This window comes from Nicotiana attenuata, chromosome 8 (assembly GCF_001879085.1).
Source record: "Nicotiana attenuata strain UT chromosome 8, NIATTr2, whole genome shotgun sequence".
Lineage (NCBI taxonomy): Eukaryota > Viridiplantae > Streptophyta > Magnoliopsida > Solanales > Solanaceae > Nicotiana > Nicotiana attenuata.
Window position 1 is genome coordinate 39,175,002 of NC_031996.1, and position 72,089 is coordinate 39,247,090.

A 72,089-nucleotide genomic window follows, 5' to 3' on the forward strand; every position below is an offset into this window, starting at 1 on the left:
CACGCTTAGAGTTCGTTAATTAAACTTGCTTATATAACCACTAAGGGGAGGGTAATGGGTAGTAAAAGGATATGATGACCTGTGCGCTAATGCCACGTGTAACCCCTCTATTTGAGGAAGGCTTACCAGGTATTGTACAAATGTGATCCTATAGGCTAACCAACTTAGGACTTCCCTTCCTTAATTTATATATGCTCGGACTGTTCAAACTTTATTAATTTAAGTATGCATGCTTAGACTGTCTAAAATTTACATATGTACTCTTGGACCATCTTATCTTCCTTGATTATATATGTGTGCTTAGACTGTGTAAACTTCCTTTATTTGCAAATGTGTGCCTAGACTACTTACCTGTTAAATGACTAATTCACATAACTAAGTTCGGTCGGGACCCACCGTTGTGGACCGCGAGGGGTGCCTAACACCTTCCCCTCAAGGTTATTTCGAGCCCTTACCCTAATCTCTGGTAATGCAAACTGGTTACATTAGTTAATCGCTCTAGTTGCCCTAAAACACCTTAATCCATTAGGTGACGACTCTTAAAATACCCAATTCCCAAAAGGAAGCGAGTTGTTCCCCCGTGAATGTCGAAATCCGGACTTCCCCGCGAAGGGGAAAAAAGGGGCGCGACAGGTGACGACACACACTGCTGGATATTATGATCAGACACCCACGCCACCTACAAGAGCCGTGAGAGGCCAGGGCCAAGTCAGAGGCCGAGGACGGGCACATGGTGTAGCCAAAGCACCTGCCCAAACTGCTACAGAGGAGCCACCAGTAGCTCCAGTTGGGAGGCAGGCACCTGAGACGCCTATAACTACCCCTGCGCTTTAGGAGACTCTCGCCCAGTTTTTGAGCATGTTTGGCACTTTAGCTCAGGAAGGGTTGATTCCACTTGCTCCTGCCACATCTCAAACCGAGGGAGGAGCACATATTCCCATCGCACGTACCCTAGAGCAGCGGGTCCAAGTTGAACAGGTCCTAGAGGTCACACTAGTGCAGCCAGTTGTTCCAGTTTAGCCCGAGGTTAGGGAAGCAGCATCTGAGGGAGAGCAGCTTAGGTTCGAGAGTACAAGAAGTACCACCCTCCTACTTTCAGCGGTTTAGCTTCACAGGATGTATAGAGTTTTCTTGAGGAGTACCACCATATCTTCCGTACTATGAGTATTGTGGAGTCGAGTTGGGTTGCTTTCACTACATCCATCTTAAGGGAGCGGGTTATCAGTAGTGGCGAGCGTATGAGTTGGGTAGCCCGATCGAGGATGCTTCACTCACCCGGGCTCAATTTTTGGAGATGTTCTTGAACGAGTTTGTTCCCTAAAAACTTCGGGATGCATAGCACGTGGAGTTTGAGTAGTTACGCCAGGGTGCTATGACCGTATCGGAGTATGTTGTCAGGTTTAGTGAGTTTTCCATACATGCACCAGCCTTAGTCTCCACAGTCAGGTTGTGAGTCTGTCGATTTATCGAAGGGCTAAACCATGGTATTAGATTCAACATGGCTCGAGAGTTGGATAATGATACCCTATAGTATCAGGTTGTGGAGATCGCTCGGAGATTGGAGGGTATGTGGGGCTGGGAGAGAGAGGGTAGGGAGGCCAAGAGGCCTCGAGATTTTGGCATATATAGTGGTGCTCGTGCCCCAACTGTAGCTTGTCATGGTAGAGGCTATGTGAGTCGTCCCGTTCATTCAGCACTTTCAGCTTCAAGCGGTTTTGAGACCAGAGTTGACTTATTGTTGCTTAGTATGGCAGATTTTGATGTAATTTTTTGCATGGACTGGTTGTCTCCCCATTATGCTATTCTTGATTGTCATGCCAAACGGTGATGTTGGCTATGCCAGGTTTTCCACGGTTGGAGTGGAGGGGTACTTTGGAGTATGTTCTTAGCAGGGTGGTGTCTTTCCTTAAGGCACAGCGGATGGTCGGGAAGGGGTGTGAGGCATATCTAGCTTTTGTGAGAGATGTCAGTATTGAGATGCCTACCGTTGAGTCAGTTCTGGTAGTGAGAGACTATCCAGATGTATTTCCGACGGATCTTCCGGCCATGCCGTCCAATAGGAATATCAATTTTGGTATTGATTTGTTGCTGGTCACTCAGCCTATTTCTATTCCACCATATCGTATGGCCCAAGAAGAGCTAAACGAGTTAAAGGAGCATTAGCAAGAGTTGCTTGATAAGGGCTTCATTCGTCCTAGTGTGTCACCTTGGGGTGCTCCGATCTTTTTTTTAAAGAAGAAAGATAGTATTATGCGCATGCGTATTGATTATCGACAGTTGAATAAGGTTACAGTGAAGAACGTGTATCCATTGTCACGCATTAATGATATATTTGATCAGCTACAGGGTGACAGAGTGTTCTCAAAGATTGGTTTGTGGTCGGGCTATCATCACTTGAAGATTCGGGATCCAGATATTCCTAAGACTACTTTTAAGACTCGGTATGGGCATTACGAGTTCCTTCTGATGTCATTCGGGCTGACCAGCGTCCCAACAACATTTATGCACTTTATGAATAGTGTATTCCAGCCCTATCTTAACTCATTCATCATTGTGTATATTGACGACATCTTAGTATACTCCCGGAGTCGGGAGGATCATGAGCAACACCTGAAGATTGTGCTACAGGCCTTGAGAGAAAAGAAGTTGTATGCAAAAAATTTTAAAGTGTGAATTCTGGCTTGATTCGGTGGCATTTTTGGATCATGTAGTGTCGAGTGAATGGATCAAGGTAGATCCAAAGAAGATTGAAGCAGTGCAGAGTTAGCCAAGATCCTCTTCAGCTACTGAGATTCGGAGTTTTCTTAGTTTGGCAGGGTATTACTGTCGTTTTGTAGAGGGTTTCTCATACAATGTTGCACCTATGACCAGATTTACCCGGAAGGGTGGTCCGTTCAGGTGGACCAAGGAGTGTGAGGAGAGCTTTCAAAAGCTCAAGACTTCTTTGACTACAGCCCCAATATTGGTGTTGCCTATGGGTTCGGGGTCTTACACTATGTATTGTGATGCGTCACGTGTTGGCCTCAACGCGGTGTTGATGCAAGATGGTAGTGTGATTACCTACGCGTCTAGACAACTGAAGGTACATGAGAAGAATTATCATGTTCGCGACCTTAGTTAGCAGCTATTGTTCATGCCCTGAAGATTTGGCGACACTATTTGTATGGTGTCCCTTGTGAGGTCTATACCGACCACCGGAGATGGTTAGTGTTATTTAAGGACATTGATATTACCATTCTATGCCATCCCGAGAAGGCAAATGTGGTGGCTAATGCCTTGAGTCGTAAGGCGGAGAGCTTGGGCAGTTTAGCATATCTACCGGTGGCGGAGAGGCCATTAGCGTAAGATGTTCAGGACTTAGCCAACCAGTTTGTTAGATTGGATGTTCAGAGCCGAGTCGAGTTTTGGCTTACATGGTTTCTCGGTTTTCTCAATATGATCATATTGGAGAGTGTTAGTATGACGACCCCCATTTGCTTGTCCTCAAGGACACGGTTCAGTACGGCGATGCCAAGGAGGTCACTATTGGGGATGACGGTCTATTACGTATGCAAGGCCGGCTATGTGTACCCAATGTAGATGATTCACGCGAGTTGATTCTTTAGGAGGCCCACAGTTTGCGGTGCTCCATTCATCTAGCGTACCACCAAGATGTATCAGGACTTGAGGCAACGCTATTGGTGGAGGAGAATGAATAAGACATAGTGGAGTGTGTAGCTCGGTGCCTAAATTGTCAGCAAGTGAAGTATGAGCATCGACGGCCAGGTGGATTGCTTGAGAGGCTAGATATTCTTGAATGGAAATTGGAGCTTACCATGAATTCAGTTCTTGGGCTCCCACGGGCTCAGAAAAAGTTTGATGCAGTATGTGTGATTGTGGATAGGTTGACCAAGTCGGCTCACTTCATTCCAATGGTGACTACTTAGTCTTCAGAGCAGCTAGCCCAGGTCTATATTCTCGAGATTGTTCAACTTCATGGAATGTTGGTATCCATCATCTCTAACCGGGGTACGCAGTTTACATCGCGATTCTGGAGGGACGTACAGCGTGAGTTAGGCACACGAGTTGAGTTGAGTACAACATTCCACCCTCATACGGACGGATAGTCTGAGCGAACTATTCAGATATTGGAGGATATGCTTCGTGCACGTGCGATGGAGTTCGGTGTTCTTGGTACCAGTTCTTGCCGCTTCCGGAGTTTGCCTACAACAACAGTTACCAGTCAAGCATTCAGATGGCTCCGTATGAGGCCTTGTATGAGAGGCAGTGTCGGTCTCTGGTGGGTTGGTTTGAGACAGGTGAGGCTAGGCTATCGGGTACAGACTTGGTTCAGGATGCTTTAGAAAAGGTTAAATTGATTCAAGATCGACTTTGTATAGCCCAATCTAGACAAAAGAGTTATGTGGATCAGAAGGTTTGCGATGTTGTATTCATGGTTGGGGAGCGGGTCTTGCTCCCATGAAGGGTGTTATGAAGGTTCGCGATGTTGTATTCATGGTTGGGGAGCGGGTCTTGCTCCCATGAAAGGTGTTATGAGGTTCGGAGAAAAGGGCAAATTGAGCCCTAGGTATATTAGGCCTTTTGAGATTCTTGACAGGATTGGTGAGGTGGCCTACAAGCTTGCACTTCCACCTAGTCTAGCTGCATTTCATCTAGTATTCCATGTTTCTATGCTTCGAAAATATCACGGTGATCCGTCTTACGTGTTGGATTTCAGCTCAGTCCAGTTGGACAAGGATTTGTCTTATGTTGAGGATCTTGGGCCATTTCGGATAGGTAGGTCTGAAAGTTGCGGTCGAAGAATATTACTTCAGTGAAGGTTCAGTAGAGGGGTGAACCAATCGAGGAGGCAACTTGGGAGACCGAGAATGATATGCATAGCGGTTATACTCAACTTTTCACCACTTTAGGTATGTCTGTCTCTATACTCGTTCGAGGAAGAACGTTTGTTTTAAGATCTAGCAAGTCATTTTGAGTATTTTAGTCCCAATCCCCTATTTATTGCCTCCTCTATGTTATATTATGGTTATGTGATTTGCCGGGGGTATTTGGGGTTTTGTTTTTTGGTGAGTACCGGAGTGAAATGCGACACATAGTCCCTAAGTTGGAGCTTTAAGTTGAAAGAGTTGATTGCAGTTTGACTTTTCTGACGACTCCGGAATGGATTTTTGACGGTTCCAATAGCTCCGTATGAACTTAGGAGCGTGTTCGAATGTTGATTTGGAGGTCCGTAGGTCGTTTCGGCTAGAATTGGCGAAAGTTAGAAATTGGAAGTTTGGAAAGTTGGAAAGTTTGACCAGGAGTTAACTTTATTGATATCGGGATCGGATTCCTATTCCGAAAGTTGAAATAGGCGTGTCATGTCATTTATGACTTGTGTGCAAAATTTGAAATCAAACGGAATTATTTTGGTATAAGTGGGCATTAGTTTTGGAATTTAGATTTTATAGTTTCAATAGGCTTGAATTGGGTTGCGATTCATTGAATCGATGTTATTTGATGTGATTTTTGGCCTCTTGTAGGTTCGTTATGTATTTTGAAACTTGTTGGTATATTCGGACCGGGTCCCGTTGGCCACGGGTGTGATTCAGATTAAATTCGGAACCAAATTGTACTTAGTCATTAGGTCTGAAGCTGCTGGTTTTTCTGTTCTGGTTTCCTTCTACGCGTTCGCGAAGGTTCTCCCACAATCGAATAGTCTTAGGGCTGCTGAGATTTTTCCCTTCGCGTTCGCGAAGGTGAGGGCGAGATCGCAAAGTTTTCTATGCTTCTTCATCGCGAACGCGGGAGGTATACCGTGTTTGCATATAAGGAAGGTGAGGCTGGGGGCTGAGGCACGCTTGTGCATCGCGTTTGCGTGACCTGGGACACGGTCGCTTGGGTAGAGGAAGCTTGTTAATTGCGTTCGCGACTGGATTCACGCGATTGCAAAAAGTGTTTTATTGAGATGGGGAGAATAGTTCTACGCGATCGCGAGTCTTCGTCCACGATCGCGATATAGGATGACTGGGCAGCAATAATAAAATTTCAAAATGCGGGTTTCATCTCATTTTTTATTTTTGGACCTAAAGAGCTCGGTTTGTGGCAATATTTCGTGCGTTTTTCAAGAAATTCATCGGGTTAAGTGATTCTAACTCAGTTTTGGCTATATTACACGAATGCATTGTTATTTTTATCATTTAATTAGTAATTTGAGTTGGAAATTTGGGAAAATTATGAAAACTTCTTAGGCTAAATTTAGGGTTTTGAAAGACGATTTGAGGTCGGATTTGAGTAATTATTGTATGGTTGGACTCGTTATTGAATGAGTGTTCAGATTTTGTAATTTTGGTCGGGTTTCGAGATGCGGGCTCGGGGTTAATTTTTGTGTTGACTTTTTATTTCTCTTTAAATATCGTAATTTTATTGTTCGAAATAGTTTCCTATAGTTTATAATTATGGTATGAAGTTGTTTTGGCAAGATTCAAGCTGTTCAGAGTTGGATAATCAGGGGAAAGGCTTACTAGCGGATTGAGTTAGCGTATTTTGAGGTTAGTGTCTTGTCTTTTGTGTGGGGGAATTATCCCTTAGGATTGGTGTTGGTTTGTGTTAATTGTGATATGTGAAAGCCATGTACGCAAGGTGATGAATGTGTATACGGTCTAAATGTGGAAATTGATCGGTTTTAGCTATGTAGAATTTTTTTGATGCCTTAATTGAGTTACTATAACATGTTATGTTCATTATTATTAGTCTATGTTCACATGCCCTACTTGTCTTATCTCTTACTTGTTAATTGTATTTACATGTTTAGTTGAAGTATTGTTTCATCCATTCCTTATTCATTATTTAACCGTTGAGTTCTTCACTTGAGGTTGTTATTTTTGAAATATCTTGTTATTGAAATTGGTATGGAGGTATGAAGGCCGTGATTTACATTGAGTCAAAGTTGTAAAGGGTTGAAATACTATTCTTGTTGAGTTATTCACCTTCGGTTTATTGTTGAGACTCTTGTGCATATTATAGTTGAGCCATGGGCCATTTGTTGTGAAAACACTATTGTTGTTCGTTTCTTGGCAAGTTCTGATATTAGGCACTCGAGGTGCGATTTGTGATACGTTGTAATATTGATACGCATGCGCTGGTATAAGGATTTGGGATTGAAACGCATACGGTGAGATAAGGTGGGCTTAATACGCGTGTTGCTAGTAGGGGAACTACTTGAAGCCACGCAGTGTGATAAGGTGGGCTAAAATATGGGAAGCTATTTTAGGAAAAATGATTTTCAAAACAAAATGCAAGGCTCCCACGGCGATATAAGGAAAGATTGTGAAATGGTTTGTGATTTGAGACTACGAGGCGGTACCTCGATGGTGACTCTTGTTGATGCTTTTCTATTACATCACCTGTGTTTTGGTTGCTTTGTTTCCTTGGCATAACATTCCTTGTTTTTCTTCCGTGATGCATTATTTTCCTTAGTTCAGTGTAGCAAATCTCAATGTATTTCTTTATTGTGTCATTTCTATTGTTATCATTATTTCACAGTCACATACATGTTCAATTTCTTATTTATTCCAGTAGGGCCTTGACCTGACCTCGTCACTACTCCACCATGGTTAGACTTGGCATTTACTGGGTACCGTTGTGGTTTACTCATGTTACGCTTCTACACATCTTTTTGTGCAGATCCAGGTACCTCCTACTGCTCCAGGCACCAGTGAGACGATCTCACTTTGGAGACTTCAAGGTACATATGTCGGCGTCCGCTGGCCTCGGAGTTACCCTCTATCTAGTCTGTTTTCTTTTCTTATCCTTTTATAGACACTGATGTTTGAGGATGTTCATTACCATCTTAAAGAGCATGTGACTTGTATTCGCTTTGGAAATTGTATACGTTCAGTTAGGAAGTTTCTTTATATGATAGTGGTTGAGTTATTTGAAGGTTCTTAATAAAATTTCAGTTAATATTGTATGTATGTTAGGCTTACCTAGTCTTAGAGACTATGTGCCATCAAGACATCCTACGGAGAAAAATTGGGGTCGTGACAATTTATCACAAATAAATATACTCTAAAATAATTATAATACATAGCTACATTTGAGTTTTATAGCAAATACCCTCTCAAAGGGATTTCGAACCCTAAAATAACATTTTCCTCTCTTATATTTTCATATTCTTACTATAGCCTAGCCGCATACATCATCTCCCTTAAACTCTTTCTCTGGTGTTACCATCTCGCCGGAGAACCATCACCGGCCTTACTTGTCGGAACACTGTCGTCCAACCTCGTTTTAAGTTTTTTTTTCCTCCTTTGTACTCTGTCATTCCCCCACGCGCTATGAAAACCTCAAATACTTAGAAAACAAATTCCATGGTCGTTCTTTCTTAGTCAACCATGTTACCACCAAGAAAATCTTACAATTCAGTTGACAATTCTGCTTCCTCTTGTCATCAATCCCTAAAACCAAAAACACAACTCCAAAAAATTTCTCTCGTACTAAAAAAACATGGCTGCTTTGTTGTCTTCCCTTTTCTCTTTGTACAAGTCTTCCCTTTTCTATAGTCTTTGCTGTCTTAATTGCCATTATCTCAGCATAGATCTGATCCACTCAGATCCGATATAATCCTCGTCCCACCATACCCTTTGACAAATTCGGGATCACTATTTCGTCTCAACCTCATTGTCTCCGACATCTCCTACTCTGACCCGAAATCCAGACACGAACCCGTTCCCTCCTAATTGGGTTTCTTTCTCGACACCAATGAAGCTTACCAACTTCTTTCAGTTTCTTTGATGCAAATCTGAGTCGGACTTCACTTTTTTCTTCGTATGTATATACATTGTATTTCGTTGTATCAGAGAGAAAATGCAATTTCTTGAGCGAGCAACCTATTGTGATTGTATGGACTGATACACCAAAATTTGAGTCTATCTTCTTTTTCATCTTTGGATGTATCCACACTCTATTTCATTTTATAGAGAAAATACAATATGTTGAGCGAGCACATACAGTCAATCATGATTGTATGCGTTGATATATAAAAATCTGAGTTTAGATGTATATATCCCTCATTGTATGGATCATATATGTATTGTGTATTTTTTAATGCAAATACATTTTATTTTATTTCTGTAATTTTGCATGTATTTATGTATTCCGAAGGTGATTGTTTTTAGCAGATCCCTGTATTTTTGAATTTTATTGTTTGAATACAACCAAATTAAATATAGTGAATTGAATCCAGTCGTATATCACTATATTTTTTATTTTTTGATGTTTGAATACAGTCAAACTAGATATAGTAAAATTGAATACGATGTAAAATAGTTAAGAATGAATTTAGCCAAGTTGAATACAGTGTATACATCCGAATGGAATACAACGACATACATCATATGGCATTAGTAGTGTAACTACCCGGTCGGTCATTTTGAGAATTTGCACTTTGCTCGATAGTTTACGGGCATGAGTAGCTCTGTATGATGTATTACGAGTTATGTGAATCGTCGATTTTGGTTTTTAGGTTATTCAGAATCGATTCGGAAGAATGAATTTCATGGTTTAAGCTTTAGGTTGGAAAAGTTGACCAAGTTTGACTTTTTAGTATTTGACCTCGAATTGGAGTTTTAATGGTTCTGTTAGGTCCGGATGGTAATTTTGGACTCGGGCGTATGCCCGAATTTGCATTTGGATGTTTCTAGAAGGTTTCAGCACAAATTGGCGAAATTTAGAAATTTGAAGGCTTGGAAAGTACATAAATTTGACCGGAAGTTGACTTTGATGATATCATATTCAGATTCAGATTTTGGTTCTGGGAATTGGAATTGCTACGCTATATCATTTGAGACTTGTGTGCAAAATTTAGGTTTATTCCGGGTTAATTTGATATGTCTCGGGGCGAGTTTTTGGAAGTGAAAGTTCAAGTTCATCAAGTTCATTTTGAGGTGTGATTCGTCGTTTCGATGTTGTTATGTGTGATTTGAGGCCTCGAGTAGGTCCGTATTGTGTATCGGCACTTGTTGGGATGTTCGGACGGGGACCCGAGGGGCTCGGACGTGTTTCGGATTAATTTCGGACTATTTTTCTTCATTTTTGCATTGTTAGTTCTGCCGAGTTCTGGGCATCTTGTTTTATTAATCGCGATCGTGGAGTATGGACTGTGATCGTGTAAGGCTGTTTGATGGCTGGGGAAAAGTTGTTCTTCGCGTTCGCGAGTTCTCAAACGCGTTCGCGTAGGTTGTTGCGGAGTGAGCATCGTGTTCGTGCCAGTGTGCACGCATTCGCGTAGGGATTTTTGTGTTGAGCTGGCAAAGACTGTTTCTCTTCACGTTCACGGTCTTGTTTCAGCGATGGCATAGTTTGTGAGCTTTGTGTACAGCGTTCGCGTGGCTTTATACGCGACTGCATAGGGTATTTTTCTGGGGCAGTATTTTTCCTTCTTCGCGATCACGATGATATTTCCGCGATCGTTTTTGTCACGATCCGGATTTCCCACTCTCGGGAGTCGTGATCGCGCCTACTAATGAAAGCTAGGCAAGCCAACTGTTTGGACCAATTATCTTTTCCCATTTTTAATCCTTTAACAATTACGAAACAATAAATTATAAACAGCGGAATTTTAAACAAGCGGAAGAAACGATAAAGCATTTGAATAAATATCCAGTACAGCATCTACCCAGAACTGGTGCCACGCTTCACAGACAGTCTAGAATTTACTACAAACAAGGTCTGAAAGATGAATAATACACTGTTTCTAAAATATGTAAATGAAACAGGATAAAGGGATAAAGGGAGACGCCAGGGCCTGCGGACGCCTGCAGGACTACCTCGGAATCTCCGACTGGACAGAAGGCAGCCACACAAGCTAAGGTCTGAATGATGTTGCTCCGGGATCTGCACACAGTGCAGAGTGTAGTATCCGCACAATCGACCCTATGTGCTGGTAAGTGTCTAGCCTAACCCCGGTGACGAGGCTAGGACCAGACTACCAAAAAAAACCTGTGCAGTTATATCATATACAACGGAAAACCGAAACAGAAATATACAATTAAGGATGGGAGGGGGACATGCTGCGGAGAAATATCATCTACCAACAGTAACTCAGGAGAAAAACATAACAAACAATTTAAAATGTTGCAACAGAAAAAATAAGGAAAGCCGTAACCAATCAATAACCACTTTTATCATTTATTGTTGCGGTGTGCAACCCGATTCAAATATAATATTGTTGCGGCGTGCAACCCGATCCAAATATAATATTATTGCAGCGTGCAACCCAATCCGAATATAATATTGTTGCGGCGTGCAACCCGATCCAAATATACCATTCAACACCACTCACAAAAAGAGTCCCGGCAAGGGAACAATAAGGTAACAACACTATCCCGGCAAGGGAATCGACAATATAAGTAAATACGTCCCGGCAAGGGAGTCAGCTATAACCAAACTTGTCCCAACAATTAACTTCACAACAAAAAAGAACCTCAACTAGCACCAATACTCAACCATAAGCAACTTCTACGAGAATAATCATGATTCTTGCCCAACACAGAAAATCAGCAACTTAGGCATTCGTTTTACTTATTAAGAACACAACGATTTCCAATTTAAGACTCACGGGCATGCTTGACACCAACGTATAGATACTCGTCGCCATGCCTATACGTCATACTCAACAAATAACACATAGCAAATAGGACACAACTCCTAATCCCCCAAGCTAAGGTTAGACCAAACACTTACCTCGAACTTCCACGGCCAACTCAAGCCTCAAACACCGCTTTTCCTTTAGAATTCGCCTCCGAATTACTTGTATCTAATTCAAATTAATTTAACAACATCAATAAATTCTAAATAATCCAATCCCAAGGCTAAATTATAGGTTTTCTATTATTTTTCCCAAAAAGTCAAAAATCGACACCGGCCCCGCTTGGTCGAAACTCGAGGTTCGGATCAAAACTCGATCACCCATTCACCCACGAGCCCGAACATGTAATTAGTTTCAAAATCCGACCCCAAAACGAGGTCTAAATCCCAATTAATCAAAAAGCCCTAACTCTACCCAATTTCCTAATTTCTACCATAAAAACCCTAGAATTTAAGATGAAAATTGATGAAATGTAATGGGAAATCGAAAGAGAAAGGTTTAGAGTCATATACCAATATTTTGGGGAAGAAATTGTTCTTTGAAAATCGCCTCAATGCTCCCAAATTTCGAAAATATGAAGTAAATGGGTTCTGCCCGTTTTTGCTTCTGTTTTAAAATCACTGGGCAGACCTTCATCGCGTTCGCGATGGATCAGGCCCAATGGCCATCGTGTTCGCATTCAAGAGCTCGCATTCGCGGAGCTTCAGCCCTTCGAGCCTTCGCGTTCGCGGTCAGGTGGCCGTGTTCACGTAGAGTAAAATCCCTCTCCCCCTGCCCAGGCCCAAAGGCCTTCGCGTTCGCGATAGTAGGTCCCCGTTCGCGAAGGGAAGCACCCCCAAAGCTTCGCGCTCGCGTCCTGTTTCTCGCGTTCGCGTAGTAGGAAAATTCCTTCAGCCTGACGTACCCTTCGCGCTCGCGTGAGTCCTTCCGTGAACGCGAAGAACAAAGCTCCAGAACACCAGAAACTGAAAACCTGCAACTTTTTCTAAGTTTAAAACCTTCCGAAACCTATCCGAAACTTACCCGAGCCCTCAGGGCTCCAAACCAAACATGCATACTAACTCAAAACTTCATGTGAACTTATCCGTGCGATCAAATCGCCAAAATAAAATATTAAACGACGAATTTAGCATAGAAATCTAAGAAAAACTTCAAAACTTTCATAGTATCAATTTTCACAACTACGGGTCCGAATCACATCAAACGACTTTCGTTTCTTACCAAATTTCACAGGCTCGACTTAAACCACATATAAGACCTGTACCGGGCTCCGGAACCAAAATACGGGCCCGATACTAATAACTTCCAAACATTTTTCATTTCTAAAACTCACATATTTTTCCAGAAAATAATTTTCTTTAAAAATTCATTTCTTGGGCTTGGGACCTCGGAATTCGATTCCGGGCATGCGCCCAAGTCCGATATTTTCCTACGGACCCTCCGGGACCGTCAAATCACGGGTCCGGATCCGTTTACCCAAAATGTTGACCGAAGTCAACTTAAATTCATTTTAAAGGCAAATTTTATTATTTTTCACAGATTTTCACATAATGGCTTTCCGGCTACGCGCCCGGACTGCGCACGCAAATCGAGGTGATGCAGAAAGAGGTTTTTAAGGCCTCGAAACACAGAATTTATTACTAAAATAAGTGATGACCTTTTGGGTCATCACTGTGAGCACGTGATTTTTGCCCTATATATGAATTATTCCCAAAAATTCAAACAAAATAATTTTTCTTTCATTATTTTACACTTTTGTGAATTTTGTGTTATTTTCTGTTAATTGTTTGCATTTTATTTGTGCATTTAAATTCATATGAAAAATATAAAAATATACACATGACATTTGCATTTAGGATCTAATTTCATATTTTAGGATTATTTAGTGGTTAAGTTGTTTTTGGAATAAAATTTAAAGAAAATAACAAAAATAGTCCATTTTTGCATTTTTAATTGTTAATTGTTGAATTTGTCATGGGTTTGCTTTTAAATAGGATTTAATAGATTTTTAGGAATTAATTAGTTCAATTTTGGAAACAAATTAGGTCTTTGATTTTGCATTTTAATAAAGTTAGAAAAACATAAAAATACAAAATGAAAACAAATAAAAGAAATTAAAAGCGAAAAGAAAGAAAACATTAAAAGAAAATTGAGTGGTCTTCATGGATTACCCATTTTTGGGCCAAATCCGTTTGAAATCTAGCCCAATCCCTTAAACCCATTTCAAATTGACCCCAGCCCAAAGGTTCTCGATCCGGTCCAGCCACTTAGAGCTCAAACGACGTCGTTTCCACGACAATCAATCCTGACCGTCTAGGTTGTTTGATCTAACGGTCAGGAATTGATAATTTTTAACATATAACTGTCCGAAACACCCTACCCCCCCCCCCTCACTCCTCTCCTTCATCTCTTCAGAGACCAGCCATACACTACCGTCCTCCGCCCGCCGGAAATCGCCCACGGCGGCGGACGGTGGCCAATCCCTTCCAAACTTACACCATGGACTCCCCTCACCTTCCCCATTCCGAATCCCCAATCCATTTTCTTCGAATCACCCCAATACTCTTCGAATTTTAGATCGAAATAGGACCCCAAAACCCTAGTTTACCCAACCAGTCCCAAATTAACACCATACAACCGCTTTGACCCCCTCACACCCAATATGTATCTGATTTCCCTCAAATCATTGTCAAACGCTTCGAATCTTGGATCTGAAATATGAAGCCTAGTCCCTGTTTCTCCTTTTGCATCTTTGGGTCTTGAGAGGTGTGGGTGAACTCAAAACATCCGTTAGTCGATTTGTTCTTGTTNGAGCTTTTAGGATGGCCAGGTTTTCTTTCAAATCTAGGTATTTCCTTAATTTTTCCTTTTCTGTTTTCTTTTGAGTGACTGTTATGTTCAATAAGATGTTTGCTATTTTGTTCATGATTAATTTGCTTAGGGTTTATGCTGATTTTAGTCGATCCTGTTCTTAGTGTTCGTTTTAGTTCATATTAGGTTAGCTTTAATTCATGATACAATAAGTTGGATTATGCCTTTGATTATTCTTGATTCCATGAGTTCTGTTTCTGACTTTGGTTCTGATTCTTGGTTAATCTTGTTTTGTGATGTTAGTTTAATTTTATTTCGAATCTATTTTGATAATTGAGTTTAGCATTGATTGATTATAGCTGATAGTTCAACTAGTGTTAGTTAGGTTGAATTCAAGGGTAGCTTAGACATTTAAGATTGGATAGCACATGGTAGTTGAAACTAGAATCTCCTAGGACCTTCCAAAGCAGGACTTTAGTGTAACTTCAGTAATTTTAGTGTGTTAACTTGAGAAACAAGTCAGTAAAGAGAGGACTAATCTGAAAATAAAATAGGGACTAAGAGGAAATAGAAAATTGGGGGCTGCCCTCATCTTTGCCTATAAAAGGCAGCCTCTAGTGCCTTGAAGAAGAAGTTTTTCAGCTCTAAAATTCCCCCTCCCCCCCCCCCCCCAAAAGTGCTCTCTAAGTTTCAGATCTGATTTTTGAAATTCAACAATCAAAACCCAAAAACAATAGAAAACCTCTAGAAAAACCAAAAAAAAAATTCAGAAATACTGTTCCAGTGAAAATTTCCAGTTAAATTTTGAATTTTAACTTCTGAATTGCATCATTTAGCCTATAGTCTGTTTGCTGATACATTCTGGTAGTGCCTGGGTGTATCTCGAGTGGGTTTGGGTCCATTTGAGGCAATTGTAGGTTGGTTTTGTTGACTGTTGGTTTCAGAAGTTGTCCTGGGATTAGTTCATAGTCTATTTGGGTTTATTCAAGTTTATTTGGTTGATTGTTGGTGCTGTCCATCCCTAAATTCAATTCTGGACTGGTTTTGATACTGTTTGTTGAGCTGTGAACCCGATTTTGAGCTGTTGTTAAACATCTGCTCGCTACTGCTGCTAACTTCTTTCCTTCTTCTTATTTGATTCATACTTCAGGTATATCCTTGGCCTCAGTAGTATGTAATGCTTGGAACAGCATGCTTGAAGATAAATAACAAATCCTGGATTATCACTGCATTTAGTTCTCTGTTATTCTCCTTTAATTTAGATGTGCAGCATGATTGATTGATTTGAATACTATTTTATTTGTAGCAATGAGATTATAGATCAGTTTGTATTTGGACTCTATGGACTGTCTATTTCGTTAATAACTGTGGCTTAGCCTATTTCATGTTATAGTATTATAGTAGCTTGAGATCTAAATAAAGGGTATTGATTAAGCTTGTTTTGTTTGATTCAATTGAAACCAGTGAGAATGCTGGGTCTATGTTGATTCACTGAATTTCACAATGATGTAGTTCGAATAAAATCAGACTACTAATACGGATTTTGTTTTGAAACAAAGTAGGTGTTCAACTTGGACGAATTTGAATTGTCTATTTGTTTACAAATTGTTGTATTAATTTTTAATTGGAGTCCAACGTATGAGATCTCATTGAAATGAACACTCAATTTGAGCTCTAGTTTTGGGCCCAAGACTGGCAACAGGCTGGAGAAATTCGAGTCTCCAATTGGGCTGTTATTATGGCCCAGCGCTGGACAGCCCCATGTCCTTTTATCCTTAAAAAGCTGATACATATTCTCTTCTCTGGGCCAAAATGCAACAAAGCCCAAAAGAATGCCTAACTTTGAATTAAATCACTTGTTGAATTGTGTACCATTAACTTCTTTGAGGCCAATTGCGAAGCCCTGAATGGTAGAGGCTTGAGGCCCAAATCTTATAACATTAATTAATTAGGCCCCTTTTAGAGACAATCCATAATAGAAAAATCGTAGTCCTTTAGGTTGGCTTTAAAATAAATGAGGTGCGCCGCGCCAAACAAAAATAGTACATTGCGTGGCCCTCTTAAGTATATTAAAAATATTTTAGACTTCGGGACGTGCCATTTAGCGAATTTCATGGCTTCCCGCAAAGTTAATGATACGCTAGTCGCTTTAGGCGCGCTTTTAATAAAATTACTTTCTTAAACTCGAGTGCACATTTATGTGACCCAAATCCAAATCCCAACGAAGTTAAAATATGTCAAAGACCCCGGGTGCATTTATGTGACGTGGTTCGAGACGTGTTTTCACGACGTTGCAATTCTCCTTAAAAAATAATAATAAAAGCGGTTCAAAGTTATAAAGCACATGAGTTAAAGCATGTACTAAAATCAGATAATTAAGCCGAATATAACAGTTAAGCAACCGTGCTAGAACCACGGAACTCGGAAATGCCTAACACCTTCTCCCGGGTTAACAGAATTCCTTACTCGGATTTCTGGTTCGCGGACTGTTAAACAGAGTCATATTTTCCTCGATTCAGGATTTAACCAGTGACTTGGGACACCATAAATCTCTCAAGTGGCGACTCTGAATCTTAATAAACAAATCCCGTTTCGATTGTTCTTTAATTGGAAAAACTCCTTTATGCCCCCCGGGGGAGTAGTGAAAAAAGGAGGTGTGACAGCTCTGGCGACTCTGCTGGGGAAAAGAACCCAGAACTTTGGTTCAGGGTTCACAATTCGAGCTTAGAATAATTGTTATGTTTGGCTTTATCTGATTTTCCTACATGTTTCATGCTAAATGTGCAAAATGTTGCTTTTTACCGCTTTGATATTATCTGAACTGTATATAAACCGTGCCGAAACCCTTCTCTTCTCACCTCCGGGGATGTGCTCACTGGTGGAGACTCCCTATTCTGTTAGTGTCATACCTTAAAATAAGAAAGAGGTCGGACAAGATACTAAGCCGGATGGCCTTTTGGTTCCCGGTACGTAGCCCCCTCCTCGACTCGAGTTGTCCGCTCGGGTACACAGTCTAGAACATATACCCAGGTTTTGAACCTAGAATAACTTGACCTCATGCCGGATCCCTAGTAGGAATGCTTATCTGCATCACATGCATTTTGACTTAGGGGACTCAACACAGGGGTTGGGTCCGTCTAGGGCAGGTGTACTCGGAATAATGGACCATCCCGATGCATCCTACTTGTGCATTTATCTGTTTTGGATTTGCATGCTGACCGGCTTTTAAAAGAAATAGCGGTATGAGGGTCAAGGAGAGTTAATTACCTATATTAGAAAAAACAATGTCCAAGTAGTGCCGAAATGCTGCCGGATTTTTGAGAAAATGAAAGAAAAAAGAAGAAAAGTATTTTTTTTTAATTTTGTTTGCCAATGGAAAAGAAAAACAAAAAGAGTTTTATTTTTAAATTAGTTTGTTTTATTTGCCACTGAAAAAGAAAATATAAAAAAGAGTCTTGCTTTCAGAAATAGTGTATTTGCCAACAAAAAAAACAAAAAAGAGTCTTGTTTTCAAAAATAGTTAGTTTTATTAGCCCGAACTACGCAGGTTTGATTCTCACCGGATGTGAGATACGTAGGCAACCCTCATCGGGTCCAACCTCCCCTTTTCAAAAATAGCCAAAAATGCCAAAATTTTTAATTTCATCATGAATAAGTCGGGTGACGCCATTCTTGTCAAAAAATAAGCCAAATGTCCCCAAAAGGGCGCCGGAAGGCTGTTTTTGCAAGAACAGCCACCCTGAGTCATTTTAAAATGGTTTGCGGGCACAACCTTAAAATCTCCCTTCCGGAAGTGCTGAAAGGCCGTATTTGCAAAACCGAGTCTTTGTTTTCTCAAAATAAATATTTTTGAAAAATAGCCACTTTTTTTTTTAAGTCAAAATAAGTCATTACATGGCCAGCTTTCTCTAAATAGCCTACAGTTGACATTGAAACTTTCTCAGTCTTGCGCAGGCCCGTGGCGATGCCGAGTGATGCCTCGCGGGCCCCAGGGTTTGAAGCTTTGATGTATTCCTAGTTAATCGAGTCTGTATTTTTGGTTTTGAGTCTGTTTTGTAACTCCCCTTTTTGAGGAAAAGAAAAAACAAATAGTCTGGTAGCTTTTGTAATCGCAGTTGTTATTAATGAAAAATTGAGAAAAATTCCCCAAAAAAATTGTTTCCTTATTTTCGCATTTGTTTGCAAGAACTACGCCCGGTCTGATTCATGCGGGGTCATGATACGTAGGCAATCTCCATAGGATTCGACCGTAACTAAATGAAAAAAAAGGAAAAACAAGAAAAGAATGAAAGGAACGAGGTGAAAAACAAGAAAGGAAAGAAAAACAAAAGAGGGAAAAAGAAAAACAAAAGAAAATAAGGAACCTAACAAAAGCAAACAAGAGAAAATAAAAAGGGAACAAAGGAAAGAAAAGAGCGGAAAAACAATTTTGAGGAAAGGAGCGAATAGGAACAAGGAAAAACCAAGGCAAAAGAAAAAAAAAGAAAAGAGGGAAAATAAGAGAGAAAAGCAAAAGAAAAGAGGGAAAGGCAAGAAACAAACAATGGAAAATACGAGGGAAGAATGAGAGGAAAGGCATGGCAAATAAAGAAAAATGAAAAGGCCGGGATGACGCATGCGACCGATCAAAAGCATAATAGGAACTGTTAACTGCCTAGGTGCATTCACTCCCCAAATGTGCGGGTACCAATATGTTGAATGCCCTAACGCTAATATGATGGTTTCATTTTGTCGTGTCATTCCAAAAAGGTGGTTGGTTTGTGGTTTTAAAATGGTTGCAACACAAGGACAAAAGACAATGGCAAACAACAAGAGAACAGAGTTGGTTGATACCGGTGCTCGACAACAGTTGGTGGAACGGGATAATGGGTTGGTTGAAGAGGTGCGGATGCTGAGACAACACATGACAGACATGTATCAAGCCTGGATGACTGGGAAGGCGCCACCCCCGCCACCACCAATTTTCCCGGACGCTAGCCTTACCCAAACTCCCAACACAATACCAGATGATCCTCCATATTCTCCAGATACACCCGTTTATCACACTCGTCCCAACTACCCTAGTAGCTCCATCGCTCATCCTTCAGTCACTTCTCCCCAAAATTGCCCTTCTGTCATATCCATTACCCCAAATAATGAACACCCATTCAAAGCTCGTAATGCCCAATATCACCCCCCAGAGGTTGTCCGCAAGGTCCTCGATTCATACAAGAAGAGCTCCCGGGATGAGCAGTTTCATGCTAGAAATGCAAGGGTTACGGAAAGAGAAGGGCGAGATGAGGTACCCAGGAAGTTGAAAAGCACAGAACAGTCCTTAAGGGACAAGCGAAGAGTGGAAGGCCATGGTAGCATGACTTGCACAGAACTGATTGTGCCACATAACGTCCGCCTGTCCGCAGGATTCAAAGTACCAAAATTTAACTTGTATGATGGGCGTGGAGATCCGTTAGCCCACCTGAGGGTCTATTGCAACGAAATGAGGATTGTTGGAAAGAAAGATGACGTGATGATGGCATATTTCAGTAAAAGCCTAATTGGGGCATCTTTGGACTGGCATGGTCGTCAAAATGTCGATGAGTGGCTTACATTGGGCTCGGGTAAGCCAGGTCTAGACCAATAAACCTAGGATTTAAACCTAGAAGAACAAATTCATGCCGGATCCCTAGTAGGACGTTTGTTTGCATCATGTGCATTTGGCTTAGGGGACTCAACACAGGGGTTGGGTCCGTCTAGGACAGGTGACCTGAAATGAAAAAGACCATCCTGATGCATCTTACATGCTACTTGTGCATTTATTTGCTCGGTTTTTGCATGTTGACCGGCTTGTCTAAATGAGTGAATTATGAAAATAAGAAGTGTTAGGACTAAGTGAGGGTGACCGTTTGTTTTGAAAACGCCAAATGCCCAAATAGTACCGAAATGCTGCCGGATTTTTGAAAAAAAGAAAAAAAAAGAAAAAGAGAAATATTTGGAAAGAAAATTGTTGTTCAAAATAGTTTTGATTTTGGCAAATCTGACCGAACTACGCGGGTCTGATTCTCACCGGATGTGAGATACGTAGGCAAACCTCATCGGTTCCGACCCCAATTTTAAAAAACCCAAAAATATTTTCCTTTAGTTCTTTCTTTAGAAACCTTTTCTTAAACAAAAAAACACATTCAAAAAAAAAAGTTTTTAAAACTCAAAAATGGTTTCCTTCTTTCTAATGTCTTTCATACAAAAAGGAAAAATCAATAAAGATCAAAATCCAAAAATACGGGTTTCCTTCATTTTGAAAATCCAAAAAAAAATCAGAAACAAAAATCCAAAAATACTCTTTTTTTTTTAGAAGTCTTTTTTTTGTAAATGTCAATAAAAATTTTGAAAAAAAATTTTGAAGTCCAAAAATATTTTTGCTTTTCCTTAGAAGTACTTTTATATATAAATAAAAGCTCAGAAATTCAAAACATTTTTCTTAAAGAAGTCCCGCTTTCGAAAATTAAGAGGTTACATCCAAAATCCAAAAATATTTTTTTTTTCCTTAGAAAAAGAGAAAACAAATGAAAATTCAAAAAAAATATTTTCTTTTTACTTTTGAAATTCCCAAAGTTCAAATCAAACAAAAGGAATTTTCATAAGTTTTTCTTTCAAAAATAAAATCAAAATCAAAAATCCAAAACAAAATTCCTTTCTTCTTTTAAAGCATTTCTTTTAGAAAATTCCAAAAGAAAAAAAAATAAAAAATATTTTTTCTTTTGCCTTAAAGCTTCATGGTCTAAGTTTTATAAAAAGAAAAAAAAGATTTAGTTTACTCCATTCCCAATCTGCCCGAACTACGCTGGTTTGATTCTCACCGGATGTGAGATATGTAGGCAACCCTCATCGGGTCCAACCAACCTTTTGCAAAAATAGCCAAAAATACCAAAATTTTAATTTTTGTCACAAATAAATCAGGTGATGCCATTCTTGCTTAAAATAAGCCGAATGTCCCCAAAAGGGCGCCAGAAGGCCGTCTTTGCAAGAACAGCCACCTTGGCAATGGTTAGCGGGCACAACCTTAAAATCTTCTTTTCCGAAGTGATGAAAAGCCGTATCCGCAAAGCCGAAGTCTTGTTTTTGAAATAAAATTAATGAAAGATACAAAAATTAAAAAAAAATATTTTTACTTCTTACTTTACAAAATTACTAAAAAAAAAATTAAAAAGCCAAAAATATTTTCATTCTTCTTTCATTAAAAAGAAATTTTAAGAATCAAAAATATTTTCTTTTTCTTTAGAAATAGTTCTTTCATAAATTGAAAATAAAATTTTCTTTCTTTCTTTATAAGTCTTTCTTTCGAAAATTAAAAAGCAAAAACTCAAATCAAAAAAAAAAAAAAAAGAGTTTGTCTATCTATTTTATTCCTGATCTTCAAGAACTACGCTTGGTCTGATTCATGCGGGGTCATGAAACGTAGGCAATCTCCATAGGATTCGACCGTAACCCTAAGGAAGAAAAAAAAAGAGAAATACGAGGGAAGGAAATAATGGAAAAACAAGAGAGGAAAAGAAACGCAAAAGAGAAAATAAGGAATCGAGAGAAAAACCATGGCAAAAGAAAAGGGAAAAGCAGAAAATGAAAAACAGAGGGAAAAGAAAAATGAGAGAAAAAAAAATAGAAAGAGAAAGAAAAGCAAGAAAAACAGAGGGTAGAAATCAAAAGAAGTGAAAATAGAAAAGAAAAACCGGGATGACGCATGCAACCAGTGCAAACATGTAGACATCCGTTTAACTGTATAGGTGCATCACACCCCAATGTGCGATTACATATCTGTTACTTGTCGCAAACTAATCGTGTGTTGCTGTCAATCCCAGCCTAGCTTTTAGAAATGGTGGTTGGTTGTGGTAAGGTGGCATCGCATCAATACTTTACCAGATCAAAAGGAAGTACAGAAATGTCATCTTAAATGACTTTGCCACCAGTTCTCATCACCGAAGACAGCCCCATCTCAGGGATCCCGGCCTCCGAGTCTGCCACAGCTGAAGAAAATCGGATACTACGTCTCCGAATGATGGAGATGTGGGACGCAAGGACTAATGGCAGGGAGCCTCCAAGTGCTATCCCTGGCTTTCCTGAATTGTTCCCGAGAACAGGGGGTACCTCGAACATCCCCATCAGTCATCCAAATACTCCATTAGGACAACCTACCGTGACCGCTCACTTCGTCGGAACACCTTCTGAGGTCCGCCCCCAGGTGTTCCCAGCAGGAGCAGCTCCTAACATCTTCACTGCTCCACCATGCTCTGCTACAACACAACCTTCACTACCAAGGCCTGCCTTTGATCCCTCAGCTTTCACTTTCCAAAATCCCATCTTTCACGCAGATCCTCCTCAACATCCCACATACACTTACCTTCAGCCATCGCCATTTGAGCTTACACCAGGGCAAGATAAAACTCCTAAAGCTCCTGAACAAGATGAGATGGCAAAGAGAATGAGGAGCCTTGAGCAGAGCTTGAAGAACATGCAAGGTCTGAGTGGGCAGAAGAGTGTATCATATACGGATCTGTGCATGTTCCCTCACGTGCATCTGCCTATGGGATTCCAAACCCCGAAGTTTGAGAAATACGATGGGCATGGCGACCCCATTACTCACCTTAAGAAGTACTGCAATCAATTACGCGGTGCTGGCGAAAAAGAGGAGTTGTTAATGGCTTACTTTGGAGAAAGCTTGGTAGGCATCGCCTCAGAATGGTACATGGATCAAGACGTCTCCCGATGGCACATTTGGGATGATCTTGCCAGAGATTTTGTTCGACAATTTCAGTAAAACATAGACATTACGCCAGACAGGAACTCTTTGGCAAGTTTGAAGAAGAAACCCTCGGAAAGCTTCAGAGAATATGCTATTAAGTGGCGCGAACAGGCATCGAGGGTGAAACCCCCCATGGATGAAGTAGAAATGGTCACTGTCTTCCTTCAGGCCCAGGAAGCAGATTACTTCCAGAACATGATGTCGGCCATGGGCAAACCTTTTGCAGAGGCGATTAAGATCGGGGTAATGGTAGAAAATGGTCTGAAGACAGGAAGAATCTTGAGTCAGTCAGCCATTAGGGCAACCTCCCAAGCCATCCAAGGCGGGTCTGGAGGAATGGCCAAAGGTAATAAGAAAGAAGAAACAGTTATGGCAGCATCAGGGGCAAGAAGATACCGGGCTCCTAGACCTGTGTTTTCCGAAAGAACCCCTCAACATTACTACCCTCATCATGACATGGCTTATGCTCCTCAACCGTATGCGATCATGAATGCTCAACCTTTTGCTCGGCCGCAGCCACATGCCAACAGAAACCAAGCTCCATTTCAAAGAAACCAGCCTCCTCACCAAAACCACTATAACCCCCGTCCTCCACAAAATAACTTCCGTCCTCGTGAACCACCCAGGAGGCCAAATTTTACACCAATCGGTGAATCCTACTCCAGTCTATTTTCGAAGCTTGTTCAAATGGGTCTGCTGCAGCCCATACCTCTAAACAGGCAAAACCCAGAATCGCCTTCCTATCAGTGGGGTGTCCGATGCGCTTATCACTCAGGAGCTGAGGGGCATAATACAGAAAACTGTTGGACATTGAAAAGAGCCGTGGAAGACTTGATAGAGCAGGGGAGATAGTGCTGAGGGACGAGGAGGTCCCAAATGTGACCAACAATCCTTTGCCATGTCACAATAATAGACCTATGATTGGAATGATTTGCGAGGATAAAGAGTTCGACCCGGCATTAAAGGCCATCATTGCCATTGCTGACGCGGAAAGAAAACCAAAGGTTGCTTCAAAGCAAGATAAAGGGGACAAGAAAAACAAAGTTACCAAGGCGGAGCCGGAAAAGAAAGCTGAAGCCAAAACAGAAGCGACACCCCCCAAGGATGGAATTCTCTATATCCCGCGAGGCCGTCAAGAAAAGAAGCTGATTGTGAACCCTCCAAAGAAATTGGAAGTGAAAAGGGGGACGCAAGTGTACGTACCCAAGCAAGCCTATGTGGTACGGGGGACAATCAAACCACCTCGGCTAAGTGAGCCAGTGGTTGTTGGATGCATACCACAGAAGCCTATGACCAACCCTACTGCAGTGCCATGGAACTATCATCAGACGGTGGTTACGTATAAAGGGAAAGAGACCCTTGGAGGGCTTCCAGAAAATGTTCCCGCCGAAAAGTACTCAAGCATAGAAGAGGTGAACAATGCTACCAAAAGGCGTTTCCCGCCTAAGAGGCCTGTAAGTGCTGAAGAAGCAGAAATGTTCTTTCAAAAAATGAAAATGGCCGATTATGAGGTGGTACATTTGTATGAAACCTTTGTCAAGCCTAAGTACAGTAGAGGGGGAGATGATGAGGTTTTCACGGCTGAAGAAAGTGAGGAAATACGTGGGGCAATGAGGAAAATGCTCTAAGAAACCCACATGGTCCAGCCGGGAGAGGGCACTAGCACTGGTGAGGTGCTATACATGGGACCAGACACCAAACTTCAAAACTAGAAGGCTACGCCATTCCCGATTAGGCGGGAGTCCCGGTAGACCCGTCCTGCTACTTTTTTTGCATCCCGAGTTATTCCAGGGTGTAACTCGGATGTTTCTTTTAGTTTCTTGTTTTTAAGTTCCCGAATGTGAACCCTGTTATCTTCAAAATTCCAAGAAATGAAATCAATATTTCATCGTTCATTTTTCTTTATCCTTTCTGATTTTGCTATTTTCTCCTTCATTTCTTATCTTTAGCTCTAATAATGCAGCTTTAAATAACATGACATGCTGGTGGACTTCATGCCTAGATCCCAAAACGCTGTCAGAGTTCGAAATAATGAATCAAGAGTCGAAATGCAAAGAAGGTAACCTTGAGGAAATAAAACAAAGAATTGGAACAATTGAAGGAAAATTGGTTTGCGGTTTGGAAAGGTCCATACATTACAACAAAAGAGTGTGCTGTACTCAGGGCACATCCGGGCAGTTGTACCAACAAAGAATGGCCCGTGCTTACAACAAGAAGGTGTGTCCGAGGAATTTTGAAGTGGGACAACTCGTGTTAAGATGCATTTTCCCTCATCACCAGGAAGCAAAAGGAAAATTCGCTCCTAATTGGAAGGGTTCATACATCATTCGAAAGATATTGCCGAGAGGAGCATTGTATTTGGGAGATATCGAAGGAAATGATCCTGAAACAGCTGTGAATGCGGATGTAGTAAAAAGGTACTATGTCTAGGTTCTCTACAGTGTTGGTCTTTGTGCAATTGAGATGACGAAGGCTTTTCTTCTCGCTATCCAAAGACTATCAACCCTTCGTAAACCCATTTGAGCCGGTTACTCTCCTTTGGCTACCCTCTTTGGAACCCGGAAGTATTATCGAAAAAAAAAGAAAAAAAAAAGAAAAAAAAGGAAAAGAAAAAGAAAATACGATATGATGAAAAGAAAAAGAAAAAGAAAAGAAAAAACAAAAACAAAACAAAAACAAAACAACGAAAACAAATGTTTGCCTGAACTACGTTTGACTTGATTCCGAAAGGATACGTAGGCAGCCTCTCGTTGAGGTTCAGTCACACCAAAACAAAAATTCCAATTTCCCCTAAGAGTTGAAACTGGGGCAGATGATATAATGATTCGGCCATGAATACGCCGAAACGGTTCCAAAGTTGTAGTTCTGCCCAAAGTCTTTTTACCCAAAGACCTTGTTCAAGTCCTTCCGATCAATTGACAAAGGCATGGAAGTGGCAAACGTCATTGTTGGAATCTGATACAATTCAAATTGAGAGAAATAAAATGAGAGAGTCTTATCGGTGAAAACCTTCGGGCACCATAAGACGATGGTAAGTAGAGAAACTGAAAATGAGAGAGTCCGTTTAGTGAAAACTCGCAAAGAGCACTATCGAGCGACGGTGAGAAGAGAAATGAGAGAGGTCGATTGGCGAAAACCCGCAAAGGGCGTTGTCGGCCGAAAAGAAGACACTCACTACTAAAAGAGTCCTGGCAAAGTTCCCTAGTTTTTGAAATACGGATCAATGAGTTCACAAGAAGCTGGAAAGTTTGTGTGGGTCGGGCATCCAGTCCAAAAAGCATGTCATGTTCATTTGAAGCCAGCATGCACCCCAGATAAGTCCTCCTTTTCCCCCGAAAGGGACGCTTCTCTTTAAAATCATATGCTTGCCTTTTGCATACTTTTTCTTTGAATCCCTTTCGGTTTAACTCTGATTCCGTAACTAGTACAAAGAAAAGGTGGCAGGACCAGCTTCACAGGACTCCGCCTGGTCAGAGTCGAAGAAAATACCCAGCCTCAGTGAGTGCGTCAGGCCAATCCCGACTGACCATGGTGGTTGATGCTTTCAAAGCAAAAACATTGGAAAAGAAAGGAAGTCAAAGGCAAAGGTCCCAAGGGTAGAATAAAGTGAAAAGGCTAGAGCCCACACGGGCGAGTCATCATGAAGTCCTAAGGCTGAACCCGGTCGGTTTGAAAAGAGATTCACCCTCAAGGCAAACGAGCAGCAAAGTTCTCAATGGAAAGGGGGCCGGGATCAGGCAATTGAGATGATCAAGGCCACAAAACCAACCACCGTTTCAAACTAACAAATTGTTCTTTGTTGAAAACAGGTCTAATTCAAAGCAACCGTGCAAGAAACAGGTGCAATCCAAAAGGAAATGAAATGCGCAAGCGCTGAAACAGCTTTGCAGCAGGAAAACGACCAAAAAGGAAGTTTCCCTCCCCCCCAAATTCTTTCATGCGTTTTGCTAAATAAAAAGGAAAACAAAAGAAAAAGAAAGAAGAAAAGAAATAAAAATGAAAATCCCAAAAGAAAAACAAATCATGGTAGCATAGGATCCCATTCCTTAAATCTCCCGGCCAAAAACCGAGGAGCTTTTTATTTCCAAATCCCGGCCAAAAAACCGAGAAGCTTTTTCTTTCCAAATCCCGGCCAAAAAACCGAGGATCTCCCGGCCAAAAAACCGAGGAGCCTTTTCTTTCCAAATCCCGGCCAAAAAATCGAGGAGCTTTTTCTTTCCAAATCCCGGCCAAAAAACCGAGGATCTCCTGGCCAAAAAACCGAGGAGCCTTTTTCTTTCCAAATCCCGGCCAAAAAAATCGAGGATCTCCCTGGCATAACCCAAGGAGCTTTTTCTTTCCAAATCCCGGCCAAAAAACCGAGGATATCCCTGGCATAACCCAAGGAGCTTTTTCTTTCCAAATCCCGGCCAAAAAACCGAGGATCTCCCGGCCAAAAAACCGAGGAGCCTTTTTCTTTCCAAATCCCGGCCAAAAAACCGAGGATCTCCCTGGCATAACCCAAGGAGCTTTTTCTTTCCAAATCCCGGCCAAAAAACCGAGGATCTCCCTGGCATAACCCAAGGAGCTTTTTCTTTCCAAATCCCGGCCAAAAAACCGAGGATCTCCCTGGCATAACCCAAGGAGCTTTTTCTTTCCAAATCCCGGCCAAAAAACCGAGGATCTCCCTGGCATAACCCAAGGAGCTTTTTCTTTCCAAATCCCGGCCAAAAAAATCGAGGATATCCCTGGCATAACCCAAGGAGCTTTTTCTTTCCAAATCTCGGCCAAAAACCGAGGATCTCCCTGGCAAAACCCAAGGAGCTTTTCTTTCCAAATCTCGGCCAAAAAACCGAGGATCTTTTCTTTCTTTCCATCCCGGCAAAACCTGAGGACCCTTCTTTCTTTTCCGGCATAACCCGGTCATTTTCCAGCATAACCTGGATTCATTCACAAGAATACACAATCCTGATTTGATCTCTTAGATATGTGTCACAACTAACTCACGAAATCTTCCTAGTGAAAACTGGGGCAGAAAATTTCGTCCGTTTGTTTGTTTTTGTATCTTAAACAGGTCGACCTCAAGACACAGGGTTCGAGACGACTAAAAGAATGAGTCTCAATCCAGAATAAAAAAAAAGAAGAAAAGAAAAAGAAGTGAATTCAAAATGCAAAAATTGATGAAAGATGTGAGCTGCTCAAGACACAGCTGAGGTCACAAGCTCTGCATGTCCCGTCTTGGTTTGAAAAACTGAAGAAGATTGAACCAACACCTGCAGCTAACAAGCATCAAGATTCATATCAGGGTCCGCATGAAGAACCAACCAAGACTCAAGATCAAGCTTCAGAAGACTCATAGATAGGAATGTTGTAACTCGTAGCTGATAGGCTTAGTTAGTCTTTTTCATTTTTGATTTTGATGTAATAAGGGGACCGCGGACCGGAACCTCGACGGCACCTTGCTCGGCTCTCAACCTCGGTACTCCATCATCCCATTCACTTCTGAACTACACGTGGCCTGATTCCTTTATAGCCAAGGATATGTAGGCAGCTCAGATACCAGGGCTCGGTCACATTCTCCCTCCTCTTAGTTTTTGCTCTTCTTAAATAAGGGTCGGGTCAAAAAACCTGCGTCATTCTTTGTCTGAAAACTCTTCGCGTTTCCAGTCAAAGAGGGGCAGCTGTTGACATGTGATTTTTGACCCTCCCCGAAATTTTACCCATTTTAGCATGTAAATATTTAGTTTAGGCCTAATATCGACTAATTTTTACTATTTTACTTTATTTTATTACAAGAAAATGAAAAATTACAAAAAATAGGTTTATTAATATTTTATAGCCATTTTTAATCTTAAAAAAAAATTACAAAAATAGTACCCTATCATTATTTTTATAATCTTGAAAACACAAAAAAATAGTTTTATGTTTTATAGTTTAGTTCATTTAATTAAAATTAGTTTTATATTTTTATATTATAACTGTACATAATTTTAGAAGAAAGAATTAGTTTTAGGTTGGTTTATCCCGTTTTTATAAATCTTATAGTCCATTTTTTTTAGTCTTTGGCCCAAAATCCCTAGCCCATAGTTCCTAGGCCCATACCTTAACCTAATTCCTACCCTATATAATACTACCTACACCACAAACACACCATATACACCAAAAAACACCTAACACCCAAAAAAGATTAGAATCCACCGTTTTCCAAAATAAGATCCCATCGGTTCTGCTTCTTCAACAAAAAATCAGCGACTCCTACTAAAAAATACAAAGCAGCAGCAGTCAGATCTCAATCTCTCTCACTCAAAAAATCAAAGAGAGCACCACACCCACACAACAAAAAGAAAAACGGCAGCTAAAGCCATTACTCTCATTTTGGAGGTCTTGAAATTCACACACACTCAAAAAAGAAAAAAGCCACACACATGTATTTTTGTTGTTTCTTTAAATTTGGATTTGATTTCCATATGGAGCTTGTTTGAAGATGTATTCGAGTCGAAGTTCCTTCTCCGTTCGAGGTCCTCGCCGTGAGCAGATTTCCGTTTTGGTCTGAGTTCGTTGTTAGATTTTGATTCAAGTTGTGTTCAAAGGCTTATTTTGAATGAAAGTTCAAGAGGAAATGGCTAAAATCTTGCTATTTGTTGCTGATTATTACTCAAATAAACTCAAGGCATTAGGTACACACCTACAAATTAGTCATATACCTTTTTTTTAAATCAATTATTTGAATTGCTTGACAGGTTGTGAATCTATTGTTTTTGTTGTTGTTTGGGTATATCTGCACCTAATAGGATACTCAATTGATTTAAATTTGACCCATCATGCTTAAACTAATTGTGATTTCGTGACTAGTCATAATTTGGGGAAGTGAAGAAGGCTCATATGTGAGAATATAAAATGTGTGCTCTTCTGTTGATTATGAGAGTGATATTGGGTGTTTCAAGAACCTCGCTGTCAGATTATAATCCGTGTAATTCGTTATGGTAAACCCCAAAAGGCCTTGGGAAAATCTGTTGTTTAATATAATGAATGAATTGAGATGTTATTGACTAGGAACTAATATTCACATTGTTTCGTTCGAACGCCTACTATGTAAGTCTTATGAACATCCGTAGTTAGTTTGTTGTAGTCGAGTAAAGCCCTTTGGAATAATTTGAGGCGTGCCATGCCAAATAAAATCCCAAAACACATGGCCCTCATTTAGTTAATTTTAAATTCTTAGAATTCGAGGCGCGCCATTTAGCAAATTTTCATGGCCCTCGCAAAGTTAAAAACGCGTAGTTGCTTTAGGCGCGTTATCTTAATAATATTACTTTCCTAAACTCGGGTGTGCATTTCATGTGACCCAAATCCAAATCTTAAAACGTTGAATAAAATGTGTTTCGGATTGCGGGTGCATTTCATGTGACGCGATCCAAAGACATATTTTAGACGACGTTCAATCTTCCTTAAAATTAATTAAAAGCGGTAAATAATTTAAAATTGCACAATAGGTTTGAACATGTATTAAAATCAGATAGTAGGCCGAATATGATAGTTTAAGCGACCGTGCTAGAACCACCTTCCCTCGGGTTAACAGAATTCCTTATTCAGAATTTCTGGTTCGCAGACTTCAAAAGGAAAGTCGAAATTTTCCTCGATTTGGGATTCAAAATAAACCGGTGACTTGGGACACAAAAAATAAACCATCCCAAGTGGCGACTCTGAATTGAATAAATAATCCCATTTCGAATAATGTCACTTAAATTGGAAAAACTCCCTTATACACTATCCTTCGGGGTGATGTGTAAAAAAGAAAGTGTGACACATATTGAGGCATCGTATAATGTACTATATCATGTAATTAAGGCATCTAAGGGTGCTTATATGGATCTTGAGTTACTTAACTCATTGTTACAAGGTTTCATATTGAATACTCTTTGAGTATTTTATTACGAGGTATCAAGACATGTTCTTAGTTTGGGCCCAAAAAAAAGGACATGTACTTAGCTCAAGAAGAAAAATCAAGCTGATATGTGAAGAAATGTATCTTTTATATTAGAGGTTCATATAATTCAATATTTACTAATTTGTATTCTTTTCATTGATTGGTTAATTTTGGAAAGCAATGTAATATGATAAATATAGTATATAATTTAGTTATACCATATAAAATGATTTAATTTACTCCCACTTTGGCCCGGTTTGTATGGCATGAGCTGTGGACTTGTCAGCTTAGTTCACTTATCGTGGACCGGAGGGAGTAAAAATTACCTCTGAATACAGGTTCGGCAAGCTGGTCGATCTGAAGAAGTACCAATTGCTTCTAGCCTAAGACCCCATTTTTTAATGTTATGTAATTATTACGCATTCTAGTTTAGCCGTCATAGTACATAATCTCGAGTCATGGTTTCACTTAGAAATTAAGTCTTCTCTGTGTTAAGTCACTGACACAATCAAACCCAATTAGGAAACAATATAATCGTATGGCTGCTTAAGATTATAAATATTTGGAGAAAAGTTAATCTCTTTCTCTATATATGTATCTCGTAGTAAAATTTGAAATTATAAAAAAAAGGAGAAAATGATCTCCTATGTTCACTAAATACAAGCCTTCCCCTTGGTTCCCACAGCTTTCCCAGTAATATCTCTATCTATTTGTTCGTATGATTTCAAAATAGATTTAATATCTTTATAGGAGATATTATCATTTCCATAAAGCATAGTATCTCGTATATGTTTAAATGACAGGGGTAAGGAAACAAGCAATAACAGAACTTGATCCTCATCTTTGATTTCAGCATCTATGTTACTTAAATTCATAAGAAGAGAATCAAAAGTATCAAGATGTGTAAGTATAAAGGTACCTTCAGCCATACGAAAAGTGTAGAGTTTTTGCTTTAGGTAAAGCATGTTTCAATTGTTCTTTTCATATACATGATTTTCAGTTTTTTCCATATGCCTTTGGCTGAGCTTTCTGTAGCAACTTCACGCAAAACCTTATTTGAAAGATTTACAATGATACCAGCTTTTGCCTTTTTGTCAATGACAGCAAATTTATTGTCCATCATTTTATCCGGCTTTTCTCCTTTCCTTATATATAGTGCCAAATCTAAGTCATCCTGAATTAGGATAGCTTTCCAACTTTAATTTCACATTCCAAAGTTTGCACTTCGATCAAATTTCTCAAAATAAGTCTTTGTTAGAGTCATGTTGACTACTGGAAAAAATCTGGTTAGATCCGGCTCTGATACCAGTTTGTAAGGATCGGAAATCGGGTAGTGCACAATTTAGCCAAACAACGTTATAATGACAATAACAAAGATAATTAAAGCTGATAATAAAGGCAATTAAAAGAAGACACAAATTTAACGTGGTTCGGTCAAGGAGACCTACGTCCACAAGCAAAGAGGAGCAATTTCACTATACCAACAAGAGTACAAAAGAGAGAACAAGATTAGAGTAATTAGTCTCAAATACACTCCAAAGAAAAGGTTCACACAAGTGTTTCCCAACACTCACTCTCTTACAAAATACTCTATAATAAAATAAAGGAGAAGAAAGAAAGACAAGAGTGAAAAGCTCTTGAATTGGTGTGTTTACAATTGAGGAGAAGCTCCTCTATTTATAGCAAGAAATCCTTGGCCTTATAGTGGATATGATGTCATGGCAAATGTCATGAAAGTGGATATGATGTCATGGCAAATGTCAAAAACTTGGCCCCAACTTGGAGAAGAAGCCAAATTAATGATCATATTACAGTTTGCATAGGATTGTTATCCTATGTATATAACTCATTTTAGGACTCTTACATGATTTGTATGTATAAATAAGGAAAAGTATTTTCAATAAAATTATCATAAAGCCTTTCATGGTATTAAGAGCCTTAAGAGGTCAAAACAACCCAAATAAAAACCGCAAAAGCTTTGAAACAACTTCAATGGTGGACGACAAATTCTCATCAGGTTCCTCAGGAACAGCTGCTGGAACACAGACCTCCATGGTCACCACTCTACCGTCTCCTAATCTTGCTCATCAACTACCGGTTAAACTTACATCATCAAATTTTTTGTTGTGGAAGACACAGTTTCTTCCGATGGTTCGAGGTTGTGGACTTGGTCACCATATTAATGGTAGTCAGGTGATTCCAGATCAGTTTCTGACCGGTAATCAACCTAACCTAGAGTATCACGTTTGGATAAGAGAAGATCAACTTGTGTCAAGTTGGATTGTTGCTTCCGTGTCGGAAGGAATATTGCGCCAACTGGTTGGCGCTGAGACTGCCCAAACGACTTGGAACAAACTAGTTGCTGCTTATGCCTCAGGTTCGAAGCCCTGGACTCGTGAGTTGAAAACTCAGCTACACACATTGTAGAGAGACAATTCTAGTATTGAGTCTTATGTGCAAAAGGCAAAGGAATTTGCGGACAAGTTGGCTGCATTACAACATCCAGTTCCTAATGATGATTTAGTCTAATTTGTTCTTGCTGGATTGGGACCAGCCTATCTTCCCTTTACAAGATCTCTTGAATCGGGTCAAGAGGATATCTCGTTTGACGCTTTATATGGCTTATTGTTGAATGAAGAACGACAATTAAAGAGAGATGAGACTCTTAATGTCATAGCATACACAACACAATTTACTCAGAGTTCTGTTGCCCCCACTCATGGACGTGGTAGAGGTAGAGGTAATAGAGGTCGTGAACACTCTCAAAATTATAGTTTTTCTGATGACTCAACAACGTGGTTTCCAGAACACCACTCAATCCTCCAATGTTCTGTCTTCAACCTCAGATATGTCAACAATTATTTGTCACAATTGTGCAGGAAAAGGCCATATTGCACGAGTTTTCCCATCACCCAGGACATCTAATGGCACTCGAGTTTCTGGACAACCTGTTTCCAACCTAGAAAACACCCAAAGTCCATCTACCCAAAATTGGTTGATGGATAGTGGCACCACCCATCATCCGACATCTGATTTAGATAACCTTGGCATTCACTCTGAATATCAAGGTCCTGAGGAAGTAACTCTAGGTAATGGCTCTAAATTACCAATCTCTCATATAGGTGCAAGTTCTATTGTTGTTTCTGACAAAAAATTCAAACTTGAAGGTATTCTTAGTGATCTCTTTATGGTCTCAAACAAGCTCCTCGAATGTGGAACAAGCGACCCACTGATGCTCTCGCTTCGCTAGGATTCTCGGGATCTAAGATGGATAGTTCTTTGTTCTATATGTCTATTACTAGTGACAAGCTTTTATGTCTAATATATGTGGATGATATTTTGGTGCTTGGTAATAACCCTACTCGTATTAAGTCTTTAGTTGCACAACTCCAGTCTCACTTTGCAGTACGTGATTTGGGGACTTTGTCCTATTTTTTTTAGGTATAACAGCATCTTGGACAAGTGAAGGATTATTTTATCTCAAAAGAAATATGTTGAGGAGCTCCTTTGCCGTGTTCAGATGGAGTCGTGCAGTCCTGTTAACACTCCCATTTCCCTAGCTTCCAAACTTTCATCATCTGGTAGTGTTCCATTCAACGATCTGACATTGTATCGCAGCATAGTTGGTGCGCTGCAGTACTTGACCTTCATGCGTCTGGATGTGGCATATGCAGTGAACAAGGTTTCTCAATTCATGCATTGTCCTACGGATATTCATTGGATGGCAGTGAAACGTATCTTGCGATATATCAAAGGTTCATTAGTTCATGGTTTGTTCTTTTTACGAAGTTCTACTACATTACTTCATGGTTATACAGATTCCGATTAGGGGGATGGGGGCAGTGGCGAAGCCGGAAATATTTCCAACGGTGTTCAAACTTGAAAGAACTAAAAAAAAATTCCCGACAAAAGGGTGTTCAATATATATTTTATACATCTAAAATCAGTATTTTACTCATATACGCAGTGTAATTTTTCGTAATATTTTGGTAAATGGTGGCCAGTTGACCACCCTTTGTAAAAGGTGGCTTCGCCCCTCGGTGGGGGAATATAGATGATAGGAAGTCCACCATTGGTTTTGCCATTTACCTGGACAATCATTTGATATCATGGTCATCAAGAAAGCAAAGAGTTGTATCCTGATCAAGCACTGGGGCTGAGTATAGAGCACTAGCTACTGCAACTTCAGAAATCACTTGGGTGGAGTTTCTGCTTCGAGAAATTGGATGTTTTACCTCTTCTACTCCTATTCTGTGGTGTGACAATTTGAGTGCTACATACTTAACAACCAATCCCATTTACCATTCTCGTACGAAACACATGGAAATTGATTTCCATTTTGTTTGAGACAAGGTTCGTGCTAAGACGCTTCCAATTCGGTATGTCAGTTCTCTTAATCAAGTTGCCGATATATTGACGAAGCCATTGTCGAAGTCACGCTTTCTTGAGTTAAAATCCAAGTTGATGGTGGTCTAGACCCCTGCTCAACTTGAGGGGGAATGAAGAAGGATAACATTCAGTTGTAGTATATTATCAATTGGTTTTGTCTACTTGTGTCCTAGTTTGCGTAGAATTGTTATCCTCTGTATATAACTTATTTTAAGACTCTTACATGATTTGTATGTATAAATATGGCAGAGTATTTTCAGTACAATTATCATAAAGCATTTCAATATTTACTGTGCTCCTGCAAAAGTTATTTTATGTAACTAAAGTAATTAATACTCCTATTTGCAATGAACTATAAACCAAATCTCTCAAACAAATTAATTAATCAAATATCCTTGAAACATAGACACTACAGATATTCATTTCCCAACTTCTATATGGAGATGGAGGATTTATAAGAGAAACTCTATCTTTGTAACTTGAAAAGAAATCACGTACGTACGGTAAAATATTAAACCAAGACAAGCGTTGGACAGCTAAATTTTGGAAAACTCATCAGTCAGCCCTATTTAGTATATTGAACAGCTTAATTTGAAAACTCATCAGTCACCCCTATTTACTTTGGCGTGCATGGAGTATTTAAAAGACCGTTCATTTTCTTGGTAATAAACGTCAGAGTAAATGGTGTTTATATTCTCAATTATCGAATAATATATTTAAAAATCAATTTCAGAGTTTTCCAAAAACATTAAACGCATATTAACATTTTTTTTACGTTTTTCAGGGATACTAACCCTACAGATCAATATGCTATAAATTGTGATCTTCCGAAATGCATCAAACATAATTTTATTTTCACAATATCATAACTATGTCCTCATCACCTGGTAGCACCTCTAGTATGGCCAGCTTCAACCCCACGCCCATTACCAACTACAGCGTCAATTTTGATCGAAAGACAATTGTAACAACAGTGACTGACAAAGCTTCCATTGCCAATCTATGGGCAAGTGAAGTCCTCACCTTGTATGGAAAGAATGCAGGAACGGAGACCTTTGTTGGCTTAGGCATCCAATGGAGTCACGGTACTGTAGTCCCAAACACGGCCAACAAAACAGCTACACTCCAACTCTGCATTGAGTACAGGTGTCTGATAGTGCAGTTGTTTTATTTGGACGAAATCCCACCACAAACACTCAAAACCTTATTGTCTAGTCCTAATTTCACATTTGTGGGGGTTGAGGTTGCTGAAGACATCCGTAAGCTCAAGGATGAATATGGCTTGGTCTGTAACAGAAACGTTGATCTTCGTGGGATGGCTGAGGGTATGTCGATTTGGTCGTTTTCTGCTTGTCCAGGATTGAACGAACTTGCTTCTGTAATATGTGCTATAGATTTGCCAAAACCTAAGCCTCTTTCCATGGGCAATTGGGAGGCAAGGGTTCTTAGTGAAAGCCAAGTTGAATATGGTTGTATTAATGCATATGCTTCCTACATGGTTGGTCGCATGCTCCTTGTTTTCGAACGATGGAGTGAATCTTCTTGGCGTAGATAATTTAGAGTTTTAAATGTGATTTTCTCTTCCTTATCGTTTTCCTACATGATCGTTTTCTCTTCCATAGGTTATTCGGCGACAACCGAAGGGAGTTTGTATCACAGCTTCCAGCTTTTAGGGGCTTATGTTTGTCTGGTTATGCATCTGAACTTCTGAAAATGGTGTATTAATCATTCATGTTATGCTTAATTTGATATTTTGGATTGCTGTCTTGCTGATACGACTCTGATTGTTCATTTTGTGGCTTTTAATTTTCGTGCTCTATCAAATCAAAATTAACAACTTACTCCCTCCGTTCACTTTTACTTGGCATGTGTATTAAAAATATCATTACGTATATCAAGAGAGACAAATTTGTTGTTTCTATTATATCCACAATATTTATTGCTCAGTTTAAATTATTTTCTCAAATCTAATAAATTATGCATCAATTAATATGGGTATTATGGTAAATTACGTATTCATTGATTATTTCTTAATGTGCCAACGGATGGAGTACATCTCTTCGCGCGTATTCATGTACCCGAAAAAAATATTCACCTGCTTAATATTGCAGGTTTAATTGCATTTATTCTGTAAGTAAATTAACATTGTTATTGTGGGATTGTTTATAACTTAGTATGTAATATGAAGGATGTTATTTATTACTATTACAAATAGATGTTCATCTTCTAATTACTCTTTGCCAACCTTCCCATCCCTGACAAGGTGAATGCTAATTGGAGTTCATTTATACTGTACACAATTTGACAACGTGTTTAGGTTGAGCTATGTGGGTCATTCCCTGCCCATTTGACATGGTTGGCTGTACTCGTGAGAGGAGCACCCATCATCTTGGCATGAGATGGTGTTTAAATACCAAAAAGAAAAAAGTAATTTTATAATTTTCCAGAAAAAAAGTCTTCTTATAAGTTTCCAAGTAAAAAAAGGATGCGGAGCTTTAAACAGAAGTTAGTGTTCATTTTTATTTTTACTCCCTCCACAAGCAATACTTGTCTAAGTTTTATTTTGACATATATTAAATGTGACTATATATATATATTATATATTCGCAAGTTATTTTTTATTTAGTAGATTTAGTAGATTTGAATTATTTCTATTTATTTTTAGTCCTCTTGTCCATAACACTCTTCTCAATATAACCGTTATCTTAATTTTGTTATCGTTCCATTTTCTGAAATTCCTATGCAATCCGAAGACAAAGTTATGCCGTTACGTAAATTAGAATTAGTAGATTTTAAAACGAGCATCCAACAGCAAGTGAGAAACTAAAAAATATTTTTTTTTTAAATCATTCAGTATTATAAGCGATATCCTTCCAAAGTTTAGCTCGAAACGAGATATAGTATTAAGGTTAGTGAGATATCATCACTCTCTTAATACTCATTCCATTCACTTTTCCTTGTCTAGTATTTAACTTTACTTGTCACTTTTAGCATATCAAAACTCAAACCCACTTGTGAGACTGCACTGATTTGTTTATTTGACTAAAAAGGACTAAACATTTTTGTTAAACCAATTAAATAAGAAGATTTGGGGCAAATTCTAGCCAGAGATAATTCATTCTAGATCTGAGATAGAAAATGGGAATAAACAAGCATAACTAAACATAATTTGATTACAGTGGTGATTGAGTTTCATAATGGGAGAAATAGATGATTGTTCTAATAAATGGAAAGAGTCACCATCCTTGAACAAAACCGACCTCCGTATATTTGATAAAGTTGAATTACAAATGAATATCGAGATTCCAAACTCTTCTCCTTTACCAGCGATGAGCCTAGAATCAGGGAATATCTTCTCCTTCAGAGAGATCTACATGTTTTTCCCTGTGTGTGTTCCTCTTAGCCCCCTTTCTGTTACTCTCTCCCATGATATTTATAACAAATATTTTCTTTACCCAGCGGTCCTTAACCGGAGCCTCTAAATTCTTTGAATATCCCGTAGAATATCTTAGGACAGCCAACCGCTGTAATTAATTCAAAGGCTTTTAAGGGCTGTGTGGACGCGACCTTTGGACACCTTATTTTGTCATATCAATCGCTTGATAGGGTGTGACTACCGTCGTAATAAAGGCACCGAAGGGGTAAGAGTTCGAGATCGTTTCTTATCGTCTCACTCTAAAGAAACGCGGGGACTATCTGTATACGGGTAAAATCGGGGAGCCCGATCTTACGATCATTATGTCTTTCCGTAGCTTCACCTCGAAGGCTCGGGGGCACAGGTCGAGGTTTCGAGTTCGATGTTTCTTTATGTCTGACTTCTGGGCAGCATATATCGACGGTTATCATGGAAAAACGGGAAGCTCCCTAGGCCCGTGGTCAAAGCTGACAACATCTACACGAATAGTACCAGTCTGTACCAGACTATTGAGTAGCTGTACTAGCTACATTTCTTTGTAATAAATGCACATGTACTCTTTTGAGATTCCCCCTCCTATATAAAGGGGATCCTCGTTATTTTTTTAGAAAAGGGATACAATATGCAATATTGAATACAAGAACATTCTCTGCTCTCTAACTTAAACATATTCTCCTGTGATTCTATTATTTACCTTTATTGCTTACATTTATTGTGTTCTATTAATTGTTCTTCATTTATTGCTCATTATTGATCATAAAGAGCCTTCATCAAAGCTCTCAAAGCTGTTAGTCCGTCATCGGCTATCCATAACATAGTATCGAGCTCGACCTCGAGGCCCCGTATAACCAGGCTTGAGGCCCCGATTCTAAGCCGCTCGGTTTGCATAAACACACTTTTTCAAGTTCTTATCTTATTTTATAATATCACACTTAGCATCTGTTGCCTAACAACTAGCATAAAAATAGATCACGTATTTTTAGAACCACAAAATCAAATCTAATTGTAATTACCATTTTCAAGGTAAACAGTTTGGCGCCCACCGTGGGGCTAAAAATAATAGTGATTGTTTTTTTGTTTGATTTCAGGTCAAAATGTCTAACTTAGTAAGTGCACATGAAAACAACGGTCTTGAGGACCATGGAGAAAATGACGAAGCTGTACCAGATATTGGTGTACCACCAAAAAACCCGGAGAATGCACCAGAACCGATCCTCGTAAGCATGGGCTCACGTGACGCCCAACACGCTAGTATCGGCTCCCACACTAACGGGAGTACACACCAAGAAAATCAACAGGGAACTCGGGGAAATCCCGCCCGAAAAAAAAGAAAGGCAAACAGGAAAAACAGAGTGGAAAAACCTCAGCACATCGTTCATATGATCATTGGGGGAACCGAAATTCCCCAAGGACCTGTGACCAAATGGATAAATTTTTCCACTGCAACGGAAGGGCCGATTCGGGTCTGCATGTTCGAAGACATCCTCGCATTCAGCGAAGAAGATTTTGAGACTTTTTCTCGACCACATAATGATGCGCTGGTAATTTCATTTCTCTTGGATAACATTCGAATGAAACGTGTACTCGTGGATCCAGGTAGCTCAGCCAACATAATCAGATCTAAGGTGGTAGAACAACTCGGACTCCTCGGTCAGATCATACCTACCTCCTGAATCCTCAACGGCTTCAACATGGTCGGCGAAGTAACAACGGGGGAGATCACCCTCCCGGTCAACAAATCTGGTACAGTTCAGGACGCCAACTTCCATGTCATCGGAGGTGACATGAGGTACAACGCATTGCTTGGTAGGCCGTGGATACACAACATGAGGGCAGTACCATCAACTCTGCATCAGATGATGAATTTCCCGACAAGGGACAGTATAAAAACGGTATATGGAGAACAGCATGCGGCAAAGGAAATGTTCGCGGTCCACCGTGAGGCACCAAATCCTATTCACTCTACCTCAGAAGAGCCAAGAGGTAAACAGACCCCCCGAGGAGGATGAGTAAGATTTCCTCGCCCCCCGAACCTTCATTGCCCCCGAAGAATCGGATGCAACGAAGTCAACTATCAAAGAACTAGAGCAAGTGGTTTTGATCGAACATCTCCCTGATCGGAAGGTATACCTGGGAACGGGATTAACCCCGAACTCAGGAAAAAACTCATTCAATTTCTTATTAATAACATCGACTGCTTTGCTTGGTCCCATTTAGATATGACAGGGATTCCACCGGAAATAACCACCCATCGATTAAGTGTCGAACCTAGAATCAAACTAGTGAAGCAGAAAAGGAGACCCTAGTCCGAAATAAAACACGCGTTCATCAAAGACGAGGTAATAAAACTCCTCAAAATAGGGTCTATTAGGGAGGTAAAATATCCTGAATGGCTGGCCAATGTGGTGGTGGTTCCCAAAAAGGGAAATAAGTTAAGAATGTACGTAGATTATAAAGACCTAAATAAAGCATGCCCCAAGGATTCATTCCCGTTGCCTAACATCGACCGCTTGATCGACGCCACGGCCAGTCATGAGACCCTCACCTTTCTCGACGCCTACTTGGGGTATAACCAAATCCAGATGAACCCCGAGGATAGGAAAAGACTTCGTTCATCACGAAGTACGATACATATTGTTACAATGTAATGCCCTTCGGGCTGAAAAATGCGGGAGTCACATACCAACACCTAGTTAATAAGATGTTCGAACATCAAATAGGCAAATCCATGGAAGTTTATATTGATGACATGCTAGTTAAATCCCTGCGTGCAGAGGACCATTTGACTCATTTGCAGGAGACATTCGACATCCTCAGAAGCTAAAACATGAAACTCAATCCCGAGAAATATGCCTTCAGAGTGGGCTCGGATAAATTCTTAGGCTTCATAGTGTCAAACAGGGGAATCGAGATCAAACCCGACAAAATTAAAGCCATCGAAGAAATCACGGTGGTAAACAATGTGAAGGCCGTGCAGCGGCTGGCCGGGCGGATAGCAGCCTTTGGCCGATTCATATCAAGGTTCTCGGACAGAAGTCATCATTTATTCTCCTTACTCAAAAAGAAAAAACAACTTCAAATGGACTCCGGAATGTCAACGTGCCTTGGAGGAATTGAAGCGATATCTGACTAGCCCACCTTTGCTCCACACCCCTATGGAGGATGAGATGATGTATTTGTACCTGGCCGTATCCGAACTAGCGGTAAGTGGTGTGCTAGTTCGAGAAGAACAAGGTATGCAGTTTCCTGTTTATTATGTAAGTCGGACCCTGGGAGATGCCGAAACCATGTATCCGCATCTAGAAAATTAGCTCTTCATTAATAAGCGCATCACGAAAATTGAAACCTTATTTTCAATGCCATTATATTTGCGTTTTAACATACCCTCTTCGAAACATATTGCATAAGCCCGAACTATCGGGCCGACTGGCCAAATGGGCTATTGAACTCGGGGGATATGATACGAATATCAACCTCGAACGGCTATAAAGTCCCAAATTCTGGCAGTTTTTGTAGCTAATTTTTCTCCCTCCCTCGTTACCGAGGTAGAGAAAGAACTTTTACTAAAAATAGGCACATCTTCCAGGGTATGGAACCTGTTCGCTGATGGCGCCTCGAACGTAAAAGGGTCCGGGCTCGGCATAGTTCTGAAACCGCCTACGGGTGGCATAATCAAACAATCTATAAAAACTGCAAGGTTGACTAACAATGAAGCCGAATATGAGGCTATGATTGCAGGTCTTGAATTGGCCAAAGGCCTAGGAGCTGAAGTCATCGAAGCAAAATGTGAATCCCTCCTGGTAGTAAATCAGGTAAATGGAAGCTTTGAGGTCCGAGAAGACAGGATGTAAGGTACTTAGACGAAATTCAAGTCACATTGCATCGCTTTAAAGAATGGACTTTGATCCATATACCTCGAGAGCAGAATAGTGAGGCCGATGCACTCGCGAACTTAGGATCATCCGTTGAGTAAGACGACATACTCCCCGGGGTTGTTGTTCAGTTATCCAAATCAGCGATCGAGGAAGTCCATGCCGAGATCAAATCCACAAGCCTGATGTGGGATTGGAGAAATAAATATATCGATTATTTGGAAAGTGGGAAATTACCCGCGGACCTAAAAGAGTCGAGGCCCCTGCGAACCAAAGCAGCCTCATTCTCGCTCGATGAAACAGAACTCTGTACAGGAGAACCTTTGATGGTCCTCTGGCAGTTGTCTGGGGCCGGGAGTATGTGCTCCGAGAAATCCACGAGGGCACCTGCGGAAATCACTCCGGTGCCGATTCCCTAGTCCGAGAAGTAATCAGAGCAGGCTACTATTGGGACAACATGGAAAAAGATACCAAAGAATTCGTCCGTAAGTGCGGCAAATGCTAGATATTTGCCCCAATGATTCACCAACCTGGTGAACAGCTATATTCGGTCTTATCGTCGTGGCCGTTCATGAAGTGGGGAATGGACATCGTCAGACCTGTACCGATAGCACCAGATAAGGCTCGATTTATTTTATTTATAACTGATTACTTCTCGAAATAGGTGGAAGCGCAAGCCTTCGAGAAAATAAGAGAAAAAGAAGTCATTAACTTCATCTGGGACCACATTATGTGCCGATTTGGGATTACTTCCTAGATAGCATGCGAAAATGGGAAGTAGTTAATCGGGAGCAAAGTAACACAATTCCTTGAGGATCACAAAATCAAGAGAATCCTATCGACACCTTACCACCGTGTGCAAATGGTCAGGCCGAATGTACAAACAAAACCATTATTCAAAACTTAAAAAATAAGTTGGAAAGCGCTAAGGGAAAATGGAGAGAAATATTACCCGAAGTGCTATGGGCATATCGTACAACTCCAAAATCAAGCATAGGAGAGACGCCTTTCTCCCTGGTATATGGTGTCGAGGCTTTGATACCGGTCGAAGTCGGAGAACCAAGTGCCAGATTCCAACACACCATCGAGAGCTGAAACAACGAGACCATGACTACGACCCTCGAACTATTGGACAAAAAGCGAGAAGCTTCGCTGGTCCGAATGGCCGCCCAAAAACAATAGATCGAAAGGTACTATAACAGGAGAAAAAATCTCCAATATTTTGCAGTCGGGGACTTAGTCCTGAGGAAAGTCACCTATGGGTGTCTAACGGGCCGGGTCATCCCGTTTCCAGACCGGCCCAGACCGGTTACAATCGGAACCGACCCGGACCGGTACAAGGGGGCCGGGTTGGGCTGGGTTAAAGGGGTAGGGGTTTGGTCCGTTCACATTTTGTCAACCGGTTAACCGGACTGGTCAAACCCGGTCAACGTAAATTACTGTTCAACCGGTTAACCGGCCTAGACCGGCCCGGCCCGGATCGGTTTAAAAGCTATATTTCATTTTTATTTTATTTATTTGTTAAGGTTTTAAAGTCTAAGGCAATGCAAAACCTTTGAATTTGTAAGTTTGAATTTTGAAATAAAAGTAGAACTTGCAATTTATAAGTGCAATTTTTTCCATATTCATTGTATTCTTTATATTAATATAAATTACAATAGGTTATACAAAATACAAAAAAAATAAAAAATAAAAAAAATACTAACCCGGCCCGGCCCCTTGTACCCGTAACCCTTACGGTTCATTTTTTACCCGGATGAACCCGAACCCGTTAAACCCGGTAAGCCCCAACCCGTAACCGGCCCGAACCACAACCCGTACGGTTACTAATTTTCCCTACCCAGCCCGGCCCGGCCCACCCGTTAGACATCCATAAAGTCACCCTAAACACTTGGAACCCTAATGAAGGAAATCTAGGCCAAATCTGGGAAGGACCGTACCGTGTCCTCGGAGTAATCGGCAAAGGTTCCTACAGGCTCGGTACCATGGAAGGCGAACAACTTCTAAGCAATTGGAACAGTCGATGCTCAAACGTTACTACTGCTAAGGTGTCCGATGAAAGACGCCGAATCATCCGCTAGCTCGAAGACCTTGGGTTTGGGTTTTAAAGCAAACGTTGCACTCTTTTCCTTCGATCAGGTTTTATGCCAAGAAGGGTTTTACCAACAAGGTTTTTAATGAGGCAACATCTATATGCTACCTAAGGAAAATTTCACAAGTGTTCAAGGCTTCTCTTCAATCAACCTCAAACACTATGGGGCATCCCCCTGGAAGATCACCTCCTCGAAGAAGTCGAGATGAGCCAAAAAGGGACTCAGTAGGAAAATGATGTATCGGGACAAACGGTCGAATGAACCATGTCCGCATAGAATAATTGAGCCCCTTAATGGCAAAAACATGTATACTTGTGCCAAGTAATCAAAGAATATTTCCTCCTCCATCGAAACACTTTACGCTTCGAAAAAGTCTGATGCTTTCGCAAGAAATGGCTCCAAAGCCAAAAAACTTCCCGAACACTCGGGGACTGTCATCAAAAACTCGAAGCCATATGACCCCCGCGTCGGAAACTTAGAACTCATAAGCCCTCAATGAGGCAGCACTAAGTATACAAAAGAATGGCTCCAAATCCAAAAAACTTTTGATGCCTCGGGGACTGTCGTCGACTATCATCCGTTCGAGCTATCAAAAACTCAAGGCCGTAAGACCCCATGCGGGCAACCTCGAAGTCCGAAAGCCCTCCATGCGGCAATGCTAGAAAATGTAAGACCTCCTGTGACGACCCAAAGGGTCATTGTGAGCACGTGATTTTTGCCCTATATGAATTACTCCCAGAAATCCAAACAAAATGATTTCTTTCATTATTTTGCAATTTTGTGGATTTTTGGACATTTTGTGTTAATTGTTTGCATTCTTGTTTGTGCATTTTAATTAGTGAAAAATATGAAAAATTATATTCGACATTTGCATTTAGGGTTTTATTTCATACTTTAGGATTAATTGAGTTACTTTATAAAGAAGAAAACAACAAAAATAGTTCTTTCGCATTTATACTTTTAATCTGTCTTAGTTTGCATTTAAATTAGGAATTAGTGTAGTTGGAAATTGAGTAATATAATTTTAGAAGCCAATTTGGGTTTTTGTTTGTTGATTTGGCATTTAATAAAAATCAGAAAAAATATAAATAATGAATAAAAAATAAATACAAAAAGAAAACAAATAAGTAAATAAATTACAAAAAAAAAAGAAGGAAAATAAATAAGAAGTAACTAATATAAAGAAGCAAAGGGTTGGCCGGCATTGGGCCATTTTTGTTCAGGCCCTCAAGCCCAAACCCCAAACCCCTTCCAAACTAATCCCAGCCCAAACGCCCAAAAACCCCAAATCCGGTCCCCAGCCCAAAGGTTCTCGATCCGGTCCAGCCTTAGAGCTCAAACGACGTCGTTTCACGATAATCAATCCTGGCCGTCTAGGTTGTTTGATCTAACGGTCAGGAATTGATATTTTTTGACATATAATTGTCGGAATCGCCCCCCCATCTCTCATCTCTCAGAACACACCCCTCTCAAAACCCTAGAGACGCCGCCCTATTATGCTCCGTCGAAACTCGCCGGCGGCGACGATGGAAACCACTCCAATAACACCCAAAATCACACCAGAGTACCCGCTTCCTCTCCTTATCATGAATCCGTTAGTCTCTCCCTTCAAACCCCACTGGAACCCCTCGAATCTTTAAAATAATAGTCGCCGTCTCCGAAGCCTACGGCGGTGCCACCACAAACTGGTCCCAAATTAACACCTTAGGACCTCCTCAATCTCCTCATATCAAATATCCAAACCATGCCCCTCGAATCATCGCAAGTCTTTTCGAATCTTCATTTGAAAATCCGGCGAAAACCCTACTTCTTCCAAATCCGGTCAAAATTACACCCCACAATTTCCCTGACTCCCTCATCCTGAATTCCAAGCCAAAGTCTTTCAAATCCAAGCAAAACTCCGTCAATTCCAGATCTAGGGTTCAAAAGTTCGACCTATTTTGGGGTTTCAAGTGCTCGATTAATGTTGAATGCGACACTAATTCAAGGTTAGCCATGTGAAGACCTAAAATCAGTAAGTCCATGTTCTTCTCTGTTTTTAGCTTTTTATTTTCGTTTGTTTAGAATCCTGTTGTTAGGTTTTCAATTTAGGTCATAATTGTTCTTCCCCCATATAATTAGTGTTTAATTTGCTCGTTGATTTCAGTAGTAAGGTTCCAGGTTTAATTGTCATTTTGTATATTTGCTTTCTGTTCAATTAGTCTTCATAGCTGATCACATTTTGGTTCTGCTTGATTATTTAGTTCATTGATGTGTTAATTTCCAGATTTCTATTTGTCAGTTAGACTAATTAGGTCAATTTTGGTTTAAGTTCTATTTGGTTGATCAATTTGCAGTGATTATTTGCTTAAGGTAGAATTAATCTCCTATTAGTTCAATTTTAGGTTTGGTTTGGTTTTTTTTGATTTTCAGAACTGTGGATTAGTTAGACAATCATGGTTAGTCAATAAGGTTGGGGTTGAATTAAGGCTAGTGAGGAGGGTAATTCAGGGGAAATGGTAAGGGCAAAGTAGGGAATTCAAATGGTAAATCCTACAAGTGGAATGAATTAGAACCTACTGGAAGTTTCTAGATGGGGATTTTAAGGTAAATAGCTAAAGATAGGTGTACTAACTTGGGTAACAAGTTAAAAAAATAGAGGACTAATCTGAAAGTAAAGAGGGACTAGTAGTGTAAATAGAAAATGGAAGAGCTGCTCTCATTTTGCCTATAAAAGGCAGTAGATACTGCCTTGTTTTAGAAGTTTTGGAAGCTCACAAATTCCCCCCAAAATAGCCCCCTCCAATTTTCAGATCTGTAGTTCGAATTCAAATTGAAAACACCTTAGATCTTAGTTCATCTCAATAGAAAACAAATACAAAAACAGAAAAACCTTCAAAAATCCAAAAAATACTGTTTCATTAGGAATTTTAGGTTAATTTCGACTTTGGTTAGTGATGCTGATCTCTTAGTCCAATACTTGTTTGCTGAAGTTTCTCTAAGAGTGCACTGGTTTGATTTCGAGTGTTTTTGGTCAACTTGAACTGGGTTTAATGAAGCTTTGGGGTCGCTGAAAGTCCTAAAGTGTGCTGGGTTCATTTTTGGGTTTATTTGGAGTTCGTTTGAGTTTGTTCGACTTTGTTTTGGTTTGATGTGTTGATCCTGCGTGATTTTAAAACATTTCTGAGCCCTGAACTCTTCCTGGACTGCCTGTGATCACCTGCTAACTGCTGCTGACTCTCATTTTTCCTGTTCTATTTCAAATCTAGGTACACGTCTCACAGTGCTTCAATGTAGCTATCAAAATTGGAAATGAAATAAAGCATGGCTCGCCTTCCCTGTTTTTGTGATTGGCACTCATGAATGCTGTATAGATAGTTAGGTATATGCTAGCTTATTTGTGTGTTGTTTGATATAGTTTAGTGTTGGTTTGTAATGACATGCATTGTGAACTATAGGACTATTTCGGACTGTATTGGACTGTTAAATCTGAGCTTGAGTTTCTTCATTCTAGATAATAGCCTTAGTGTAGTGTAATTTGAATTCATGTGATGACTGTTCATTAAAACTGGAAACTGGCGTCAAAATCCTAATGTATACCATGTCAATGTTAAACTCAGGCCTAATAAATGTTTTAGTAAGGCAGTACTTTATGTTTTGACACCAGTGAGTTGATTTTAAGATCAGAAAATAAACATTTAGATTGGTGAAGTTTATTTGTTAAGTTTGATAGCTCCACCTAGTTAATGATTACTTTGCTCTAATCGTTGCCTCCTGAACTTTGAGGTAATACGTTTAGATATACATAAGCCTGGGCGTGAAAATAGAATCAAACCAATTAGTATCGCCTTAGGCGTGGTTTGGTTTAGCAATCAGGGCTCGACAGCCCATTCCCAGACAATTTGGGCTTCCGTACCCTAACGAGCGGCCCAGGTCCTGTCCTGACTTATGTGCTCATTTAGACCTGGGCCCAGGTTTATGACTGGTCCACTTTTGCATAGGACCTGGGTTGTGATTTCCTCATGGGCTGTTTTCAAGGCCCAAAATGGCTGAGGATCTGAATTTATTAAGTTCATGGACCCAATTGTAGTAATTCTTAAACACTGTTAATTAAGTAGGACTATTTCTTTTATTATTAGAGACAAATAAAAATAGAGAACCATAGTTGCTTTTAGGTTTGCCTTTTAAATAATAAATGAGATGAGCCTCGCCAAACAAAAATACATAAATTGCGGGGCCCTCAATAAATGTTTGTATTAAAATACTTAGATTTCGGGACGGGCCGTTTAGCGAATTTCACGGCCTTCCCCAAAGATAATAACACGTTAGTCTCCTCAGGCGCATATTTTAATAACATTACATTCCTAAATACGGGTGCACATTTATGTGACCCAAATCCAAATCTCAACGAAGCCGAAATGTGTCAGAAATCGTGGGTGCATTTATGTGACGCGGTTCGAGACATGTTTTCACGACGTTGCAATTCTCTTAACATAACAATGATAAAAGCGGTTCAAAGTGAAAAACACATAGATTAAAACATGTATTAAAATCAAATAAATAAGCCAAATATGACAGTTGAGCGACCGTGCTAGAACCACGGAACCCGGGAATGCCTAACACCTTCTCCCGGGTTAACAGAATTCCTTACTCGAATTTCTGGATCGCGGACTGTTAAAATAGAGTCATTCTTTTCCTCGATTCGAGATTCAACCGGTGACTTGGGACACCATAAATCTCCCAAGTGGCGATTCTGAATCTTAATAAACAAATCCCGTTCCGATTGTCCTTTAAGTGGAAAAACTCCTTTACACCCTGCGTGTAGTGAAAAAGGAGGTGTGACAGCTCTGGCGACTCTGCTGGGGAAAAGAACCCAAAATTTCGGTTCAGGGTTCAAGAATTCGAGCTCAGTTAAAATTGTTATATTTGGCTTTATCTGATTTTGCTACATGTTCCATGCCTTATGTGCGAAATGCTTTACCGCTTTAATATTATCTGAACTGTATATAAACTGTGCCGAAACCCTTCTCTTCTCATCTCCGGGGATGTTCTCACTGGTGGAGACTCTCTATTCTGTTAGTGTCATACCTTGAAATAAGAAAGAGGCCGGACAAGTTACTAACTCGGACGATCCCGCGGGTCCCCGGTACGTAGCCCCCTCCTCGACTCGAGTTGTCCGCTCGGGTACACAGTCTAGAACCTATACCCAGGTTTTGAACCTAGAATAACTTGACCTCATGCCGGATCCCTAGTAGGAACGCTTATTTGCATCACGTGCATTTTGACTTAGGGGACTCAACATAGGGGTTGGGTCCGTCTAGGACAGGTGTACCCGGAATAATGGACCATCCTGATGCATCCTACTTGTGCATTTATTTATTTTGGACTCGCATGCTGACCGGCTTTGAATATCTAGAAAAATTGAAAAAGAAAAAGAGAAAAAGAGAACATAGCAGTGTAGAGAGTTAATTACCTATATTAGAAATACCAACGTCCAAGTAGTGCCGAAATGCTGCCCGATTTTTGAAAAAATGAAAGAAAAGAAGAAAAGTATTTTTTGTTTAGTTTGTTTTGTTTGCCAATGGAAAGAAAAATAAAAAGAGTTTTATTTTCAAATTAGTTTGTTTATTTGCCACTGAAAAAAAATATAAAAAAGAATCTTGCTTTCAGAAATAGTGTATTTGCCAACGAAAACAAAAACAAAAAAAAGAGTCTTGTTTTCAAAATAAGTTAGTTTTATTTGCTCGAACTACGCAGGTTTGATTCTCACCGGATGTGAGATACGCAGGCAACCCTCATCGGGTCCAACCTCCCCTTTTTCAAAAATAGCCAAAAATGCCAAAATTTTTAATTTCGTCATGAATAAGTCGGGTGCCGCCATTCTTGTTTAAAGTAAGCCGAATGTCCCCACAAAGGGGCGCCGGAAGGCTATTTTTGCAAGAACAGCCACCCTGAGTCAATTTCAACGGTTAGCAGGCACAACCTTAAAATCTTCTCCCCGAAGTGCTGAAAGGCCGTAATTGCAAAACCGGCCATTTGTTTTAAATCGGAAATTTGAACAAAAATAGTATCATTTTTCCTTTTTAGGTCAAAATAAGTGATTAAATCACCTTAATAAATGTGCAGGATGAGCACGACTCAAAATGAACCCTTTTCAATCATGCATAAAATCCCTTTGGAGTTACGTCTGTGGTGGAACGACTTAGGAGGAGAAGGGCAGGATGAGGTCAAAAAATATTTGAAAGGGCTTACCGGTTTGTTGGAGATTGTGCCTCGGGGAGACATCATTAGAGCGTTGGTCACATGTTGGGACCCGGCACATAACGTCTTCCATTTCTCGGACTTTGAGCTAACTCCGACACTAGAGGAAATAGCCGGCTACATCGGAAAAGATGAGGTTCCTTTAAGGCATAAGTACTTGGTTGTCCCGAGAACCGTGGCTGTGCACAGATTTTTAGACTCACTGAAAATAAGCAGGACGGTCCACAATGCAGATTTGGCAAACGGCTTTTGTACTCCACACTTCATATATCACAGATATGGCCATATAGGAGGTTTCAATAACCCGGAAAACAAGATATGTAGCAAAGGGAACCGCCAAAAATGGGAGGAGCATAGACGCTTTGATTTTATGGTGGTCTTTTTGGGGCTTGTGGTATTTCCAAGGAATGACGGGAACATTGACATAAAGATAGCTGGGGTCGTCAGCACTCTACTCACTCAAGCCAAAAGCACTCTTGCGCCCATGATATTAGCCGAAATCTTCCGCGCTCTTACAGCCTGCAAAGCCGGGGGAGACTTCTTCGAGGGGTGCAATCTATTGTTGAAAATGTGGATGACCGAACACTTGTGCCGTCGTCCTCAATTCCTGAGTTATGGTTCTACAAAGAAGACATGCATAGAAGAGTTTTACACAAGGATTAAGGGGATCAACTTGCCCGAGGGATTCACGGGCTGGACTTCATACTTTTGGTCCCTCACTGCTAGTCAAATAGAGTGGACATTTTGATGGTTGCCTGTCGATGAAATCATATATATGCCAGCAATGGGACTGCACTTCCTTTTGATGGGTCTTAAGAGCATCCAGCCTTATGCCCCGTATCGGGTTTTAAGGCAACTCGGGAGGTGCCAAATAGTGCCAAAAAGACGGCGATCTTAGTGCTTAGGTAGTTGAAATTAGCCCTGACGGACAATTCCCTGAAGAAAGAGTCCGCCAGATCTGGAATGAATGCCAATACTTAAAAGCGGACACTTGCGTACAGAATCGGGCCAAAGGCGAAGTGTCGCCAGGATACCTTGCTTGGTACAGGAGAGAATATGAGCATGAAAGGCTAGCTAAAAGACCTCACATCCGGGAGTTTGCCGAATCATCGCAAGAACAGTGGGCTTGGATAGCTAAAGAAAATGAGTACAGGGCCCGCATAGGAGCATTGGAAAAACAAGTCCAAGACCTCCAGTTTGAAAACAGCGTGCAAGCCGCGGCTGACGAGGGTGAGAGAAAGAAATTGGCCAAAGAGAATGAAGCCTTACGAGCCCAAATCCAAAAGATGAAGTTAGCGGCCGAAAATCCCGTCAGGAGTGCCAAAGATGCAAAGCTTATAGAAAATCTAAGGCAAAAAGTGAATGACTACAGTTTTGACCTCAACAAAGAAGAAAGGGAATTAGCTGGGGTTCGGAAACAATTGGCTAAAAATGCGGAAGAACGGGCCCGCATGGTTAAGCAGTTGAAAGAAGAATACAATAATGAGGTTACAGGATTATAGAAAAAGGTCATTGCCACCGAACAGAATGATCAAACAGGCAAAAGAATTCAAAGTTGAAAGAGAGCATTGTTACATGGCATTGGCACAGCTAGAAATGGACTTGCAACAACTCCAGGAACAAAACCAGGTAGCCGAGCAAACTTTGGAGGCTAGGACCCAACAGATAGGGCGGTTGCTTCAAGAAAAAGGCAGAATCAGAGAGAGAATCTTAACCGTTGCTCATTCTATTACTAGGAAATGCCAAATGTGCGAGAACATGACCCGTACCACCGTCTTTGCATCAGTGATGATATTTGTGAAGCAAATAATGAGTGACCTGGACAGACTTCAAGGGGAACTTGCATATAGGCCCGCGGCGAGACCGAACGATGTCCCGCGGGCACCACGAGCTTTAATGTATTCATGATTGTCTTTTGAGTCTGTATTCCCGTTTCTACTGGAGTCTGTATTTCCTTTTCATTAAAAGTCAGTCAGTTGATTGAGTCTGTATTTTTGTTTGAACTAGAATAGGGATGGTGGAGTCTGTAGTTCTTTTCTGCATTAGAGTCTGTTAGTTGTTTAATCTGTCAGTTTCGAGTCTTTGTAATAGACGTATTTGCTATCAATAAAATTGAAAATCCAAAAAATATGTTTGCTTCTACTTTACATTTATTCTTCACGAACTACGCTTGGTCTGATTTATGCGGGGTTGTGATACGTAGGCAATCTCCATAGGATTCGACCGTAACCAAATAATAAAAATAGGAGAGAAAATGCAAAAAGAGAGAGCGGCAAGAAACAATGAAAAATAAAAAGGAAGTGGCACATAGAAATGAGGAAAAGCCGGGATGACGCATGCAACCAGGCAAAGGCATAATAGAAATGGTTAACTGCATGGGTGCATTCATTCCCCAATGTGCGGTCATCTATCTGTTAATGCCTTAACCGCTAACAAAGTTGTTGTTGATGAGTCCATGAAAGTGGTTAAGTTGACTGGCATTCTGGCAACCCATCCCTACAACACCCGCTCTAAGGATAAGTCAAACATGGTCAACCAGGAATTGGAAGCAAGCATTGTCGACCCGTCTAGGGAGGAGGAAGTAGTGGACGTTAATGCAATGAAGGAGGAGATGTATAAACTGAAGCAACAAATGGCCGAGATGTACCAGGCCTGGTCGAAGGGACATCCACCACCAGCCTATCCTGCTAACCCCACCTACCTCCCACCACTAGCTCAGCCTCAAGATCCTCCCACAGTGAACTCATCTCCGGCTTTCCCTACTTACCAACAGTACTACGGAACCACCTCTCAAACACCACCACCTCCACCACCCAAACAAATTCCATGCCCTCCACCACCAACTACTCCTGTGTTTGTGGCTCCTCCACCTGTCGCATTACACAGGTCTTCTAGCGAACCTTTGTTCCAAACCCATGATAACCAGTATTACCCACCCGAAGCCACTTTTAAACCACCAGAGCCATGCCCTTACACTCCCCGCCTTGATCTCTCAGCAGAAGAAGAAAAGCCTCCCAAAAACCTTGAGCAAGAGGAAATGATACGGAAGGTTAAGAGCTTAGAACAGTCATTCCGGAATATGCAGGGGCTCGGAGGACAAGTGAGTGTAGCCTACAAGGACCTGTGCCTGTTTCCTGACGTCCAGTTGCCAGCAGGATTCAAGTTACCCAAGTTTGACTTATATGATGGACATGGTGATCCGGTGGCCCACTTAAGGGGGTTCTGCAGCAAGATGAGAGGAGCTGGAGGAAGGGACGAGTTATTGATGGCTTACTTTAGTCAAAGTCTAAGTGGAGCAGCCTTGGAGTGGTACACACGGCAGGATCATTCTCGATGGTACACTTGGGACGATCTGGCCCAAGCATTTGCATGTCATTTTCAGTACAATCTCGAAATTGTCCCAGACCGTCTGTCACTAACTAAAATTGAGAAGAAGCCCGGAGAAAGCTTCAGAGAGTATGGTTTTCGGTGGAGAGAGCAGGCGGCAAGAGTCGATCCTCCAATGAAAGAGAACGAGATGGTTGATTATTTCCTACAGGCTTTGGAGCCTACCTATTATGGTCACCTGGTGTCAGCAGTGGGAAAATCTTTCAACGAGGTCGTGAAAATGGGAAGTATGGTGGAGGAGGGTCTCAAGTCGAACAAGATTATGAGCTATTCAGCAATCAAAGCAACTACCCAGGCTATTCAGAGCGGCACTGGAGGAGTATTGGGAAAGAAGAAGAAAGAAGAGGTTGCAGTAGTGGAATCGAGAGCTTGGTCCAGAGGTCCATCACCATATTATCACCAACCTCGCCCCCAAACCTACCCACACACCCCATATGGCCCACCGCAGCACTACTACCCACCTCCTATCCCCAATTTCTCTGTCCACCATGCCCAGACATACCCCCAACCTCCTACCCATGCACAATGGCGCGCACCCACCCCACAAAATACTTACCCAGCTCAAAACACCGACCCACCCCCAAGAACCAACAGAAATCCCACTAGAACCGGTTTTCGACCTAACCCTGCATTTAAGAATGATAGGCTGCAAAAGAAGAAGACTTTCACTCCCTTGGGTGAATCTTACACTAGCTTATACCATAGATTGAGACAGCTGGGCATGTTGAGTCCGATTGAACCCAAATTGCCAAATCCTCCCCCAAGGAATCTGGACCACTCTGTGAGTTGTGAGTATTGCTCAGGTGCGCCGGGACATGACACAGAAAAATGCTGGCACTTGAAAACGGCGATCCAGGAGCTCATTGATACCCGCCGAATTGAAGTGCAAGCCCCAGAAATGCCTAACATCACCCAAAATCCATTGCCAACCCATCACGAGACCCATATGATTGAGCTAGTCCAAAAGGGAGAGCATAAGAAGCCTTCACAAACTATAATGATGATCAGGGCTAGTGAGGATAGATCAAATGAGAAACTAACAAAGGGGAGAGCATTGATCAAGGTAGAAGAGACAGTTAGCAAACCAGTTGTGGTAGTAAAGAAGGAGCTTTTGAGCAGTGTTGCAGAAAAACAAGAACCAGCTAAAGTGGTAATGTCGGGGGCAGCTGTAAAGCCCGTTGTGATTGTAAAAGGGGCTCGCGCAGAGCCGGTTATCATCAAGCCAGTGACTCAATTACCCGTAATTAGTGAAAAGGCCGTCCCATGGAATTATGGTCGAGTGACAGTGACGTATAAAGGGAAGGAGGTCAAGGAAGAAGTTTGTGAAACCCATGGGCTGACTCGCTCAGGAAGATGCTTTGCTCCTGACGAGCTGAGAAAGGCTAAAATCACCAAAGATAATCCAGTACCAGTAAAGAAAGCTTTAACTGAAGAAGAGGCAGAAGAATTCTTGAAGAAGATGAAGGCACAAGATTATTCCATTGTAGAACAGTTGAGAAAGACCCCGGCACAAATCTGTTTGCTATCATTACTGATCCACTCAGATGAGCACCGCCAGGCATTGATGAAAATTTTGAATGAGGCCCATGTTCCTGATAAGATTTCTGTGAACCATCTAGAGAAAATAGCAAACAAGATTTTCGAGGTCAACAGGGTTACGTTTTCTGATGATGAGCTGCCTTTGGAAGGCATTGAACATAATAGAGCACTCTACCTCACGGTAAAATGTGAAGACTCTGTGGTCACCCGGGTGCTAGTTGATAACGGGTCCAGTGCAAACATTTGCCCTCTTTCCACCCTGGAAAAGTTAAAGGTGGACAGTGAGAGAATCCACAAGAATAGCATTTGCGTGCGAGGATTTGATGGAGGAGGCAAGGACACAGTCGGGGATATAGTATTGGAACTGACGATAGGTCCGGTTGAATTCACTATGGAGTTCCAGGTGCTCGACGTGGCCGTCTCTTACAATCTCTTGTTAGGCCGACCCTGGATCCATGCAGCAAAAGCAGTGCCATCTACCTTACACCAGATGGTTAAATTCGAGTGGGACTGGCAAGAGATTGTGGTGCATGGGGAAGATAGTTCGTGTACTCTGGGTGGTGCCATTGTGCCTTTCATAGAAGCTGAGGATGACAAAGGTCCATGGGTTTATCAAGTCTTTGATACGGTATCGGTTGAAAAGATCCCGGAAGGGAAGTGTATTCCTGTGCCAAAGGTAGCTGCTGCATCCGTCATGGTTGCGTCAGAAATGCTGAAGAACGGATTTGTACCCGGAAAAGGCTTGGGTGCTTCTTTACAAGGCATCGTACAGCCCGTATCCCTTCCTACAAACCTGGACACTTTTGGTTTAGGTTTCAAGCCCACTGCTGCAGACATAAGGCGAGCTAGAAAAATAAAAAAGAAAGCATGGACCCTTCCAAAACCTATTCCCCGCCTTTCCCGTTCCTTTGTCAGGCCTGGTACTAAGAAGCGCCTAGCAACAGCAATGCCCGGTGGTGTGGTTGATCCCGACAAGGAGCTGATCGAAAGGTTTCAAAAGCTGTTTGATGAGGTGAATGTGTTGGAGGCTGGAGAAGGTCCAAGCAAGGCAGATGTTCAGTTTGTGGGGCCTCAGGTAAAGCTTAACAATTGGGAAGCAACTCCCCTTCCTACCCGGAGGGAGTCTTGGTAGTTAGTTTTGATTTCCTTTCAGTTTAATCTGGATTTTTCCAAGGTTGTAATTCAGATGCTATGTTCCGTCCGTTTGGATGAGTTAAACCTTGTTATCTTAAATATTAATGAAATGCAATTTTCCTCCTTTTTCATTCCTGATAGTTTTTATTTTTGTCTTTCTTTTCTTCTTGTACAATCCCTTTTACGCTGGTTTCAATGATATGTCATGCATAAGGAGTCTCCAGCCCAGTCTTAAACGCCAATCTAACTCAGACATCATAATACAAGAAATTGAGTGTGATGACGAAATAGAATATGATGATGAGGAAGCTTTTGAGGAAATCAGTAAAGAATTAAGCCATTTTGAAGAAAAACCCAAACCTAATCTGAATGACACAGAGGCAATCAATTTAGGGGATCAGGAGAATGTGCGGGAAACGAAAATAAGTGTCCATTTGGAACCACAGCTCAGAGAAGAGATAATTAAAGCAGTGTTTGAGTACAAAGATGTTTTTGCATGGTCATATGACGACATGCCAGGTTTAAGCACTGATTTGGTGGTCCACAAATTGCCTACCGACCCAGCATGCCGTCATGTCAAGCAGAAGCTAAGGAAATTTAAAACAGACATTAGTGTGAAAATCAAAGAAGAGGTCACCAAGCAGTTTGAGGCAAAGGTCATCCGGGTCACGCGGTATCCCACCTGGTTAGCCAATGTTGTGCCTGTGCCGAAGAAGGATGGAAAGACCAGAGTGTGCGTAGATTACCGTGACCTCAATAAGGCAAGTCCAAAAGACAACTTCCCACTACCAAACATCCACATATTGATCGACAATTGTGCCAAACATGAGATTGGTTCCTTCGTGGATTGTTATGCGGGCTATCACCAGATTCTGATGGATGAGGAAGATGCGGAAAAAACGGCATTCATCACTCCTTGGGGAACGTATTGTTATAGGGTCATGCCATTTGGGTTGAAGAACGTAGGGGCAACGTATATGAGGGCGATGAACACCATGTTCCATGACATGATACATCGGGAAATTGAGGTCTATGTCGACGACGTGATCATAAAGTCGAGGAAACAATGTGACCATGTCAAGGACTTGAGGAAATTCTTCCAGAGACTCCGCAGGTACAACCTCAAACTTAATCCAGCAAAGTGTGGGTTTGGAGTTCCATCTGGGAAGTTATTGGGATTTGTGGTAAGTCAGCGCGGTATTGAGTTAGACCCGTCCAAGATCAAAGCCATTCAGGAGTTGCCACCGTCAAGGAACAAAAAAGAGGTGATGAGTTTGCTTGGCAGGTTGAATTACATCAGCAGGTTCATTGCCCAGCTCACAACGACCTGCGAGCCCATCTTTAAGCCGCTAAAGAAAGATGCTGCGGTCAGATGGACGGATGAATGTCAAGCAGCATTTGACAAGATTAAGGAGTATTTGGCTAGTCCACCTGTGTTGGTCCCGCCGGAGCCGGGAAGACCCTTGATCCTTTATCTGACAGTTTTGGATAACTCTTTTGGTTGTGTACTGGGGCAGCATGACATCGCAGGAAGGAAAGAGCAGGCAATTTACTACCTCAACAAGAAGTTCACATCATATGAGGTGAAGTACACTCAACTTGAGAGGACGTGTTGTGCCTTAACCTGGGCAACGCAGAAGTTGAAACATTACTTGTCAGCATATACCACCTATCTCATCTCTCGGTTGGACCCGTTGAAGTATATTTTTCAGAAGCCCATGCCCACAGGGAGGCTGGCGAAATTGCAAATCTTGCTTACGGAGTTTGATATTGTCTACGTGACCCGGACTGCAATGAAAACACAAGCGCTGGCTGATCATTTGGCCGAAAATCCAGTTGATGATGAATATGAACCTTTGAAAACATACTTCCCTGATGAGGAGATAATGCATGTTGAAGAATTAGAACAAGTCGAGAAGCTAGGATGGAAACTGTTCTTTGACGGGGCTGCCAACGCCAAAGGCATCGGGATAGGAGCAGTACTGATTTCCGAGACAGGGCAACACTACCCTGTCACTGCTCAACTTCGTTTCTATTGCACCAATAACATGGCTGAATACGAGGCATGTATCTTGGGTTTGAGATTGGCTATAGACATGGGTGTCCAGGAAATCTTGGTCATGGGTGACTCGGATCTTCTGGTACACCAGATTCAGGGTGAATGGGAGACACGAGATTTGAAGCTCATACCGTACCGGCAGTGTTTGCATGAACTTTGTCAACGGTTTCAATCAATAGATTTCAGGCATATTCCAAGGATTCACAATGAGGTTGTTGACGCTTTGGCTACTTTGGCGTCAATGTTGCATCATCCAGACAAGGCTTATGTGAACCCGTTACAAATTCAGGTCCGAGATCAGCATGCCTATTGTAATATGGTGGAATAAGAGCTTGATGGTGAGCCGTGGTTCCATGATATCAAAGAATACCTCCAGATGGGAGTGTATCCAGCACAAGCTACAGAGGATAGAGAGCAATACGACGCTTGGCAAGCGACTTTTTCTTCAGTGGAGGGGTGTTGTACAAGAGAACCCCAGATCTTGGATTATTGAGATGCATGGATGCTAAACAGGCTACAGTTATCATAACCGAGGTGCATGAGGGGGTTTGTGGACCTCATATGAGTGGATATGTGTTGGCAAAGAAGATTCTCCGAGCGGGTTATCATTGGCTTACTATGGAACGGGATTGCATCAGTTTCGTGCGCAAGTGTCATCAATGTCAGGTACATGGAGATTTGATTCATTCTCCACCATCTGAATTGCATACAATGTCGGCACCATGGCCGTTCGTTGCTTGGGGAATGGATGTCATTGGGCCGATCGAGCCAGCGGCGTCAAATAGGCACAGGTTCATTCTGGTAGCTATTGATTATTTCACTAAGTGGGTTGAAGTGAAAACTTTCAAATCTGTGACCAAGAAGGCAGTGGTCGATTTTGTGCATTCGAATATCATCTGTCGGTTTGGGATCCCGAAGGTCATCATCACAGACAATGGTGCCAATCTCAACAGTCATTTGATGGCAGAGACATGTCAGCAGTTTAAGATCACGCACCGCAATTCCACCCCATATCGTCCTAAGGCGAATGAAGCGGTCGAAGCAGCTAACAAGAACATCAAGAAAATACTTCAGAAAATGGTAGAGGGGTCCGGGCAATGGCATGAGAAGTTACCTTTCGCCCTTTTAGGTTATCGCACTACTGTCCGCACTTCAGTAGGGGCGACTCCTTATTCACTGGTGTATGGCACTGAGGCAGTAATACCCGCAGAGGTTGAAATCCCGTCCCTTCGGATTATTGCCGAGGCGGAGATTGATGATGTCGAATGGGTTAAAGCCCGCTTGGAACAACTAAGTTTGATTGATGAAAAGAGATTGGCAGCAGTATGTCACAGTCATTTGTACCAACAGAGAATGGCAAGAGCATATAACAAGAAAGTGCGTCCGCGGAAATTTGAAGTAGGGCAATTGGTGTTGAGGCGTATCTTACCTCATTGGGATGAGGCAAAAGGAAAGTTCGCCCCGAACTGGCAGGGGCAATTTGTTGTAACCAGAGTGTTGTCCAATGGCGCATTATATTTGACAGATGTGGAAGGAAAATGTGTAGAATGGCTATCAACTCTGATGCAGTCAAGCGATACTATGTATGATTTCTTGGTTTAAGTGTACTTTATTGTATTTGGCATATTTTTGAGATTGAAATGATGAAGGCATTTTGTTCTGCTATCCAAACACTTTATCCTTTGTTATCCCTTTGGGCCTCATTTACTTTCTTTCGTACCCCTCTTTCGGAATCAATAACAGCTCGGAAGCTCGAGCAAGGAAAATCAGTGAAGAAACAAGAAAACACAGTCCAACGGAAAGAAAAGGAAAAGAAGAAAGGAAAAAAAAAGAAAAAAGAGAAAGGCAAAAAAGAAGGAAAAAAGAGAAAAATGAAAAAAGAAAAGAAGGAAAAAGAAATGAAAAGAAAGAGAAGAAAGTAGAAGAAAAGGAAAGATTGCAACAAAAAAGTAGTCTTGTATGCCCTGAACTACGTTTGACTTGATCCCGAAAGGGTACGTAGGCAGCCTCTCGCTGAGGTTCAGTCACATCAAAACAAAATTCCAAAAGTCCCCACGAAAGAAACTGGGGCAGCAGTTATGGTTGTGCAAGAAAGTTGATTCCGAAAGTTGTAGTTGTGAACCCATATTGAATTGTTTTAGAGCCTTTGATACCCTTTCTTTCTAACCCTATCCAAAAGCCTGCATTACGGTCCAAAGAAAGACCTTTTGATCAATCTTCAGGAAGTGCCAATACGAGCAAGTAAAAGTGATTCACATCAGGGGCAACACTCCGGTGCAAGGGAAAAATGATAAAAATGAGAGAGTCTTATTGGTGAAAACCCTCACGGGCACCGTAAGGCGAACTGAGTTGAGAGAAATCAGAATGAGAGAGTCTTATTGGTGAAAACCCTCACGGGCACCGTAAGGCGAAGGTGAGTTTTTCAGACATGCAAATGAGACGCGTCTGTGGTCAAAAGTTGCTCAAGACGTTGCAAGACGAGCAAGATTTGGGTTTGGGTGAAAATCAGGTTGTGAAAGTCCGGAACAGCAAATGGGGCAAACGAAAGTTGATTGGTTAGATAGACTGGGCTGGTTAATCCAAAATGCATGGCATGCTCAATGGTACCAGCTGTTCCACCCAGATAAGTCTTTTTCTTCTTTCTTCATCATCCGTTCTCGGATCCTCTTTATCCTTAACCCTCGAGGTGGTTGCATTTCGTTCTTTCGAGGTCTATCTTTAAGATGTTTCAGTGTCAGTTCTATTCAAAACAAAAGGAAGGAATGTCAAGGCTAACTACCAGCTTCCTAGTTGTACAGACAAGGCCAGAATATATCAAAGGTGTCGAAAGCAAAGTAAGTCATAAAGGACCACTGGAAGTGTCATCGGTGGATTAATCGATAATTGTGGGGAAGAAGCAAAGTTTCAAAAGAGGGGTCAGAAACACAAAAACAACAATATGGGATAGAACACTTGGGTCATCAGAGTCAAGGGGTTGAAATTCGGTCAGGAAGTCGAGGGGATTCAAGGCAAGGCCAGGAAAGCGGGACGGAGTGAAGCCCAGCAGCAGGGATGTACCTAGCAAGAATGCCAGCAACTAGCCACCATTTTTAAAATTGACAATATTTCTCTTTGATTGAAACAGGGGCAGAAATTTCGGAGAAACCCTCCGTAAGGAAAGGTAGCATCCAAACAGGTATGACTGGAAACTCTCAGGACCCTCCTGGAAAATGGGACTTAGTTTAAATTTCAAAACAACCATGAGTAGCATAATTCAGCACAAACGTATCCCAAAGAACATAGGTTGTCTAAGATAGGATTCAATTAGGAGTTGTCAGGACCCTCCTGAATAACGGGACACAGTTTTAAGATCTCCTTTAGGTAACAAGATACTGTTGTAGGATAGTATATAGAATTGGCACACTTAAGATGAGACTTGAGTTTTGATTTTTTAGGACCCTCCTGGATAATGGGATGTAGTTTCAAGGTCTACTTAGATAACAAGATATAGATAACAAGGTCCGCTTAGGTTAAAATTGTTTTTTACTAGAAGTTGTCAGGACCCGCCTGGATAATGGGAAGTAGTTTAAGACCTTTCAGACAACAAATGTAGCAGTAGTAACACCTTTGGAAGATACAACTTAGGTTCGTAATCAGGACCTCCCTGGATAATAGGACTTAGCTTTCACATTCTTATAATAGTTGGTAGAATAATTCAATTTAACACTCACATCTGTGCCCAGCCACCAAACTGGGGCAGGAAATGTTCTTTGTTTTCTTTATTTGTTGCAGTCAGGAGCCTACCTGGAGAACAAGGGAATACTTTCCAAGCGTTGCAGCCAGGAGCCCACCTGGAGAACAAGGGAATATTTCAAGTTCAGCAATCAGGAGCCCACCTGGAGAACAAGGGAAGTACAATTCAAATATAGCTTTCAATTTTTTATTTGATAACATGCTGTACCCAGTCACCAAACTGGGGCAGAAAATTTTCTGTGCTTGTTTTGTTGCAATCAGGAGCCCACCTGGAGAACAAGGGAATACTTTTCAAGCTTCAGCAATCAGGAGCCTACTGGAGAACAAGGGAATACTCTTCAAGCTTCAGCAATCAGGAGCCCACCTGAAGAACAAGGGAATACTTTTCAAGCGTCAGCAATCAGGAGCACACCTGGAGAACAAGGGAAGTACAATTCAAATTCTATCCTTTAATTTTTAATATTTGATAACATGATGTGCCCAGCCACCACACTGGGGCAGAAATTTTCTTTGTTTGTCGGTTTTGTCGAAGTCAGGAGCCCGCCTAGAGAACAAGGGGATACTTTTCAAGCGTTGCAGTTAGGAGCCCGCCTGGAGAACAAGGAAATACTTTTCAAGCTTCATCAATCAGGAGCCCACCTGGAGAACAAGGGAATACTGTTCAAACGTCAGCAATCAGGAGCCCGCCTGGAGAATGGAGGCATATTTCAAATCTTAGCGGTCAAGCATCACTCGGAGGAATGGCGAAACATCTCCAATCACAATGCAAGGCAACAACGCAAGAATTCCAGTGGAAGAATACAAGTTCAAGGCAACACAAAGAGCAAGTTAGAAGACATAGATAGGACCTTTTTGTAACTCATAGCTTAGGCTAGCTTCTTTTTATTTTGCCACGGTGTAATAAGGAGGTCAGAGATCAGTAGCAGCAACAACAGCAGTGAAATCACAGTCCCTGGTAGTCCCAGCTACCAAACCTTCCAGAACTACAATGACCTGATTCCTTTTTAGCCAAGGATATGTAGGCAACCTTTGAAGCAGGGTTCGGTTAGACGGTTTTCAAAAAGGCTTCACACGGAGTGTTCAAACAGGCAAAAATTGCTCGTATCCGCTCACTTATCCTTGCCCGAAAACTCTTTGTGTTCCCGAGCAAGAGCACGTGATTTTTGCCCTATATGAATTACTCCCAGAAATCCAAACAAAATGATCTTTCATTATTTTGCAATTTTGTGGATTTTGGACATTTTGTGTTAATTGTTTGCATTCTTGTTTGTGCATTTTAATTAGTGAAAAATACGAAAAATTATATTCAACATTTGCATTTAGGGTTTTATTTCATACTTTAGGATTAATTGAGTTACTTTACAAAGAAGAAAACAACAAAAATAGTTCTTTCGCATTTATACTTGTAATCTGTCTTAGTTTGCATTTAAATTAGGAATTAGTGTAGTTTGAAATTGAGTAATATAATTTTAGAAGCCAATTTGGGTTTTTGTTTGTTGATTTGGCATTTAATAAAAATCAAAAAAAATATAAATAATGAATAAAAAATAAATTCAAAATGAAAACAAATAAGTAAATAAATTACAAAAAAAAAAGAAGGAAAATAAATAAAAAGTAACTAAAATAAAGAAGTAAAGGGTTGGCAGCATTGGGCCATTTTTGTTCAGGCCCTCAAGCCCAAACCCCAAACCCCATCCAAACTAATCCCAGCCCAAACGCCCAAAAATCCCAAATCCGGTCCCCAGCCCAAAGGTTCTCGATCCGGTCCAGCCTTAGAGCTCAAACGACGTCATTTCACGACAATCAATCCTGGCCGTCTAGGTTGTTTGATCTAATGGTCAGGAATTGATATTTTTTGACATATAATTGTCGGAATCGCCCCCACCCCCCATCTCTCATCTCTCAGAACACACCCCTCTCAAAACCCTAGAGACGCCGCCCTATTATGCTCCGTCGAAACTCGCCGGCGGCGACGACGGAAATTACTCCAATAACACCCAAAATCACACCAGAGTACCCCCTTCCTCTCCTTTTCATGAATCCATTAGTCTCTCCCTTCAAACCCCACTGGAACCCCTCGAATCTTTAAAATAATAGTCACCGTCTCCGCCGCCTACGGCGGCGCCACCACAAACTGGTCCCAAATTAACACCTTAAGACCTCCTCAATCTCCTCATATCAAATATCCAAACCATGTACCTCGAATCATCGCAAGTCTTTTCGAATCTTCATTTGAAAATCCGGCCAAAACCCTACTTCTTCCAAATCCGGTCAAAATTACACCCCACAATTTCCCTGACTCCCTCATCCTGAATTCCAAGCCAAAGTCTTTCAAATCCAAGCAAAACTCCGTCAATTCCAGATCTAGGGTTCAAAAGTTCGACCTATTTTGGGGTTTCAAGTGCTCGATTAATTTTGAATGCGACATTAATTCAAGGTTAGCCATGTGAAGACCTAAAATCAGTAAGTCCATGTTCTTCTCTGTTTTCAGATTTTTATTGTCGTTTGTTTAGAATCATGTTGTTAGGTTTTCAATTTAGGTCATAATTGTTCTTCCCCCATATAATTAGTGTTTAATTTGCTCGTTGATTTCAGTAGTAAGGTTCCAGTTTAATTGTCATTTTGTATATTTGCTTTCTGTTCAATTAGTCTTCATAGCTGATCACATTTTGGTTCTGCTTGATTAATTAGTTCATTGATGTGTTAATATCCAGATTTATATTTGTCAGTTAGACTAATTAGGTCAATTTTTGTTTAAGTTCTATTTGGTTGATCAATTTGCAGTGATTATTTGCTTAAGGTAGAATTAATCTCCTATTAGTTCAATTTTAGGTTTGGTTTGGTTTTTTTTGATTTTCAGAACTGCGGGTTAGTTAGACAATCATGGTTAGTCAATAAGGTTGGGGTTGAATTAAGGCTAGTGAGAAGGGTAATTCAGGGGAAATGGTAAGGGCAAAGTAGGGAGTTCAAATGGTAAATCCTACAAGTGGAATGAATTAGAACCTACTGGAAGTTTCTAGATGGGGATTTTAAGGTAAATAGCAAAAGATAGGTGTACTAACTTGGGTAACAAGTTAAAAAAATAGAGGACTAATCTGAAAGTAAAGAGGGACTAATAGTGTAAATAGAAAATGGAAGAGCTGCGCTCATTTTGCCTATAAAAGGCAGTAGATACTGCCTTGTTTTAGAAGTTTTGGAAGCTCACAAATTCCCCCCAAAATAGCCCCCTCCAATTTTCAGATCTGTAGTTCGAATTCAAATTGAAAACACCTTAGATCTTAGTTCATCTCAATAGAAAACAAATACAAAAACAGAAAAACCTTCAAAAATCCAAAAAATACTGTTTCATTAGGAATTTTAGGTTAATTTCGACTTTGGTTAGTGATGCTGATCTCTTAGTCCAATACTTGTTTGCTGAAGTTTCTCTGAGAGTACACTGGTTTGATTTCGAGTGTTTTTGGTCAACTCGAACTGGGTTTGGTGAAGCTTTGGGGTCGCTGAAAGTCCTAAAGTGTGCTGGGTTCATTTTTGGGTTTATTTGGAGTTCGTTTGAGTTTGTTCTACTTTGTTTTGGTTTGATGTGTTGATCCTGCGTGATTTTAAAACATTTCTGAGCCCTGAACTCTTCCTGGACTGCCTGTGATCACCTGCTAACTGCTGCTGACTCTCATTTTTCCTGTTCTATTTCAAATCCAGGTACACGTCTCACAGTGCTTCAATGTAGCTATCAAAATTGGAAATGAAATAAAGCATGGCTCGCCTTCCCTGTTTTTGTGATTGGCACTCATGAATGCTGTATAGATAGTTAGGTATATGCTAGCTTATTTGTGTGTTGTTTGATATAGTTTAGTGTTGGTTTGTAATGACATGCATTGTGAACTATAGGACTATTTCGGACTGTATTGGACTGTTAAATCTGAGCTTGAGTTTCTTCATTCTAGATAATAGCCTTAGTGTAGTGTAATTTGAATTCATGTGATGACTGTTCATTAATACTGGAAACTGGCGTCAAAATCCTAATGTATACCATGTCAATGTTAAACTCAGGCCTAATAAATGTTTTAGTAAGGCAGTACTTTATGTTTTGACACCAGTGAGTTGATTTTAAGATCAGAAAATAAACATTTAGATTGGTGAAGTTTATTTGTTAAGTTTGATAGCTCCACCTAGTTAATGATTACTTTGCTCTAATCGTTGCCTCCTGAACTTTGAGGTAATACGTTTAGATATACATAAGCCTGGGCGTGAAAATAGAATCAAACCAATCAGTATCGCCTTATTTGTTCAAATGGAATTGAGGCGTGGTTTGGTTTAGCAATCAGGGCTCGACAGCCCATTCCCAGACAATTTGGGCTTCCGTACCCTAACGAGCGGCCCAGGTCCTGTCCTGACTTATGTGCTCATTTAGACCTGGGCCCAGGTTTATGACTGGTCCACTTTTGCATAGGGCCTGGGTTGTGATTTCCTCATGGGCTGTTTTCAAGGCCCAAATGGCTGAGGATCTGAATTTATTAAGTTCATGGACCCAATTGTAGTAATTCTTAAACACTGTTAATTAAGTAGGACTATTTCTTTTATTATTAGAGACAAATAAAAATAGAGAACCATAGTTGATTTTAGGTTTGCCTTTTAAATAATAAATGAGATGAGCCTCGCCAAACAAAAATACATAAATTGCGGGGCCCTCAATAAATGTTTGTGTTAAAATACTTAGATTTCGGGACGGGCCGTTTAGCGAATTTCACGGCCTTCCCCAAAGATAATAACGCGTTAGTCTCCTCAGGCGCGTATTTTAATATTACATTCCTAAATACGGGTGCACATTTATGTGACCCAAATCCAAATCTCAACGAAGCCGAAATGTGTCAGAAATCGCGGGTGCATTTATGTGACGCGGTTCGAGACATGTTTTCACGACGTTGCAATTCTCTTAAAATAACAATGATAAAAGCGGTTCAAAGTGAAATGCACATAGATTAAAACATGTATTAAAATCAAATAAATAAGCCAAATATGACAGTTGAGCGACCGTTCTAGAACCACGGAACCCGGGAATGCCTAACACCTTCTCCCGGGTTAACAGAATTCCTTACTCGGATTTCTGGATCGCGGACTGTTAAAACAGAGTCGTTCTTTTCCTCGATTCGGGATGCAATCGGTGACTTAGGACACCATAATTCTCCCACGTGGTGACTCTAAATCTTAATAAACAAATCCCGTTCCGATTGTCCTTTAAGTGGAAAAACTCCTTTACACCCTGCGTGTAGTGAAAAAGAAGGTGTGATAGTCATTACCTGTTTTCTTACTCATTCCGTGCTTCCGAGGCCTTGAAAACCTCATTTAGGATTGCCTCGATTTGCGTGCGCAATCCGGGCGCGTAGTCGGAAAGCTTAAATAGGAATTCTGTGAGAAAAATGCTAAATATTGATATTAATTTGAAAAAAATTTGACTTCGGTCAACATTTTGGGTAAACGGATCCGGACCCGTGATTTGACGGTCTCGGAGGGTCCGTAGGAAAATATGGGACTTGGGCGTATGCCCGGAATCAAATTCCGAGGTCCATGCCCGAGAAATGAATTTTTGTGTGAAATTGTTTTCTGGATATAATTATGGAAATTGGAAGTGAAATTTGCTTAAAAGACTATGGTATCGGGCCCGTATTTTGGTTCCGGCGCCCGGTACAAGTCTTATATGTGGTTTAAGAACTTTCTGTAAAGTTTGGTTGAAAACGGATGTCGTTTGACGTGTTTCGGACTTAAGATGGAAATTTGATGTTTTGAGAAAACTTGGAGGAAATTATGAATTTTGAGGTTTAATTCGATGTATATGATGTTATTTTGGCGATTTGATCGCGCGGATAACTCCGTAGGATGTTTTTGAGGTTGTGTGCATATTTGGTTTGGAGCCCCAAGGGCTCGGGTGAGTTTTGGATAAGTGTCAGAGTGCATTTTTAACTTAGGAAAAAAATCTGGTATTTTGCTTCTGTGATCTTCGCATTTGCGAAGATGAGTCTCGTAATTGCGAGCTCGCAAATGCGAGCTTTTAGTCGCAAATGCGACGCCTTGCTCTGGGCATGGGATCGCAAATGCGATCCATTTGCTCGCAAATGCGAGGGGAGGCCGATCGCAAATGCGATCTTGTGTTCGCAAATGCGAAAACTGGCAATCTAGTAAGGGTTTACAAATGCGAACCCAGCTTCGCATTTCCCACAAATGGTCGGGGTTCGCAATTGCGAACCCCAGTTCGCAATTCCCATATCTGCAGCCCAGCAATTTTTATACTTAGTCGTTTTTGAGTCATTTTTCACCCCTTTTTCAAAACAACTCCTTTGGGCGATTTTTCAAGAACAAGTTTCATTCCAAATCAATTGTAAGTCAATTTTTACTCAATTCTTTCAATCATTAACATCATTTAACATGTTTTCCCCTTAAAATCAATGATTTTCATGGGTGAAATTAGGGGTTTTGGGTAGAACCTAGGTTTTCTAAAAATTGGGGTTTGGACCTCAATTTGAGGTCCGATTTCAAAACAAATTACATATTTGAGTTCGTCGGGGAATGGGTAACCGGGTTTTGGTTCGAACTTCGGGTTTTGACCACGTGGGCAATTTTGGAATTTTTGGGAAAAACTTGGGAAATTCATTTTTATGCATTCAAATTGATTCATTTAGTGTTCATTAAAGTAATTGAGCAATTTGTGACTAGATTCGAGCGGATTGGAGGTGGAATCACGGGGTAAAGCCATAGTTGAGGCTTGAGTTGAGTTCAAGGCATCGAGGTAAGTGTTTGGTTTAACCCTAGCTTAAGGGAATAGGAGTTGAGTCTTGTTTGCTACTTGCTAATTGATCGAGTACGATGTATAGGCATGGTGACGAGTTTCTATATATAGGTGTCTAGCATGACCATGAGTCCTTATAATGCGATTATCATGACTTGGTTGTAATTTCCGTGCTTATTTGAGGATTTCTATATGTTGTAAAGGACATCTATCATTTGATTTCGAGGAGCATTGGCTCGAACGATAAAGTGAATTATAAAGTAAGAAATGAAAGAAAGAGGAAGAGTTATTGGTTATTCCCTTGCCGGGGCGTTTTGTTGATTTTGTTGGTTTTTCTCCCTTACCGGGGTATTGAGATTATTGATATTGTTCCCTTGCCTGGATTTAATTGTTTAACTGTATTTCCTTGCCGGGATTTCCTTCAATACTTGTTTACTTCCTTGCCCCTTAATTGTGACTGTTGTTTGGGTGAGGTAGAGTGATAGATATGATAAATGATATGGATCGGGTTGCACGCCGCAACAATGATAAATGATATGGATCGGGTTGCACGCCGCAACAATGATAAGTGATATGGATCGGGTTGCACGCCGCAACAATGATAAATGATATGGATCGGGTTGCACGCCGCAACAATGATAAATGATATGGATCGGGTTGCACGCCGCAGCAATGATAAATGATATGGATTGGGTTGCACGCCGCAACAATGATATTTATGGATCGGGTTGCACGCCGCATCAGTGATAGAATATATTTGGGATCGGGTTGCGCGCCGCAACGATTATTGATACAAAGTGTTTATTTTGGGTATTAGTTTCTTGTCCGCTGTACATTCTGAGCTGCCCTTAGATTGTTATTCTGGATTTACTGTTAATATTGTTATCTTCCCGCAGCATGCTTTCCCCCTCCCATATTGCTTACTTGACTTGTATTTTCGATTCCGCTATATATATATATATATATATATAAAACAGGTTTATATGGTAGTCCAGTCTAGCCTCATCACTACTTCGCCGGGGTTAGGCTAGACACTTACCAGCACATGGGGTCGGTTGTGCTGATGCTACACTCTGTGCTATTTGCACAGGTCCAGGTTTCGAGCAGCAGCAGCATTAGCACGGGAGCAGGCCTTTAGTCCATCGAGACGCCGAGGTAGCCTTGCAGGCGTCTGCATGCCCGACGTCTCCTCTATCCTTACATTAGACTATCATCTCATATATTCGAGATAAACAGATTTATGTTTCTTTCAGACTTTGTATTTAGTACTCTTTAGATGTTCGTGAGTATGTGACTCCAGTTCTTGGGTAGAGATACATGTTGGGATTCCGTGTTTTATTCAGCTATCTAAATTTGAGACTTTCGCTTATGATCTTAATTCGGTTGCTTTTATTCTAACGCTGTCAATTATCAAAAAGGAACAGGTGTTTAAATGAAAATTAGTTAAGCCTTGCTTGCCTAGCTTCTATTAGTAGGCGCCATCACGACCCCCCCGAGGGTGGGAAATCCGGGTCGTGACAAGTTGGTATTAGAGCTCTAGGTTACATAGTCTCACAACTCACGGACAAGCTTAGTAGAGTCTGAGGGATCGGTACGGAGACGTCTGTATTTATCCCCCAGAGGCTACCGAGTTAGGAAAAGTTTCACATTTGTTCTTCCTTGTCGTGCGGTTTGGTTTCTCAATGCTAATTGAATTTCTACTCTGTTCTTTCGCAGATGGCGAGAGCACGTGCTTCCTCATCTTTCGATCAGCAGTCCGAGCCCCAGACAGCTCCCGCTAGGGGCAGAGGACGAGGCCGTGCTAGAGGCCGAGGTAGGGGCAGAGCTTAGCCCCGAGCAGCAGCACCAGCCGCGGAGCCTCAGGTTGACTTTGAGGAGGAGGTTCCGGCCCCAGCCGCAGCAGTTCCGGTAGGCCCAGCTCAGGTCCCAGAGGGGTTTATTGCTACCCCAGTTCTTCAGGACGCTTTGGTCCGGTTGGTGGGCCTCATGGAGAGTGTCACCCGAGCAGGATTGCTTTCTGTAGCACCAGCAACTTCTTAGGCTGGAGGAGGAGCCCAGACTCCTGCTACACGTACTCCGGAGCAGGTAGCTCCCCAGGGTCAGATTCTAGTGGTTCAGCCAGCTATGGCAGTTCAGCCGGGAGTAGTTGCTCAGAACGGCGATGGAGCGGCTATGTCCGCAGATGCTTTGTGGAGGCTGGATAGGTTCACCAAGCTCTTCACTACTACATCCAGCGGTGCTTCTTCTGAGGACCCCCAGGATTTCTTATATAGCTGCCACGAGGTTATTCGGAACATGGGCATTGTTGAGTCCAATGGAGTTGATTTTGCTG

General features: G+C 41.1%; 2 protein-coding genes across 2 annotated transcripts; both read left to right on the plus strand.

Annotated features, from left to right (window-relative positions):
* LOC109231675 (RNA-directed DNA polymerase homolog) lies at window positions 2,257-8,720 on the plus strand. The gene is made up of 3 exons (XM_019397318.1): window positions 2,257-2,648; window positions 7,666-7,726; window positions 8,574-8,720. Exons 1-3 carry the CDS (start codon window positions 2,257-2,259, stop codon window positions 8,718-8,720), a joined length of 600 nt encoding a protein of 199 aa, XP_019252863.1.
* On the plus strand, window positions 36,380-37,063 carry LOC109231676 (Werner Syndrome-like exonuclease). Its single transcript, XM_019397319.1, has one exon. The coding sequence runs from the start codon at window positions 36,380-36,382 to the stop codon at window positions 37,061-37,063; it is 684 nt and encodes a 227-aa protein (XP_019252864.1).

Excerpts from the sequence above, each read along its gene's own strand:
- LOC109231675 (XM_019397318.1), top strand. The coding sequence starts at position 2,257 with ATGCGTATTGATTATCGACAGTTGAATAAGGTTACAGTGAAGAACGTG. Across the intron at positions 2,649-7,665 it reads GCCTTGAGAGAAAAGAAGTT|ATCCAGGTACCTCCTACTGC; the intron begins GTATGCAAAAAA and ends CTTTTTGTGCAG. Across the intron at positions 7,727-8,573 it reads CTCACTTTGGAGACTTCAAG|CATAGATCTGATCCACTCAG; the intron begins GTACATATGTCG and ends CCATTATCTCAG.
- LOC109231676 (XM_019397319.1), top strand. The coding sequence starts at position 36,380 with ATGTCCTCATCACCTGGTAGCACCTCTAGTATGGCCAGCTTCAACCCC.